Here is a 63431-nt window from a genome sequence, read left to right as displayed (position 1 = left end):
TCACTACGTTCTGTTTATTATTGTACACGTAGATAAGAGAAAGTAGGCATGTAGATAGTGGAGAGAGGGAGTCAGACTATATCCGGCCTAAATAGATTTTTTTTTTTTTAAAAAAAAAAAAAATCATCCCTGAATATTGACCTTAATTGATATATATATTGTAGTACATAACTTTCAATCATAAACGTTCCGTTTATTATTGCAACGAACAATCTGACTTAAAATTGAATGCATTACACATCGCAATAAACTAGTAAGGTATCCAGTTATCCACCATACCAAACGGTCCATAATAATATACAAAGACAATCAATGTTCATCGAATGTCAAACAAATGACTTTCGATTCGCATTTAGCTTCTTAAAATTAGTCTAATTTATCAATTTCTAAATCAGTTTTATATTAGTAAAGGCTTAGATTATGTTATAATCTTTCATAAACAGTTCCATTTTTCGACGTTGAATATAATGGGCAAAGAAATTTTGAAAGGATTCTATCGTTACTGAAATCCAAGTATGTATTTGAGAATTGAGAATTCGCAGCATAAATAGTCGAAAGTTTTAATGGTTAGAAAAATTTGAAAAATACAGCCAACAAAACAATTATACCCATTTTTTACAAAACCATCAACTCCTAATATATAATGATATGTTACTGTATGAATTTTTAAAAACTTATATAAATAAAATTGTTTAAAAACTTGTATAAAAATAATTGTTCAAAAATTTATATCTAAATTTTAAAAGTTGAGATATTCAAATACTTATATGTTGTACTCCCTCCGTCCCAAATTACTTGTAACGGTTTGACTTTTTGTACTATTCAACCCTTTGACCATTTTTTTTAACTATTACGGAGTATATGAAAGTCGTGTAAACATGTAAGATGTTGGGTCTATTTTAATGTATAGTTTCTTAATATAAACTTTTTATAACTTATATTATGTATAAATATATAATAAAAGATATCAACGGTCAAACATGTGCATCAACAATCGAAATTGGGACAGAGGGAGTATCAAACGTTCAATAACTTATATTCGTCTACTATCCGGACTTACACATAACAATACCTTATTATTAGAATAGACGAAAAAAAAAAATTGATTACTCCCTAATTTGCTAAAAGTTTTTATTTTTCTTTTGGAAAACAATTGTAGTAATTATCGCTTAAATGGAACATTATTTTACAAGTATCAAATACCACAGGTACACTTATGGATTTGAATTAACATAGCATTAGTAGTGATAGTAAATGTTGTGATATTAATAGACGTGATTAATTGTCAACAGGCAATTAGCATAATTTTGACGATAAATAATTAATTTATTAGGAGTGTTTAGTAAAGTAACGGTTGACTAGTTAATATAAGTATATTAGCTAGTCAACCATTTCAAAAGCTAGTAGTTTTAGCTTTTGACAAAAGCTATTTCTACCACTACCTTTGCTTAACACTCAAATTTTTTTGCTTATTGAGTAGTAATTTAAAAGAGTAAATATAAAATCTACTCAAAATTAAATTAAGTTAGTGTCAAACACGTTCTAAATTATGCTCTTTGAAAAAAAATAAAAAAAAATAAATTGTTGGTTTGTTCTTCAATATTTCATCTCTACATTCAAATAAAGTACTACAAGACATTAATACTTTCGTTTCTCATTTATCTATTTATTTCCTCAACATGAAGAGTTGTTAGTACTTTCTTCATTAAACATTTAAACCCCAAATTAGAGTTATTGTTCAGGTATTGATTAATTCGGTGGTTTAAAATATTAAGTTCATAACTAAAAAAAACTTATCACAACACTTTGTTAAAAAACAAGAAAAATAAAAAACTCATCACAACACCATATACTTTTTAAGCCGCAATGAGAACAAATATAACAATTTCTACTATACTCAATGTGACTCATCTGTAAAGGATTTGATCAAATCATATTTATTGATATTGTTTCTAGTTAGCAATCCCTTGATTTACTCTTTAGATTGATAGTCAAAGATATCCCTTATTCTTAGCTAATGTTCCTAGACAAGTACTCCAATGTATCTAGTCGTATTATATTGCTTCATCATGTACTATATATACTCATGGAATCACATCAGTATAATTAAGCTTTCCAACATTCTCTTTCCCATAACTCTATCATGGTATCATGAGCTTTTGATCCATCTTTTCTTGCTTCCGCTACTACCATGGTTACACTATCAAAACCTTTTGTTGACGCCGACAAATGATGGTGACCATATCAAACTTTCTTCTCGGAAAACTTCAAACCAAAATCACATTTTTCACTCAACTCTTTTTGGCACCCCGTATTTCATATACCTAGAGATGCCATTGATATATTTTTTTTTCTCCAAACCCCTTACATGGAGAAACAAACCTTTTTCGATATCCTGTAGTTTACCTACCATGTGTTACCATATACGAAATTCTCTCCAAAACCATTATGGAGAAACATAACATTATGTTCTAAACCACCATCACCACCATTAATATTTTCTATCTCGCCTTCAATGGTGGTGAAGGATCGGAACCTCTATATTTTTTTCCCTCCCATTTGTTGCAAGCATACGCTAGCAAATTTTTATTTATTTTTAAATATTTACAATCAATGGTTCATGTGTTTAAAAACCGTGAAAAACACCCATTAAACAACTTCTTATTCTCTCTCTATAAACTATCTTTTTACTTCTTCATGAAACTCCTCCAAAAAAAAAAAAAAAATCTCCTAACTCTCAATTTGGTACGTACACCTCTCAATTGAAGAAACAACAACATCTTGAAGTGGCAATCAACAATCAAGAAGAACATTCATTTTACAAGATTGTACTTTTCCTTTGGCCGTCCATCTTGCGGGGGCGTGTAAAGGATTTGATCAAATCATATTTATTGATATTGTTTAAAGTTAGCAATCCCTTGATTTACTCTTTAGATTGATAGTCAAAGATATCTCTTATTCTTAGCTAATGTTCCTAGACAAGTACTCCAATGTATCTAGTCGTATTATATTGCTTAATCATGTACTACATATACTCATGGAATCACATCAATATAATTAAGCTTTCCAACATTCTCTTTCCCATAACTCTATCATCATCTATCATTTTGAGCTGAATAAAATTATTGATTTATTTTTAAAAGTGTTATTTGATAAACAAAATTTGTTTATTATTTATAAACCGGGACAAGCTCCTCATCTATGTATATTAACTATTAAGAAAACTTGGATGTATGTCCTTAAACAATTTATTGTTGATACTAGTATTATCCATAAACAAATGCATTGTAAGATTTGTAACTCTAGAAAGCCGATTGAGTTGTTTAAGCAGTTGACCTTCTTGATGTTGCAATAATATACTTCATAATATAATTGTTGCCTCTGTATGATTACAACACCTAGATATTGAAAGTGAGAGATAGTTCAAGTGATTAAAGTTTTCTTTTTGGATTCAGGAGATCCTGGCATTGATTCTCACTGCACCCTCATCCTTGTGGCTCTCTAAACACCAAAAAAACAACACCTTGATAATGACTTTCAACAGTAATTCAACTCTTGGATTTTTATTTTTAAGAGAGAGCACAATAAAGGCGATGAGCTAGATAGGATTTGATCCCAACTTTTGGTTACCACCACCAAAACATACTATATAATCAATTAACATCCACACTAAGGGCCTGTTCTAATTTACTGAAAACAACTAAACTGAACTGATTGGAGCTAAACTGAGCTAAATAGAGCTGAAATGAATTGTTTATGAGAGAAAGAAATTAGGAACTAAATTGAACTGATTGGAGCTGAATTAAACTGAACTGAATTGAAATTAAGCCGAAGAGAACAAGCCCTAAGTGATGAGATCTTATGTATTTTTATTTATGAATTACAGAGTACTCACGTATCTAGTACCGTATCAAACTTCATTAATCGTGTAGTAGATTATGTTGCAGTCTTGAAGTAAATATGAAAGCCAACAAGATGTTAGCTATGTATATTTTCTTATAGTAAATTTACTTTTTACCATTTTTCAAACGAGGTAGGATTTAGTTTTGGGGGACGACAACCCTAACCTGAATTTAAGAATTGGTCCAAATTTTGGACTTGTTTCTTTCGGGTCTAGGGTTGTTAGTTTTGATTGATACAGTCTAGGTTAGTTTTGGGCCGACAAACAACCTTGTTGTCCATTTATAGAGATGTTTAACTAACTAATTATATTCTTTTCTATTTCACATTATCTGTCAACAAACAAATAATCCATAATTTATCATGTGTAGGTCTACAAACATAAATGTACCAACGCTTATCAATTCTAAATACCAATATAACAACTTTTAAAAATTTGCGTTCAACAATACAAGACCGTTCACACACGTAACGAAGGAAGTGATTGATCACACCATATGAATTCAATAAATTTAATTTCAAAAGCCATTATTGATAGTTAAGTTAGAGGTATGGAATAATGGATGAATACCTCTCACAAATTAAATAAAATAATGTGAACATATTGATTTCTTCAATTAGTTTGGTTTTGTGATGTAATGGTTTGTGCAGGCAGGTAGGGAAGTGGAATGTAACATGGTGGTTAATGGTCTATTAGACCACTAACCAACTTATAGCTATTTGCAACGCTAACATTTATATCGAATGAATTGAAATTCATCGCATCTCGGATCATCTAGATTATTCTCTCTAAATTCCTTTTTTGTTTATTTTTTAATCAATTGCTTCGAAAGTTCGAAAGATCTGGAAGTATAAATCAATTGCTCAAGCCTGTAAGTGACATGGTCTAAACTCCTACAATAAATTTGATAATTAAGAGTCTGTTCTCTTACGTTGAAATTCAGTTCAGTTCAGTTCAGTTCAGCTCAGCTCAGTTCAGTTTAGCTCTTAATTTCCTTCTCTTATAAAATATTCAGTTCAGTTCAGCTCAGTTCAGTCCAGTTCAATTCAATTCAGTTCAGTTCAGCTCAGCTCAGCTCAGCTCTGTTCAGTTCAATTCAGCTAACTTCAGTAAATCAGAACAGGCCCTAAGTCTAGAGCTAATCAAGCTCGGATAATGGCTTTGTTTGGTATTTAGCCTTTAGCTAATTAATAAAGTTGATTGTAATTGGTTTGACTAGTAGATTCTATTAGATGATTTGACTAAATGGTTGTAAATAACTGACTGTGTAAAAGTGTTTGGTAAATAACTGTTTATTATTGATCCCTCGGTTTTTTTATAACCTAGAGTCAAATTTGCTTATTTACCGCAACTTTGACTATCAAGATTTTTAATGAAATCATTAGTAAAAATTATGAAAAAAAAATAATTCATAAAAGCCCGACACTTTTAATGGGTTTGGGCATGAGAGTTCTAGCCCAAGTTTTGATCACCTCTAGCAACAAGTCAGATTGAATTATGTTTGGACAAAATCGGGTTAGATTGTTTTAAGAAGATAAATCTCGTATCAGATAGTCGAGCTAGGTTATCAACGGTATAGTTGAATTTGCATTTGGGTAGAGACGTAGAGTTATTTCAGGTCTAGAATAGCGTGGGTCGATTAGGAATCCTAATTTTATTAATTAATAGTTTATTTATAATCAATTGTTATGCTTTATACTTATTAATAATTAAAGATATTTCTGATCTAATTTCTAAGTCGACATACTTGTTCAATTAAAATAGAACACTTAAATACAACCGAAAGGAGTATACGGATCAAGCTTCTTCAATTAAAAAAAATATACGAAGTATATATATTGGATCAATTCATTTTTTAAGGAAAAAATGGAAATATATAATCCCATCTTTACCTGATATGACAATAACAATCCCACCTTTTTTTATTATTACGAGACAATCCCACCTTGGTATGTGGTTTTCTTTTAATAGACCTTAACCTGTTGGTGACTTATTTTTGTAGGTTATATGCCATGTGTCAATTTTTTATAGGTTCATTTTAGTTTTTGAATAATTAAAAAAAAAGCCAAAAAAAAAATACAGAAAACAAAATTTAAAAAAAAAAAAAAAAACCCCTGCCACCAACTAAAAACCCTAGCCACCGTGACACTCCAGCCCCTACCCTAGCCACCACCAAACACCGAATGACCGCCCTCCTTAACCTCTGAAACGGTCGGTCGACACCTACCCACCACGTAAACGGTGGATTTTGCGCAGTGGGGTCAAGTTTTAAAGGTATTTTAAGCGGCCTTTTCGAGGCTTAGATGGGGACATTCGGGATGATTAAGGAGGTTGGGTGGGGTTTTCGGGGGCTGAGAGGGGTTTTTCGGCGGCTAGGTGGGGTTTTTAGGGTGGTGACTGTTGTGGTTAAGTTGATTTCGGGAGTGGGATTTGGGTCCAGGGTGGTTTCGAGGGTGGCTTTTGATCGAAAAAGTGGATTTTGGTATTTGACGGTTTCGGCCGGCCGTTTTTGGGGGGTTTAGGGTTGCATTCGTCCGGTTTTTGGTAGGGCTACGGTAAGGGTTAGGGATTCACGATGGGGGGTGGCTGGTGGTTGATGATTTTTTTTTAAGGGTTAATCGGGGCTAGGATGGGGTGTTTTCGTTGGTTTTTTCGACAGTTGTAGGGGTTTATCGGGGCTGGGATGGCGGTATTCGGCGATCATAAGGGTTTTCGGCGGCTGGGTAGTGTTTTCCGGCCGTTTTTAGTTGGCCTAGGGTATGGGGTAGGTGTTTCTCGGTGGTTGGGGGGTGGCTGGTGGCTGTGGGGGTGGCTGGTGGGGTTCTTTTTGTTTTTTATTTTTATTTTTTTTACCCTTTTTTTTTTGGTTAACTTTTATTATTTTGTCCAATCATCAAGTCACATGTGACTTTGAAAAAAATTTAAAAAAAACATGTTAACCTGTTTAATAGGTTGTAGGTAAAAAAACCTATTAAAAGAAGAAGACATACCAAGGTGGGATTGCCTCGTAATAATCAAAAGGTGGGATTGTTATTGTGCAAAGGTGGGATTATTTATTTCCATTTTTCCATTTTTAAAAGCTCTTAAGTGTGGTATATATCATGCTCTATGTTTTAGTGCTTTACACAAAAAGAGCCCATAAAAGTTTCAGAAAGTACCCCCAGGCCTGTTTAATTCTTGGTCCAACTCATTATGAAATTTCTAGTCCTGTTAGGCTGCTGCTCCAGTAGTCCAACATGAGAAGTCAAAACCAAAACTCCTCTCGAGTATATAGAATTATATATATACATATACTACGTATATTTTTTATGACAATGGTCTAAAAAGTAGACTAGCTTCCAACGGACTCAAGACTACAAGAAAATTTAAACCTCTTAACCAAACTAATACAAGAACTAAAAAGTAGATTAGGGTTACAGACGCTATGAACTGCTTGACAATACAAATAACGGGGTTGTCCTTGCATTTCTTGATCCTGCAATAGCTTATACCTTTCTTGTTCTTCACCCTTGACCTAATCAGCCTTCCATTTTTTCTTGACGTGGATGAAAACATGAAGGTAGTGAGTGATGGAGAGAACATATCATATCAGGAATTTTATTTTTATGCAAATCATCATATGTAAAAGGTAATTTTGTCAGCGAAAACAAAAGATAACTGAAAAAAGGAACACGTTTCTCAGTTTCTGATATGAACAAGCACTTTACAAAAAAGGTTAGGGAACAATCAAGATAATTTATTAAATTTATTATAAATCATTGGAAGTACCAACACCACACGTTCAAGCCAACATCACAATATGTCTGAATAATTACAAGCCCAGTGTGTGTAGATATACACATCTATTCACATGTATGCATGAGTAATCCAATTCAAGGTCATTGCACGATTGAACTCGAACGTTACTACCCCTTCCAACTATCATATTCGGGTTCCTGATGCACTCGAATACGGACCACTCTTGATCTTGCCTTCTGACCCACCCAAGACATTCAGATCTTCAAAGAGACGATAAGACGGAATGTAAGGCTTCTGCCCAGAAGAAGGGATACCAACAGAGCCATTATTCAACACCGTAGTGTTTCCATTATTCATACCTAACCCATTACCTACCTTTGCAGGAAAAGAGTTGACATGCTGAAATGGTCGAGCTCCTTGCATAGGTAATGAGGAAGAATTATTAGCCACTTGTGAATTTGTGTATGGGTTGTTGTTCATAGATGGGGGATTTTGGAAGGAATTGGCATGCTGAAGTGAACGGATGCCTGGCATTGGAGCGGAGTTACCAGCAGCTTGAGGATTGGAATACATTGGCTGATTTCCGTATTGTGAATATGCATTCTGTGATGACCAACCTCCTTGCATAGACATGGAATAATTGTTCATATTTCCTTGAGAAGTTGGGTATTGGTATGGATTAGACCCTGGAATGTGGCCATTGCCATAACCGGAGGTTGCCTCCCATGGAGGTGGGGGATAAGCAGAAGAAAATTGTGAGTAACCCTGTGGAGATTGTATTGGCATCTGAGATTGCATCGACTGGTAATGGGTTTGTAATTGAGGTGAAGACTGTGTCATTTGCTGGGGCCGAGGCTGTGGTTGAGGCTGCGCCCATGGCACGACATAACTGTTTAGAGATGCCTATCAAAAAGCAACAATGTGAATGGTCAATCCTAATATCATGCTATTTTTGAAAAGAAGAGGCACCAATAAGATGAAAATCTAAATCATCAGAAAATAAAGATACTACTTAGAAGTATAATGATAGATTCAGTCAACAAAACAAAGATTAACTGTGTACCTCAAATGTGTCTTGTGCAGGAGCTGAGGTTGGAGCTTGCAAGGTTTCAGAAGAAGTTGAACTTGTAGTCAGAACAAGGCTCAAAAGATCCATAATGTCCTGCTCTTTTGAACTAGTTGTCGTCGTAGTTGCAGGTGAAGGTGCATCAAACAATACTAGTGCATTATTGCTACCACTAGAGGAGGCTGCATCTTCTGTAGAAACTGTCCCAGCACTATGTGAAGGTGCAGCTTGTGCCTTTGAGTGCCTGCAATAAGATCATGTTAAACCAAATAATAATAAATTTAAAAAGAAAGAGACTAAATTGAAGATTTGAAGTACAAAAAAATTGAGCTCCTGAATCAGATGTAACTATTGTGAAATACAGACAAAGCAGATATTAAAACATGCAACTTGCTAAGTTGACTTGTCGTTGACAAGTTTTCATAGATGCACATACTTTGTAGCCAAGTTGGCCCAAGTATTTTTGGGCCACTCATAATTTATAGCCAAGTTGGCCCAAGTATTCATAGGCATGCACGATTTTGTAGCCTGAGCATCATGTCATTCATGGTGGTGATTTCGATTTACAGATCTCGACTGACCTCATATTTTGTCTAGAAAGTGCGAAACACAAAGAAAGCTACCAGCATAAAGTAATAAAGGAGCTACTCAAACTGCTAGGAATTAAAAAAAAAAAATAGATTTAAACAAGTGGATACTAAATCATTTTAAAAGAGTAACCTTCGAGCAAGCATCGCAAACTCATCCTCCTCTTCCTCCTCTTCAGCTAGATTTTTTGAACCAGGCGTCTCAGATGCTGGAGAATTGCCTCCCTCTACAGGAGATTTGTCTCTTGCTTCAGTAACTTTGGCATTAGATTCTTCAACTGATTCCTTCGGTTGAACACTGATATCCCTCTTATGATTTGGTAGGGGAGCACCGGAGGCTATTCCATCATGCCTTGCAATCACACTTTGCAAGGAATCATTCATCTCAAGACCCTGAGCAAGAAGTTCCTCATCCCTGCCAACCAACCAAAATAAGATTGCAAAATGAGCAGGCCACTAAGATGAGTAAAAAACTAGCAAATTGACCAACTCATGGACACACGAAAAATTATACAAAAAGTAACAAAAAAGCTCATTCCAGCAAATACTAACGTAGTAGTAGTGATCATTTGCATCAACTTCTTCTGATTTGTACGACAACGCTCAACAAGATCTACAATTACTTCATCTTTCACAGACTACAAAAAAAATTGAAAAAAAAAAAATGAAGCATGAGATGCTTTGTTTTACCCTTTCCTTAAAAGCAATAATCCATGACATTTAATACTATCATATAAAAACAGATGGTTCCATAGAATCCATACCATGCGATCATTAGGATTGACTGCTTGGAGCATATCATCCAGGAGCTCAAACGCATTCTGCATAGATTCCAAAGCCGAATTGCTGGCCAAAACACAGCTAACAGGTTATGGATAATATTCGGGCAAAATAATTGCATATTTGCATGACAAATCTTAGTTGTCATATACACTACTGAACAAGAGCACGTTATCATATTCGTGATAGTACCTTAAGCTCTCAACCTCAGAACTCATGGCTTCATCCAGCCTCCGTGAAGAATTGGCAGGCATGCCGAAGCCAACTTGAGTAACTCTTGATGGGTGGGTGACTGGTGGTGTAATCACTGGGGCTGAGCGAGGAGAACGCTGGGGAAAATGGACGCCAGAACGCTGCCATGATCAAATATTGCAATTAGCATGTCGATATAGCAATGTATCCAGATGACTAGTTGACTACAGACACACAGTCATACAAACTACAGAAAACATACCAACAAAATAAACTTATTTGTGATACATCTTTAATCTTTCTATGTTGTAGATTTATCCCTTCTCCAAATCAAATCAACTCTAGAAAAAGAAATTTTTTTATTAAGTAACATGCATAATCCAAACTGTAATGATGTTCTTCATAAAATTCATCATATATAGGCATCAAAATAATTACAGCTTCTGTGGGGATCACATCCTGAGAACAGCCTAATTTATATAGAGACTTATACAACTAAAAGAAACCTATATTGCCTACCACGAATCCAAAGGTAAAAACTGTCAACCCAGTATCTTCATACTAATTCCACCACATTTCCCCTTCAAATAAGTCAACAATGGTCTCTTTTCAACAACCGACAACCTTGGTAACAAAGTAGCCAGAACAAGAAGTTTTGCCAGCTTATGCATAATAGTCATCTTTATCGCTGAAAATACCCTTCCCTTTCACTATCTGATTTTACCATGCTATACTCCTAAGTTGTTACAAAAATTCACCATATACCCCTAATGAAAATAAAATTAGTAGAGAGAGAGAGAGAGAGCAGCAGCAGCAGTAGCAGTATTATAAGTCAAATTACTACTTAAACTGCACCTCCTCAATGATAGATCGGTTATTGACCACCTTCTTCAAAGCTCCTAATACTCCTACTCCAACTAAATTAAATCTGATATTCCTTTTTTTTTATTTTATTTGAGTGGGCGGGGTCATCCTGTTCCAGATGAAGTAAAGGAAGATGGGGATAGCCTCATAGCCCTAAATTTTGTACGAGATGTGCTTTGAGAAAAAAAAAAAGGACTTCTCATGTACAGTACTATAGTGCATATGATGTGTGAAAGCTTTACTCTCTTGGTACTCATGACAGAATATAAGATCAAGAAAGCCCTCCTTTAGTTTATCTTGAATGTCATGTATTTTGAGCAAAAAAAGGGTGGCTCTTGATATGTGATGTACAGTGCATACAATGCAACTACGCCTTCCACATAGGAGTTCTCGTGCAAATACAGGTTAATGAGTATAGAGCAACTAGGTTATCAGAATATGATCGTTAAAGATGGGATTGATGAAGAAGATCCAAAGATTAGACTAATCTTAAAAATTGCTAAAAATTCATATAATTCACATTAATTTTCCTTTCAAGTTTTCTACATCAATGCATCTATCTATGATTTTTTTTTTCATTCTTGTTAAGAAATGGTGACATTAACCTAAATAGGATACTTGACTATGTATGAAAATTGAAGTAAAATGTGCCAAAATGTATCTATACAAAAAAAGTGGATAAAGCAATCAAATTACACACACACACCCTCCTCCTTTTGCAACTTGTAATGGATTGAAGAAGCATGGACAGCATAGCAGTAGTAAACGAAACTTAAACAAATTGCCAACCAGGTTTTTAATGCCCAGTGGAGGATTGTGCCATTCAGAGTGCTATTCCATACAGGGCATAAGATACAGGACATTAGGCCCATAAAACTTATGACGAGGATATCCAACCATTCAATCACAGCCAGGCTGCAGACTAAAGCTCCAGAATCTGAATTTAAAAATCGCTCCATATAGGCAAGGAGGATAGGTATGAAGGAGCTTACTAGTCAAATCACATGCTTTGCAAATAGTACTCATTAAGGACTACGACACAGTTCTGACATGAGTCCCATAGCTACCTAAATGGGAGTTTATAATATCTACAGGTGCCCAAGCACTCAAAAACATAAGTTGAATGTGCTTACCCTCAGTTCATCACAAGCCCAGTAATACTGAGAATATTTTCCACCAGGACCACCAAAGGCTTCTTGCCATGAATCCAGAAGTACCAAAATTTTCTCTCTCACATGCATGTCAGCCTGAAAATCATTTTTAAAATCCAGATGTTAGGTTAAAAACATTAATAATAATAAAAATTAAAAAAAAAAAATTAAAAATTACATATTTAACATGAACGTTAAGAAGATAGAAACAGAGAGCATTGCAATACTACAGAATTTTAAAAGGCCTGTTTTAAGCAGACAATAAAAGCAGCTCAGATATATTTGACATATATTTGACCTCCATGAGGCAACACAGCCACTAAAGATCTCCTCAAGGATCCATTTGCCAATTTGCTATAATTAAAACCAGGAAGACAAAGCACATGTGTTCCTAAATATACACGATATACCTATCTGAGTGTAATACAAGCATATCATATTACCTGCAAAAATTCTACACAACAAAGAGTTAAGCTTTATGTTGCCAGCTATTGATACAGTCACCAGTAATTTTTTCAAACACAGCACCAAACACATACTAAGTAGTGTCCAGATACCTCAGAAGCTTTTTTTTAAAAAAAATAAAAAAATAAGAAAAGGGACGAGGTCACATGGTCTGTTAGCTAATAGGCAAAACAAATGAAGAGAAATAAAAAAAACCTTCAAATATTTTGTTGTAGAGGTCGAAGAGGAGAAATAATTGAGAGCATATGCTTCCAAAGCTTCCAAAACGAAAAATGAAGGGAGAAGAATGAATTTTGTGACAATAGGGGAAATGAAGACAGAGAATAAGAGAAGAGAATTGAAGAGCGAACTGACATAGAATAGCATGATCGGCGACAAATCACTGACAAATAAATAATCTATGTCAACCTGTAAGAAAGAGACCACTATTGCTAACCAATTTGATAATTGGGGGTTTTCATCAAATACTTCCTCCATTGTTTTTCAAGTGTTTAACACTTTTTAATATTATTTCTTTCTCCTTTCGTGATCACCACCCAAACCCACTACTATTTCCCTCTCACATCCCTTACCTTTTCAGTAAAATATTAGCTCCACTTTCTTATTCTATAATTTTTTAACACATAAACTTCCTCGCTTACTCCATTTTATATTAAAGTCAAATATACTGATTAAAAACTATGTACCGATCAAAGTGTGATACAAAAAACAGAGGGCATAGGGAATTTTGATTTACAATTGAAATTGAAGATAGATCATGTATTCGATAGGGCCTTTGTTTGAAATTGCAATTTGAAAATAAAAGCCTAGGTAAGATTATTTGATGAAATTTTCCATATTTTCATTGAATTCTATTCAGATTACTATTCACACTCATCTCTAAAAAAAGGTAACCCAGGCAGATTTCAAAGCTAGAATATATGCTGACAGCCTACGTTAGTCAGACACGGCAGCTATTTTGTGAAAAACTTCTATGATTTTGAACTAAAATGAAGTGTCCAAGTAAGATACCCATGTCCGAGTGTCGAGAGTCCAACATGTATACTTGAGGTAAACCGAAGAGTTCGAGTAACATAGCTGACATCCAAGTATAGCAAAGCTCACTAATTTCCTATACCGGTTCTTTCAAAAGTTGATTTAGCTATCCGCCTAAAAAAAGGGGTTTTGAACTTGAAAACAAGCTGACATGGAATTAAATAATATAATATTACGAAAATATGTACTCATTGAATGACTACTTAACCTAGACTTCGATTTGGTTGCCGTGTCCGACAAGGTGTCGGATCCTTCATCACGCCAAATTTTATAAAATTTCATACAAGGCCACTATATATTTGGACTTTGTATCTTGTCAAAGTATCCGACACGTGACACTTGTTCTGCAGCAGGGTGTTGGAGTATGATTCCTCTTAACATTCTCTATGACTTTCTTAGGAAGGAATCATATACAGCAAAAGATTGCATTTCACTCATTAATTCTTTATAACATAATGAACCATAAAATTGAACATCACAATCAAAAGTAATGCATGATACTATAAGTTAACCTTTCCATATCTGCATGATATTGTACATGAAAATCAAAAACTATTTCATGATCCTATTGGTTGATTTTGCCAATTTTCTAGTGATAACTGCAAAAGATGGTATTCCATTCATTAATTTTCATAACATAATGAGCCATAAAATTGAACATCACTATCGAAATTATTGCATGATCATATAAGTTGATCTGGCCATTTTTGCATGATATCATACATGAGAATCAAAAGTATTTCATGATACCATTGGTTGATTTTCCGGTGATAACATCAAAATATGGTATCTCATTCATTAATTTTCATAATATATTGAACCATAAAATTGATTACAATCAAAAGTATTGCACGTATGCATGATACGGAGTACCATAAGTTAATCTTGTCATATTTGCATGATATTATACATGACAATCCCAAGGTATTTCATGATACGATTAGTTGATTTTGCCAATTTTGCATGATATTGTACATGAAAAACAAAAGTATTTCACGATAACCTCACAAATCATACCTTCTTCTTTACGAGTTTGATCATCTCATCCAAAATCTTTCGCTCAGCAATGTGGTAGTGTATATACTCGCCACAATTCTTAACCATAGTCTCTAACAGCTACAACAAACCACTTTATAAATCAGTACAATTATAATCAATAAAACATGTAAAAAGGAAGAACAAAAGTAACAAATTATACCGTTAAAGTAAGCAATTGAACTTTAGGATTCTTGTTCAACAATCTCCTTTTCACTTCTTTCACCACGTCTTTCGCCAACCTAATCATTCAACAAGCAAAACACATCACTCTTCCTCTTCAATTACACTTTTAACCCTAATTTTTCTTCCAAAATATCCAAATATTAGTAACAGATTACTCAAAAATTAAAAATAAAAAAATAAAATCTTTACAGACAATTAAATTCAAAAACTTTTATTAAAAATAATAATAAAAAAATCTCTGATAATCAACCACTAATTTAAGACATAAAATTAAAATTTAACCTTTTTTTTACTTGACAAAATTCTACAAACAATTTAAAATTTCGGATGGTTCGAGTAACAGCACATTAAAAGAAACTCAATACCAAAAACATTAAAAAAATAAAAACTCTAAAAAATAAAAACTCCGAAAAATTAAACAAAAATAGTAGAAAAATATAAATTGAACAAACAAACTCAGAATCATAATTGAAAATTAAAAAATTCACCAGAAAATCGCTCAAAATGCTAAATAATAACTACAAAATCATTATAAAAAAAAAATCAAAAAATTTACAAAAAGTCAAACAAAAAAAAAAGAAATTACCAGTGATTAGAATTACAAAAATCACAAATATCAATATTCAAAGTCCAATCAGGACCAACAAGAAGCTCGCTGGTAGCCTTATCAACTCGACTCGTAGCTGAAGAGGACGACGAAGACGATAACGACAACGACGGCAACATCTTTCTTCTTCTTCTTCTTCAAATTCGTCAAATTAATTTTTTTTAATTTTGCAGAGTAATAATTAATTTCAGAGAAAATAAATAATTAGATAAATAAATAAAAATATAATGAAAATTCAAGGAAAAGAGGGGGTTTTGTAAAGAGTGAAGATAGAGAGAGAAAGTGGAGGAGAGAGAAAGTGGAGGAGAATTTTGAGGGAAAAATTAAGAAACCCTTGAAAAGAGGAGAGAGAATTGTTGAAGAAGAAGAAGACTTGTTTTATTTTTATTATTATTATTTTTTTTTATTTCATGTTTGTGTGGTTACTTAATTTTTATGTATTTTTTGTTTTAGTGGAAGTTACGTTGTTTCTTGTTGCAATATTTTTTTTTTCTTTTTTTTTTAATGTGAATCAAAGTTGGCGTTCGAGTAGCGAGAGACTAGTCTTACAACTTGACACGTGTAAAAAACATGCAAGAGTATCCGAAGCTATAGTAATTATGATCAACTATGGAAGTTGTTACTAGTCATTGATTATGAGTAACTTTTGTTTAAATTAAGGACATATAGCAAATTAGCAATATTCTATATTCGGAATTATACATGTGGGTGTACCTAAAAGGCGGTGTTATTAAAGATGTGTGTATAAAAATAAATACATAATGTTACTCTAAAATCTAAATGTAACCCGGAGTATGAGATGACACTTGATATTTTGACTATAGTAATTCGAGTTAAGATAATACTTATTTGTAAGATTATTACTTAAATTGGCAAAATTTATGATTTGAGGGGGATTAGAACTGATATGTTTCAACAAAAATAAATTATTTATTGATTATAAAATCTACTTCGTACTATATAGAGTTTCATTGTATATTAAAAATATGATTTGATAAAGTTTTGATCCTCAATTATATTCCATTTATTTATCAAGAAGTATTGAGAATTGAGATATATAAGTACATTGATATTTCTTTATTTGAAACACAATATATTAATATGATCATACTCGTATAAGCAAAATATCATATGTGATATTATATTGATATATATATAGGAGTCAATTAAAGTAAGTACCCTCTCAATAATATCAATTTTCCGTATAAAAAAAATATCAGTTTCCATCTATATATACGTATAATCTTATATTGTCGAAACATTTCAAAAGCTACTTTGGTGAACTTTTGTGAAATATATATCATTAGATAGCCAAATTAAATACTATATATTATTATGAACACTTAAAGTTAACTAAAAATTAAAACACTAAGGACCAGTTTGATAGTTGGTCAGTCTTAAGAAAAAATCTAAGCACGTATAATTTGACAAACATAGTAATAACATCCTAATATATGTCTATAGTATCTCAATTCAAATTCATCTTCAAACCTATGTTTTAGCCATCTAATGTCCCAGGATGCTCGTTAGCAAGATCCTTACTTTAATTATGTATGGTTATAACAAATTCATTTGTCTGACCTATGTACTAAAAACCTACTGACCTTATTACGCCAAAAACTATTGTCGAATACCTCCTTAAATTGAAGCCTAAACTCCATAGGGCAAAGCTTAGGCAAAGTGTGTGAAGGTGTTAAATCGTGTAAAACCTCAAAGCTTGAATTTCATTGATTACTCTCATCTAAATATATAATACAATATATTCCCTAATTTGATAGAATTAGGAAACTACCTAAAATATATTCACAAGATATTCTAGCCATAAAAATAGGGAATAAAATATATCCTATGATATTATCAAAATATATCCCTCAATACCCCCCCTCAAGTTGGAGCATGAGGATTGTAAATGCCCAACTTGGAAAGAAGATGATCAAACTGAGACTTCCCAAGCGCCTTAGTGAAAATATCTGCAAGTTGCTCCTTAGTGGAAATATAGGAAGGAGCAATTAAGCCCTCTGTAATAGCATCACGAACAATATGACAATCAATCTCAATGTGCTTTGTTCGTTCATGGAAAACTGGATTTCTAGCAATATGTAACGCAGATTGATTATCACAAAACAACTTGATCGCCTTAGGGTGTTGAACACCTAAACTCAAAAGCAAAGCCTTCAACCATTTCAACTCATGTGTGGTTGCAGCCATGCAACGATACTCTGCCTCAGAAGAGGAAAAAGAGACCGTGGGTTGCTTCTTGGTCTTCCACGAAATAGGAGATTTACCAAGAAAAACTAGCCAACCAGTCAACGAACGACGAGTGAGAGGACACGCCGCCCAATCTGAATCACACCAACCCTGCAAAGTCAGGTCACTGTCTGCACTCAACAAAATACCTTGTCCCGGGGTACCTTTTAAATAACGAACCACCCTGAGAGCTGCTTCCCAATGCTCAATCCGAGGTTCGTGCATAAACTGTGAAAGAATATGAACCGAATAATCCAAGTCTGGCCTAGTCACCGAGAGATAAATCAACCGCCCCACTAGTCTACGATAAGACTCAGGATTCCCAAGTAAATCACCACTAGCAAGACTAAGCTTGCGGTTCTGCTCAATTGGAAAACCACTTGGTTTTGCACCTAATAAACCTGCTTCAGAAACAATATCCAAGGTGTATTTTCGTTGACACAAAAACAAACCTGCTTTACTACGAGCAACCTCAATACCCAAAAAATATTTCAAAGGACCAAGGTCCTTCATTTTGAAACAATCACCAAGATAAGCCTTGAAAACAGTCAATGCAGCGGAATCATTCCCAGAAACAATAAGATCATCAACATAAACTAAGACATTAATCTGAACTTTGCCTTTAGTGTATGTAAAAAGAGAGTAATCAGAATAAGATTGAATAAAACCGTACCCTTTCAGAGCCGTAGTGAGTTTAGCAAACCAACATCTCGGAGCTTGTTTCAACCCATACAAAGACTTTCTCAAACGACACACCAAGCTCGGATCCGAGCTCTCAAAACCCGGAGGCAATTTCATGTACACCTCCTCTTCTAGATCACCATGTAGAAACGCATTATGAACATCCATCTGTTGAAGCTCCCAGTTTTTTGCAATTGCTATAGCAAGAAAAGCACGAACAGTAGTCATTTTCGCAACCGGAGCAAAGGTCTCACTATAATCAATGCCTTCTTGTTGATGATTACCGAAGACAACCAAACGAGACTTGAGACGTTCAATATCACCATTAGACAAAAATTTTGTCTTGTACACCCATTGGCTACCTAAAGCTTTCTTACCAGGAGGAAGATGCTCTAGCGTCCAAGTCCCATTATCTTCCAAAGCCCGTATCTCCTCTTGCATCGAACGTCGTCAACCTTCTGATTTCATGGCCTCCTTAAAAGATTTTGGTTCCTTTTCCTGAACCACTGCCGCAAGAAATTTTCGATAGTTTACAGAAAACATGTCACAATTTATATAGTGTGCTAAAGGATAAAGCGTACCTGAAGGAGTGTTGGATGACAGAGAGGACGGAGACGGATTATTAGCAAAAACGGAGTGATTCACATAGTCACGGAGTTTAACCGAAGTATATTTTTCTCGATGCCCTTTACCCAAGGGTTGATGCTCATTGCTCTGCCCTGTGTCCAACTGCTGCTGCTTTGAAACAGGAGCTGCCTCGGCCCCCCCGTGGTCAGTGGCAGTGTGCCGCGGGGTGGCAGCGTGCTCTGCTGGCTGAAGCTGCGAAACAGACCCCTCTGCGGTGTGCTCTGCCTGGTCAGTGCGCTGCCCATGTGCAGTCTGCCTTGACTAATCAGCAGCTTCTTGCTCGCTGGAAGCTATGGGCGTGTCATGAGGTGGGCTGCCAACATCTTCGTTCTGTGGGGAGGGATGCACAATGTCATACACACTACTCGCATCACCAATATTTACCTCACCATCATGATTATGCATTTCACCTTCATCGAATGCCACACACTCCATAAAATCCTCATGAATATCACTATTATCGAGTGAAGCCAACACAATATTAACATCATCCAGGGTTGCAAAGGGAAACACTTCCTCAATAAATTTCACATCCCGAGAAACTAAAAAAACTTTTGACTCAAGATCATAAACTCTCCATCCTTTCTTCCCAAAGGGATATCCCACAAAAAACACATTTCCTACTTCGACTTGCAAACTTATCTCCAGTATTTTTCTGATTATGCGCAAAACATAAACAACCAAAGGTGCGGATAGCATCAAAAGAAGGAGGTTTATGAAAAAGAATTTCGAAGGGAGTTTTATTTTGGAGCAAGAGTGAAGGTGTACGATTAATAAGATGTGCAGCGACAAGAACACACTCCCCCCAAAAATAAATTGGTAAATTGGCTTGAAATCTCAAAGCTCTCCCAACATTAAGAATATGTTTATGTTTTCGCTCAACCCTCCCATTTTGTTGTGGAGTTCCGACACAAGAAGTTTGGAAAATTATTCCAGAAGCAACAAAATAATCATGCAAGCAATTAAACTCAGTACCATTGTCACTTTGCACAATCTTAATGGTTTGAGAAAATTGTCTGTCAACCATGGCAACAAAGGCCAAAAACATTCTAAAAACCCTCAGTTTTATCAACCAACAAATAAATCCAAACAGTTCGAGAATAATCATCAACTATAGTAAAAAAATAACGAGCTCCACACGACGAAACATGTCGATATGGACCCCACAAATCACAATGTATTTTCTCAAAAATTCTAGAAGCTCGATTATCACTAAGAGGAAATTTTTCTCTAGGATGTTTAGCACGCATACATACTTCACACCCCTTATTTAGACAATCTTTATTACTACTAACATGAGGAAGTAACTTAACTACTTTCTCGGAAGGATGACCCATTCGACGATGCCACAACTCAAAATTTGAGGTTGCTTCACCAACTCCAACATGATGCACCAAATCCGAATTGCTAAAATAATATAATCCGTCTCTCCTAGCTCCTATTCCATTCAACTCCTTCGTTTGGTCCTGAATAACACACATAAAAGGGTTAAATTGGACAGTGCAATTAAGCTCATCGGAAAGTTGAGATACAGAGATAAGATTACAGCTTAAATGAGGAACATAAAGAACCCCCGTAAGAGTAATTTTGTTCGACAAATGAACCGACCCAATCAAAGAGGCCACGACAGTGTCACCGTTAGGTAAACCAACCGGACATTCAAAATTTTTAGAATCAATCAACCAAGACTTTTCTCCAGTAACATGATGAGTTGCTCCGGTATCTATAATCCAGGAAGAAACATCAAACTTACCGTTCAAGCGATTATCAGGAACATTGGAGTTACCAAACAGACCCGTGATAGCCTTCCATTGTTCACTAGAGAACACTCCTCCTTGAGAAGATGTATTGGAACCTGAAACAACATTGGCCCGCACTGGACCTTGGCCTCGACCACTCGCATATTTCCCCCCCTGGCTGTCATCCTTCAGAGGGGGTCTTCCGTGAAGGTCAAAACACTTTGCCTCAATATGACCTCGTTTCTTGCAATAGTTGCAAGTTTTTTCTGACCAGCAACGTGAGGCCTCATGACCCAATTTCTTGCATTTAAAACACACTGAACCTTGCCCCTCCCGAGCTGCCTTACCACGATCAGAAGGCTGCTGCTCATAGCCTCGACCTGCTGCTGCATGGACAGCAAAGCCAACCGCCTCAGTAGACGTTTGTTCTTGCTCTAGCTTTGCTGCTCGTACCCGTTCCTCCTGCACTGCTAACTGATATGCACGATCCAAACTAGGAAGGGGATCTTGAGACAAAATATTGGACCGTAAAGATGCATAAAAGTCAAGATACAATCCCATCAAAAAATCATGTAATTTCGATTTTTCACGCCTAGCTTCATCTAATTGGCCAGCAATACACTTTGAACAACAAGAACAAGAAAGTAAGGGCTCATGATGATCTAACTCTTGCCATAAAGAATGTAATTTGCCATAATACACCGAGACAGACATACTACGGGATTGTTCGCACTTAGCAATCGAGGAACGTAATTGTTGAATTCTAGGGCCATTAGTTTGAGCAAATCGCTTCTTATGATGTTCCCACAGTGATTTAGCCTCACGAAATTTAGAAAGAGAAGATCGTACCTCTGGGTCAATAGTATTGGTAATCCAAGAAATCAACATCGCATTGAGAGCCGTCCAATCTGACTGCGTACATGGTGAAACAGGAGCATTAATAGAACCATCCAAGAACACAAATTTGCGCCTAGCTTCCAATGCGGTTTGCACATCAGCAACCCTATCATCATAGTTGTCAGATTTCAATCGAGTAGGGGTTATAAAATCCCCGGGCCGATCTTGAGAACCAAGGTAAAAGGGGGAATTGGGTCTAATTTCAGGAGGCGGTGGTGGCGCAGGAACATCATCTCCGGCCATATTTGAGAATTATTAGAAAAAAAAACGAAAGAAACTTAACCTGCTCTTGATACCATGTTAAATCGTGTAAAACCTCAAAGCTTGAATTTCATTGATTACTCTCATCCAAATATATAATACAATATATTCCCTAATTTGATAGAATTAGGAAACTACCTAAAATATATTCACAAGATATTCTAACCATAAAAATAGGGAATAAAATATATCCTATGATATTATCAAAATATATCCCTCAATAAAAGGCAAGTGTACTGTAGCGGCTCCTAGAGTTTTGCGACTGTTTTTTTGTATCCTCCCAAAATCAAAATCATCAATAAGATCAAATGGATAATTTAATTTAGTGTTGAAGTTGATTAAAATTCTAATATAAGTATAAGAAAGAAGTTATAAAATCAAACAAGTCTAATATAATGTCTCTTTCAAGCGGCCGACTTTGTCATATTTATGTACAAGTTGTGTCATTTAGCTACTTTATTATTTTACTCTTCAGTCATTTCACGTTTAGACCAAAGAAAGTAAAAACAGTGTTTATATTACGATTTAAGATAATGATAGGATTAGACTTTATGATTATAATTTAGTTGTTTAATTGTGATTAAAAAGGGAACGTCATTTGGCCCAAACATTTGTCATATGTGTCAGTTATGAAAGAACACAACGTTGGTGGTTAACATGCAAGCTCCAACTAGGAAGATGTGTGATTGTATATGTATTATCCTATTTATTCTAACAAGTTTGAGTTTTGGTTGTCATTGTCTAGTTTCTCTTTAATGATAGTTGGTTGGGCCCGTGACGGGCCACTGATTCACTATTTAAATTGACTAAAATGCTCTTAAAGTATTGAGCTTAGATAAGACGGTAAACCTTGTTAAGATAATCGATAGTTATTGATACTTAAAATTATTAATTTTACCAAATCATGTTTCTACATAAGAGGTCCTACATCAAAAGTATAATATTTGTTTAAACTAAAATTTATGTGTTTATTACTTAATCATACTTTATTAGTAACTCCAACTGTTCCTAAATACTTACAATATAACATACCCGTCAATGCACACAATTGACTATAAATATAAATGATCATTTGTTAATAAAAACTATTCCGTATCAATTAACTAAAAAACCAATAACTTAGGGTTCGTTTGGCATCACTTTGATTTTCAGTTTTTTGTTTTTCAAAATCATATGATATATGTCATATAATGAATAAAAAATTAGTCAAATTTATTAAAATCATGATAATTATGAAAACTGATAACAGAAAAGTAAAAACCTTTTTCTTGTTTCTTGGCGAGTCGGTGAGCAATAAACTCGTCGTTGAGAATGGAGGAGTTAACTTCGATTTCGACGAGATCGACGACGACGGTGGGAACTTCGGCGATCATAACGCGGCGAAGACGTTGGAATCGGTTTTCTTGAGCTCGAAGTTCATGAAATCATCTCGCATTTTTCGAATTTGATTTGGGGGAAGCGTTGGTAAGAGATGCGGCTGGTGGGTCGAGGAGAAAGCGAGGAGCGCAGCTCGGTTGAGAGAGAAGGAGAGAGGAGGGTGACGCGCGCGGTGGTGGGTCGAGAAGAGAGGAGCGCAACTCGGTGGTGCGGCTGGAGGTGTAGTGGTGGGTGGTTGTGAGGGAGGAGAGAGAGGTGTTTAGGTTTTTTTTTTTCAATTTATTTATTTTGAAGTTAACGGAAAGTTAATTTAAGTTAATGGAGGGATTAGGATAGGGTTACATCGTAGACACTAAAGGTACCTTGGGGGTACAACTAGAATTTTGAAAATGGGTGGGCTCAGCTTGGAAAAGTCAATACCTCAGGGGCACTATATGGAAAAACCCGGCCAAACTCTTTTATATATATATTTGCAATAAATTTGTTGTTGAATTCACTAAAATGTATTGCAAATTCCTTATAAAATATAATAAAGAAAAATTAATATTGTTGTGGGGAAAGAATTAGCGTAGGAAGAATTAATCACTCAACACTTTTCTTATTTTCTTAAAACTTTTTTTTATTTGATTGTTTCTCCTTCTCTTACTATTCTTAATCATGATTTATGCATTTTGTTATGGTCTCTAATTGGCATTTTTGAAATGATTAGTACAATCATTATGTCCTTAAGCATTCTTCTTGATTTCATCCTGGATGCTTTGTTCTATGTAAAGACTAAAGAGGCCTAGCACGATCATGCTATATCCATTGTTTAGGGTCTTTCCTAGATGCTTACACAATTATAGAGTTTTTGGCACACTAAGCCCATTAGAAAATTGCGATGTTACAAATACTTCGTATATTTTCCAAGTATGTAATTAATAAACTAAAAATTGAGTGACCCAAGATCTAACTTGAGCCTCAAGCTAGGCTCATAACACTTTCAATCAGACTCGGGTTGAATCACGAGCTTTATCCGCCTTAAAAATTCAAGTTCAAATTAGCACAAAATTACTCAATTTGATTTCGAAAATTAGGTCTTATTCTATACTTCGTATTATGTTATAACTATGTTTGGCTTTTCTTTTTCTCCATTTTTTCCTTGTGTTGTCTAATATATGTTAATCAAGTTATATAAAGCATGTCATAATCGAAGGAGTCCCATTCATTTTCATGATATACAAAATTTGTTTATCTGATGGCATTTCGTAAATATATCAACAAATCATTCCAGTCAGCATGACATTTTTGTAAATAAGTGAACAACTTTTATTAATATGCTGGTCTCACAAATGTTGACTTATTTATGAAAATGTCATATTGACTGGGATTTTTTTGTTGATTTATTTACGAAAAATTGCCATTAGATAAACAAAATTTGTTTATCATCAAGATAAACTTGTATTTTCTTTGTCATAATCTATGTTTGTATACCAATTTTTATATGTGACTAACCACACCATATGGTCAATTCGCATGCATGGCTTCATGTAGAGCTGATTAATAAAAAAGCCCGGCCCGCTGGCCCAACCCGATTTTGGGCGGGTTTTGGGCACCATTTTCAGGCCCGATTTTTTTTTTTTTGGGGGACGGGATTGGAAATGCATTTTAAAGCTATTTTAGTTCACTTTTTTGGCCTGGCCCGAAAAGCCCGCACGACCCGTCCATTTTGGACAGGTTTGGACATGAAAATTTTGGCCCGAAGCTAGGCCCGACCCGAGAAATGGGCTGATTTTTTATGCCTCGGCCCGGCCCGGCCCGACCATTGATCAGGTCTAGCTTCATGGAGTTATTTTGTTAGCTTAGTGTTATATATAGAGGTTACTTTGTTAGGGTTATAAAGTTAATTTATTCTTTAACAAGCGGTCACATAACACATTGTATATGAGTTGGGACGTTGGGTAATTATGCTTGCGTTTTTCAGGTTGGTCAATCTAATTGACATTTTGTCCTATTCATGTATAAGTGCAAAGAAACTCTTGAAAGGAAAATTAAAAATCCTTTGAACTCGTCAATAGCGGATCTATCTCACTATTCCAACCTCTTTCAACTTATATAATTAATATTCTCTATGTTTTTCTTATATAGTCCCCCATATTTAATCATTAATTAAATGATTAATTAATATAAATCCACCAATGATCCAATGTAACCTACCTCCAAATTGGCACACAACTAATAAATATAACAAAAGTCAATGGTCCAATATGACAATTACTTGTTCTTTTTAGTCACAAAAGTCAACATTCCAAAAATTTGTGATGTTTGTTGCAAATTTCTCTTCTTCCCATGTTTGACCACACCAAACAAAAAAAACCAAACAAAAATGTCACAAATTCAAAAACTCAAGTTTACATTTTTCTATGTTGTATTGAATTTATGTCTTAGTAATACAGTTGAATCAAAGTGTCAAACTACATGTAATTTAGCCTTAGTTTCATATTATGTATTACCAGGTACATCACTTACACAAATATCTAGTTACTTCAACAATCATACAACAATGGCTACAATTGATGATATTGTTAGCTACAACCCTACACAAATACAAAACAAAGACGCTCTTCGTCCGAATACTCGAATTCGTGTACCAATCCCATGTGGGTGTGTAGATGACACATTTCTTGGTCACATATTTAGTTACAAGTTTCAAAAGGGTGATACATATTATAAAGTTGCAAAATATAATTATTCCAATGTTACAACATCAGATTGGATTGAGCAGTTTAATAGTTATAACAGGTTTAATGTTCCTGATGGTGCAATGATTAATGTACCTGTTAATTGTTCTTGTGGTAATAGCAGAGTTTCTAAGGATTATGGGTTGTTCATTACTTATCCACTTCAATTTGGTGAAAGTTTGAAGTCAATTTCTCAGGAATTCAATTTGAGTGAGAATTTGTTGCAGGGTTTTAATCCTGGTGTGAATTTTAGTGCTGGAACTGGTCTTGTGTATATCCCTGGAAGAGGTAATCTTTCTTGATCACATCTCGTCTACATTATTTTCCCTTAGTTGGTCTCGCGATACATTTATTTATTCTTTTTGTGTGTGGAGATTGCATTTTTAGCAAAGGGTAGTTCATATCAGATTGGTTCAGGTTATATTCCGGTCATAAGTTGTTTGGTTATGTTTTTGGTCGGATTTGGGGTATTCTCAATTAGCATATTATCTAATTTTTGTGTCATGTTAGGTCATTTTGGTTTGATTCATGTAATTTCGGGTTTTGGGTAGTTTGATTCGAGTAATGTGAAAAGGGTCAGTTTTGCTTGGTCTAGTGTAATTAGTGCAAGATCAAATGTTAGTCAATTTCAATGGTTGACAAATGTAGAAATGATTGTTTTGTTTCTTGGTCAATTGGTGGTGCTGAAACCTGAAGCTAACAAACTGATTAGAATGGTAGTTTTGTAAACTTGGTCAAAGGTTTTGAATAAGTAATGTTAAAAAATCGATAAAAATCACAACTTTTGATAACATTGACATGATTTATTTTTTATTAATCTTATTTTCAATTTTCATGTCAAATTTTGGTAAGTTGTGATTCTACTAAAAGGGGTGAACTTGTCTGGGGTTGCATTGTTGTGTTACAGTAAAGTTATATCTATCTTTGCTTAGGCAGTGTGACAAATTGAAGAATTTTTTTTTTCTTTGCCTCGAGACTCGATTGCAAGCAGTGTGTTTAATTGTACATCAGTAACCTAACAATAATGCTTTCATTAAGGTTGCTACTCAATTTATCTGTCTGCTATCAACTTCTTTGCAATCTGTATCAATTGCTGTTATACTCTTGATGACAAATATTGTTTCTGTTTTCATCTTGCAGACAAAAATGGAAACTACCAACCCTTGGTTATAAGGTGCATTCTTGTTCTATAATTGCATCAGCTATTGAATTTCTTACTATTAATTTTTGTGCATATTGACAATATTATTCTTTTTCCGTGTTGTTCTGATTACAGCAGAAGTGCTTCAGGTAATCGGAGTTTTCTCTTCTGTCTTTATTCTTTTCTTTGTTTTAGACCTCGAATGTCTGTTGTTGTAGACTTGTAAGCTGTACTTCTCAGGTTATTACATAATCGCGTTCCTTTTGCCACAGGGCTTGCTGCAGGAGCTATTGCCGGTACATGTTTAGCAGCAGTTGGGCTAATTGCTCTGTCAGTTTGGCTTTATTTAAGATACAAGAGAAGTAAAGATGTGAAAGAGGCTTCACGATCTGAGAAACTTGGATACCAGCTAACACATTCAAGTAATGCTATCTCCTCTTGGAAATACACTTTCCCATTATGTAGGATGATTCTGATTTTTAAGAATCATACTCTATAATGCTATATATAATAGTTTGTTCCTCGTTACATCTTGCTGAACACGCAGGTTCCATCTAAAATTGTACGGTACCTTTAGTTATTAGCATATGCAGGTTTAGGTCAATTTTTATAAGGATTTGCCCTTATAACTTTCTATTTTGATGCAGATTCCTTCAATCAAGGTGGAGATACAGCTGATGATTCAGGCGTATATAGCAATTCTGTAGAGTACTCTTACAAAGAGCTTGCAAAAGCGACAGAGAATTTCAACAGAAGTTATGTGATTGGTGCGGGTGGATTTGGAGAAGTCTACTTAGGAGAGCTCAGAGGCGAGGTTTGTAGTTAAAACTTGCAGTTTTTACGAATAAAAGTCATGAACTTAATGATGCAAAGGATTAGACATTGATGTGATTCTTTCTACTTTTCTACATCTTTGGGAATTCTACATGAAAGTAAAAACAAATTATCCTAAATTTTGTATATTTACCTTCTTTGTTATGTCATTTCTTAGTTGTATATTTACCTGATTTCATTTAATTTTCAATGAATCATAAATCAATTTAGAAAGCTGCAATAAAAAAGATGGATATGCAAGCCTCAAAAGAGTTTATTGCCGAACTGCAAGTCTTAACTCGTGTGCATCATCTACATTTGGTATGTTTCCTAATTTGACTTCATTACGATCAATATTATCTTCTTTATCTAGATTATTGTTTAGATTCATGGAAATTTTCTTTAATCAAAATATTTTATTTTATATTTTTATTAGACAAATTAAAGCTTAGAGTTTTATAATGAATTAACGAGCCACTAGTTTCATATATATATATATAATCAGACCAGCTAAGTTTGTTCACTACTTTCTAGTTTTACTCTTTCTTAACTCCAGAAATAAGATTATCATAACTTTTTCTAGGCACTTTAATCTTATATTTTATGATAATATTTTCATAACTTAAGTAAAATAAGATTGTTTGAGTGATAAATAAGGAGATGTAAATTGTAAAGGGAATAGGAATATATGAGAAGTACATAAGGAGGATATGCAAATTATTTGTTATCCACTGGTTGAGAAGGGTGAGAACTTTGCCTGCTAAATTAAGGTATTATACCGAATTAATCCGTGAATTTAGCAGGTAATGTACTATCCTCTAATTTAGAAGCACGAAAGACTAAAGATCCTATTGGTCGATGTCAAAACCATCCACGTGTCCTTGAGTCTTTCAGAAATGATACTCTTTTGAACCGGAAAATGTGATCTTCTCAAAGTTTTTGTGCTAGAAGTAAGTAGTGACAACAAGTTCATCACTAAGTGTTAGGATATGTGCACGTAACGGAAGGGTAAAATAAATCGAGAAATTGTTTACAAGGAGGAAGTTTAGGTATAAACGAACTATGTTATTCGGACTCTTCGTTTTACCTCAACTACCAGTGTCGGACCCTCGACACTCGGACATGGGTATGACACTTGGACACTTCATTTTAGTTCAAAATCATAGAATTTTTTCACAAAATAGCCGAGTCGGATACTTGGACACATACCCATGTCGGACATGGGTACCCGAATCCGAGTAACATAGTAAACGAACTAACAGGTGGAAAGACTTTGTAGTAGAACGCTTTTAGTGAATATGGCTTTTATCTTGTGTTTTCCCATGTAAATGATGGCCATAGCATCATATTTATAGGAATGTATATGTCGGTGATCAAAGCCAAGAAAATTCAATGGAATTTTCTACCAAATTCCATCGACAGAGTGGAAATCTCTGGATTAGTCCTTTGACTTCTAGTATTAGGTGGTAGCTAGATTATTTGCTAGAACAAATTTTGCATAATGCTCTTTAATGGGCTTGTAAGAATTTGGGCCAACTTTAACACTATGTTGTGCCAACGAGCTTTAAGGTTGTGATAAATGAGCTAGGCTGAAGCATATGAGTATGATGAAAGATTTATCTTCTGCATCCCTTCAGAATCTTGACTGTTTCATACTTTTATCATTAATAATAACCTCTCTTTAGTGCAGGTCCGCTTACTTGGGTATTGTGTGGAAGGTTCACTTTTTCTGGTGTATGAGTTTATTGATAATGGGAACTTAAGCCAACATTTGCGCGGCTCAGGTGCTTGAATATTAACTTGTGGAGTAATCAATAGCTGTAAATAAGCCGGTGCTAATGATTGATTAAATCCCTTCTTTAGGAAAAGATCCATTGACATGGTCCACCAGAGTACAAATTGCCCTTGATTCAGCTAGAGGTCTTGAGTATATCCATGAACACACTAATCCTGTGTACATACACCGTGATATTAAATCAGCAAACATATTGATAAACAAGAACTTCCGAGCCAAGGTATTGCTTTGCCTGAATTGCCTGACTTGTTGGCCATTCAATAGTTATGTTCACTCACAAAAATGACTTTTTTTTGTAGGTTGCAGATTTTGGATTGGCAAAGCTAGCTGAATTTGAAAACTCGACTTTGCCAACTCGCCTTGTTGGAACATTTGGATACATGCCACCTGAGTAAGTCATGGACAATCTTATAAAGATGGATGGTGTATACAGTGGCCTTAATTGAAAAGGTTCTTTTAATGGCTGATACTTTGAAACAGATGATTTTTTTTCAAGTTGTAACCATGACTTTCTTATATTGCTTTGTTAAGGTACGCTCAATTTGGTGAAGTGACTCCGAAGGTAGATGTTTTCGCATTTGGGGTTGTTCTTTATGAACTCATATCAGCAAAACCAGCTATAGTTAGGGAAAACAATTCAGTTGCAGAATCAAGGGGTCTTGTTACTCTGGTATGCCCGCTTTATGCATCTACCCTACATTGCTAAACTTCTAAAGGCATAATTAGTTGCATCGGACTTTGTAAGTGATTGATTACAATTGATCTAGTAGTGTGTTTATCAAAAGAATGTGAGCTTGAAAATCGACCCTACAATAAGCAAATTGACTACAGACCGAATATGGCCTCATACTCAAACAGCCTTTTATTGCATCTTTACCTGCAAGGCTGCAACTAATAACCAACCTTGAATTACTATATTTTGCATTGCAGTTTGAAGATGTTGTGAATCTTCCTGATTCTAATGAGATCTGCAAGCTGATTGATCCTAATCTGGGTGATGATTACCAGCTAGACTCTGTCCGTCAGGTGAGATGCCTACACATTCAACTATCACATTATACTCCCAGTCCAGCATCTGTTAACGATACTCATGCTGTTAGTGTAATTTGAACTAGAAGCGTGACAACCAGATCTGGACGCTTAGTCAGAGCCTTATTCTGAAAACGTTTTTTATGTTCATGTTTTAGGTGGCTGAGCTTGCAAAAGCCTGTACTCATGAGAAACCTGAGTTACGTCCTTCAATGAAATCAGTTGTGGTTGCTTTAATGACTCTTTCATCAGCAACCGAAAACTGGGATATAGATTTTTTTTCACAGAAACATTGGCCTTTTAAATCAGGTGTCTGGAAGATAGGGAAAAAATATGCAGTATTAACAAACTAAACTGTCTACGCCCTTCTGCTCATATACGAAGTCTGAAGAAACGCTGCACAAGCTATATGATGTAAAAACTAACACTACTAGTGTTACAGCTCTAGTACATTAATTTGAATCACTTCCATAGAATCTAAGAGATAGTGTAAAAGCTTTGTCCTCTAATATTTTTTATTTATTTGTTAGTGTAAAAGCTTTGTCCTCTAATATTTTTTATTTATTTGTGTATATGTATTATGAAGAGGAAATTTATTCTTTGACGTCCAGAAATACTAAATAACTCTCATTTGTTATAGAGTAATAGAAGTTAAACGAAATTTTGTCCGTCCTTTGTTGTAAATCGTTATGATATTTGTTATTGATGGCTCGATGTTGTAGAAGGTTATTGTATACCTTATATAGCCAAAGAACAGTGATGATTATGATTACATAATGCAGATTCCACATTACTATAACCAATGCCAAAAATTAAGCAAAATCAACAAGACAAGAAACAAATTTTACATGGAATATGGAGATATATTGATTTCATAATTAGGCAAGGTTAGAATCTATATAGTTTTTGTAGTAATCTCAAATCAGAAATTGATTCAAGGCGCACTTTAACACATACTTTCCATACCATGCAAAAATTTTCTTAACTAAGCTATCTAGCCAACAATGTCATCGGCTCAAAATTACTTCGTAGAATCTTACATGAGCAACAATTTTTTTTTTTTTTTTTTTTTTTTTTTTTTTTTTTTTTTTTGAGAAAGTACATGAGCAAGTGAGCAGCATATTGCTCCCATATTTGAAAATTTCTATCTTGGACTAATTTCAATAGTTTTCAAAAAGTTAACAGAAATTTACAGTAAAATTATATTTTTTTTAACCTGCATTTAATTTCTTAGGTTGAAATAAAAAATCATTAAAAAAAAAACCAATTTTTTTTTGTAATAAGCTGTGGCAGTTGCTCATTTCTTGCTCTTACTGTTGCTCATATGGTGCTAAAATCTTCTTCGCAAAAAATCCCAAATTTATTTCTGAGAAGAAGAAGAAAATGGATTCGTTCTCCTTACAAAACAAGATGGCATTACATTTTCAATCAACAACAAGCACTTCAAACCCTAAAAAAATCGTGTCTTTCTTCAACCCCAGATTCAAATTTTCATCAAAACCCTCCTAAAACCCCTTATAATCTTCTCAGTAGTCTCATAAATTCCTTCGATTCTTACCAATGTGACCCAACACCAAGTGCTTATAATATGGTTATCAAAACCCTAATTCAAAAATCCCAATTCAATGAGCTTAGTCATGTTCTTTTATATCTCCAAAATGTTGAGAAATCTGAAACCCCAGAAAGGGTTTTTGTTGATTTGATTAGGGTTTATGGAGAAAAGGGTATGATTAAGGAGGCAATTGATTTGTTCTTCAGGATTCCTAAATTCAGGTGTATTCCTACTGTACTTTCACTCAATTCTCTGCTTTTTGTTCTTTGTAGAAATAAAGAATGTTTGAGAATTGTTCCCCAATTGTTGTTAAAGAGTAGGGTTATGAATATTCGAATGGAGGGTTCAAGTTTTTCGATATTGATTAATGCCCTTTGTAGGATTGGGAAGGTTGATTTTGCTATTAAGTTGCTAAATTACATGATTTATGATGAGTTTGATCCTGATGGGAAATTGTATTCCTTGATTCTGGGATCATTGTGTAGGCAAAAGAATGTAAATGTGACTAGTCTGGAGGTAATGGGTGTTTGGGAAGACATGAAACGAGTCGGGTTTTGCCCCGGTAGAGATGATTATTGCAATGTGATCAAGTTCTTGGAGAGACAAGGGAAGGGTACAGAAGCATTTGATGTTTTATGTGAGATGAAAAGGGAGGGAATTAAGCCTGATATCATGTCCTATACAATGGCTCTCAATGGTCTTGTTGAAGCAGAAGAGTTTTCTAGAGTAGAAGAGTTGTTTGATGAAATTCTTATTTTCGGTCTAGCTCCTGATGTGCTTACTTATAATGTGTACCTAAAGGGCTTAGGTAAACAGAAGAAAGCCGAGGATGCGTATAAGATGATTGGCTGCATGGTGGAACTGGGTTGCCAACCTAATTTGAATACTTATAATACTGTATTGGAAGTTTTTTGCAAGGTTGAGAACTTGAGTAGAGCGAGGGAGGTGTGGAGTGAGATGAATAAGAAAGGTATAGAATTGAATGATCAATCATATAAGTTGATGATTGATGCATTGGTTACTGCGGGTGAAGTTACTGAAGCTTGCAATATGCTGGGGCAGATGCTTTCCATGAGTTTCCTGCCAATGCTCTCCACTTATGACAAGATTATATGTAGTTTGTGTCACGAGGGACTTATACCAGAGGCGTTGCATACTCTTGATATAGTGTCTGACCACGGTGTTTTACCAGGTTCTATGTCATGGGAAGCACTTCTTCTTGGTTTAAAAATTAACCATGATCTTGTAGGAGATGTGTTTCCCAGTTTGATAAACTTGCATAAAATTGAAGGGTAGGTTTTTCCAATGGCGAAAATGAATTTCGGTGTCAACAGTATGCTAATGAGCTTGTTATTTGGATAAGTGCTGGAATGGGGATCTGCCAAGCACAGATACCATGAGAAATCTCTGTGAAACCTTGTATAAGAAAATTCTGGTTGGTCCTGAATACATATTTGAGGTGAAGCACTTTGAATTAATTTGTTTGACAACTGAGGTGTCAAGGAATGTCATCATTTACTAATATCAATTGTAAAGTAGATGCTATTCTCAATATTTGTCATGCCCAAAATATTAACCAAGGCTTGAAGGCCTTGAACCCTCCTCTTCAGCTCTGCCAATCATCAATAACTATATACTAAAAGACACACCAGCAATGATACGTGTCATTTTCTGGTGTGTCCTTAGTTTTTTTTTTTGAATTTGAATAAAATTTAATTAAAAAAACAAAATTTATTTACAAAAATAATTCTCTAATCTTATACGATATAATTACTTAAAATAAAAAAGATTTGACATATCAATAACTATATATACTAAAAGACACACCAGCAATGACACGTGTCATTTTCTAGTGTGTCCTTATTTTTTTTTTTGAATTTGAATAAAATTTAATTAAAGAAACAAAATTTATTTACAAAAATAATTCTCTAATCTTATACGATATAATTACTTAAAATAAAAAAGATTTGACATATATTTTAGCTATTAAAAATTTCTTAACTTACAATGTGAATTCCTTTATTTCACTAATTTTCAACATCGTTTTATATCTAACATCTCTTACAAAATCCTTTATTTTGCTCAAAATTTGTCAATATTTTTAGATTTTTTTTTGTTTTATAAAAACTGATTATAATAATAGTTTAATAATGATTATTAAAAATTACCGTGCATGTCACGGGAACTAACCTAGTAATTTTTAAGAACATCACCGTTACTTCTGGTAGCTGAATCAATTCGAGGAGATATTGATCCTGAAAAGTAATATGAAATATCTATTGAATGCATAAAACGGAGCAATTGCAGTGTAAAATAATATTTTGCTTCTTATGCTGTGGTGAACTCTGGCCTCTAGGGCCTTCATGGGTTTGCTGTGTGCATTGCTGTGTGTGAGCTGACTTAGCTGGCCTATTGATTGTGCAAGCGCCAGAGGTCTAGAATATGCATTGGAAGTGAATGCGATCAAGGGGAAATTTTTCAATATTTCTTGTTCAGTGCTTTATGAGCTAGAATATGCATTGAAAGTAAATTCAATAGGGAATTTTTTTTATTTTTTTTATTTTTTAAAGAAGTATATAAAAGTAACATACTAAAAAAAATGTGTTGCAGCTACCAAGTAATAGCCTTATCCTTTTTTATTTGAGTCCTCAAGTTGTTGATATCTTAGTAACTAATCATAATCTTCAGGTTTATTAGCTTTATTTTCTTGCTTATTTAGCTGCTTCTCCTCCCCCAGTTCGAGTATTAATTCCCTTGGTCATTATGTCATTAGTCCGTTAAAAAATGTACAGACATGCCCTGATCCATAGACATGAACCTTGCCAGGAATGAATCTTCTACTACTAAGCCGAGTATAAGCTTTCGTCATGGTTAGAGGTGTCCACCGTGCGAGTCGTGCGAGCTGGGTTAGGGTTAGCTGGGTCGCGGGTTGGGGTTTCATGACACACGGCACGACACACGTAGGGTAGGGTGGGCCGGGTCATGGGTTGGGTCGGAGAAGTTGGACACACCAGGGTTAGGTTCGTGGGTTAGACGAGTCGTGGGTGGGTCGAGCTGGGTTTGTGGGTTAGACGGATCGTGGGTGGGTCGAGCTGGGTTTGTGGGTTAGACGGGTCATGGGTGGGTCGAGCTAGGTTCGTGGGTTAGACGGGTCAAGGTGGGTTAGTGAGTTAGGGTGGGTCGAAGGGTGGGTTAGTGGGTTAGGGTCGGGTGGGTTTGTGGGTTAGGTGGGTTAGGGTCGGGTGGGTTAGTGGGTTAGGGTCGGGTGGGTTTGTGGGTTAGGTGGGTTAGGGTCGGGTGGGTTTGTGGGTTAGGGTCGGGTGGGTTCGTGGGTTAGGGTCGGGTGGGTTGTGTGGTGTTTTAATTTTTACAAAATTAACAATTTGATGGCTTGCTCTTAATTAAGATGCCTACGTATCCTTATATTATAAAATAAGGAATCAAAGCCAGCGTAGTTCTTATATTGTACTTCTTTTGAAATTTGGGGGGGGGGGGCTTGGACCTATCTTTAGAAAACTAAAATTTAATTTTGCAATTAAATTGTAATTTTCGAAAAATAAGTTGCCTACGTATCCCGAAAGAATCAAAGCCCACGTAGTTCTTAGCGTACCTGATTTAGACTTTTCTAGCCACCCATGTTTGTTGCATCATCATCCCCGGAAGCTGCATCATCCGTTGACGACTCCAATATCATCACAGGATCATCTTCATCGTCTTCGTCTTCCTTTAAACCTTGAGTTCTTCTTTCAGCTTGATCCCAATCTTTCTTACAAACACAAATTTGAATGCTTTCCGGAGTTAAGCGAGATCTTTTTTCATCTAACACTCTTCTACCTGCACTAAAAGCAGACTCGGAAGCAACAGATGAAGCGGGAACTGCAAGTATATCTTTTGCAATTCTCGCCAATATAGGAAAACTTTTTTTATGTTCTTGCCACCATTTTATAATTTGAAAGTTGTTGTTGGTCTCATGTTGATATGACAAATAATCATTAATAGCAAGTGTTGAAGAAGATGATGATGAGAATGATGTAGATGCTTTGTGTGAAAGGTGTATTCATTAGCAATAACTAAAGTACTCATTTCATCAATCATTCTATCTTTATTATAAATGAAAGGTGTACCTCCGCCGGGTTGGTTCATGTATCCACCCAATTGTGTTTGGACGCCACCCCCGAAGGACGGGGGCCATTTTCGAACAAGTCGTGTTTATTTTGCAAATGCCGACTCAAGGTTCCGGTTCCATCTCCCGTTTTCCAATTATATGACTTGACATTTGCACCTAGCGCCTTGCAAACTAGGCATGTACACGTGAACCTCTTTGGTTGACCAGGTTGCCATCCCGGGGGTGTGACCTCAACTCGTTCAAAATGTTTCCACACCCAAGAAAAATGTGCTCGACCTCTACTTTCACCGCCACCACCTTTCATAAATCAAATTATTAAAATTAATTTTTAAATGCTATTCATGAAAATAAGCTTTTAAATTTTAAATATTTTAATTATACTTATTTAAACGCATTTTTCATGGTAATTAACTAATTGTAAATCATAGAAAATTGGAAACTAAACTAACTTTATAATCATTAATAATAGTTTTTTTAAATATTCATAACAATAAAAATTTAATTAGAAATTACCTTGAGATGAAGGTTGAGATGTTGGTTGCGATGGAGGTGGCATAGTTGAACTTGATGATTGGTGGGACTCGTGGGAGAAATGTTGTGGTGGAGACGTTTGAATATTTTGCCTATCTCCTAAACCATAATCTCCATATTCATTGACAAATTGGTTTAAATTTTCCGTATTAATTTCATACGAAAAATTTGCACCACCACTCCTTTGGCTACCACTTCGACCACCACTTTGACTCCTTCCCATTCCTCCTCTTGAGCTCATTTTTTTTTTGTATGATTACTAATTATAATATGGAGAAGAACTTTTTTTTTTTAGAATCTTAAGAATACTAATAATAATATTAAGGAGATTTTTTTTAACAAAAATATAACTCTATATAACACTTGAGAATTTGAGAACAATAAGAATTTTTAAGTAAGAGAGAAAGAAAGCTTGAATTTGTGTGGAAATTTGAGTGAAATGGAATTGGTATTTATAGGAAAAATAGAATGGATGATCATACACTTAAAAAACTAGCCGTTAGATACAAAAAACTAGCCGTTAGATACAAAAAACTAGCCGTTTTTTTTTTAAAATGGATGTTAGGCCGTGCGGGCCGTGCGAATTGTGCGGGCTGTGCGGGCCGTGCGGGTTGTGCCGGCCGTGCGGGTTGGGTGGGTCATGCGTGCGGGTTGGGTGGGTCATGCGTGCGGGTTAGGTGGGTTGGCTCGTGCGGGTTGGGTGGGTCATTCGTGCGGGCTGGGTTGTGCCAGGTGGGTCGGGTTAGGTGGGTTCACGGGCTAGGTGTGTCGAATTAAATGAGTCAAAACGGGTTGTGCGATTTGGGTCGAATCAAACGGGTTAAACTGAGCTGGGTTGAAATGGGTTGTGTCGAAAATTTTGGACCCACGACACAACCCGGATTAAATCCGAGCTGTGCCGGATTGAAACCGGGTCGGACCCACGTGACCCACCAGCCGTGCGAGTTAGGGTGGGCTGGGTCCAACCCGGCCCACTGGCCACCTCTAGTCATGGTATTAGGAGCACCACACCTGCATTTCTGGTTGTGAAATTGCTTAAAAATCACTTAATAAGTTGTAAGAAAAATGTCTCCCCAGTTTAAACTCCAACATTATATATGCATACTGGAACTAAATTTCAAATGTGAGCAGGATTATAAGGAAAATTCTCATAAATTATATCTATTATTCTATTCCCGTATGCATTTGGAACCCTAGACATCAACAGCAGTGTGAAAAACAGATAGAGCAATCCTGCTTCAACAATATATGAACTGGATTATCAAACAAAGTAGCAAGATAGTTCAATCAGAAATTTATGTATATGTCAAAAATGAACAAAATTATATCTACATCAGAAGCATAATTGTATTTGGCCAACAAATATACGGCTAAGGGGACCTAATCGCAAAAGAATTGCTTAGGTTTATGACTGCCTCCGTCACTTATATGAAAAGCATTTACAGTGGCATTAGCCTTTTGTATCTGAAAAACCATAGAAATGAACCAAATATCACGAGCCCAGTCGTTCCCGTGATGAGGAGAGTCCATTTAAACGCATCAGGGTAATTAAATAATTCAATTTCAAAATTCATTCCAAAAATACCCGCTACGACTCCGAATATGGCAACAACAAATGTTGCAGTAGTTAGCAGCAATTCAAACTGAATCAGTTGGTTTCGAACATTGTCCTGCAGGAAAATAGTTTAAATGGAATTAGAAACACTTCTTGGTAAACCAATGCAATAAATTTGTCTTTTGGACTCCAAAAAATCCACTTTAGAAATTAGCCCGGTTTCTTAGGTAAATGTATCCTTCTGCTAAATTTAAAACACCCATCAAACAGATGAGGAAATTCCTCAAATTTGGCTCAGTCAAAGTGTCTAATGGCTCAGTTAAATGCCTATTCCCTTTATTTTCCCCTTCCCCCTTCAAGTTTATGCTCAATCTCATATTCTCATTCTTCTATTTATATAGACGTAACCAAACCTACCAGCTGAATATTAATGAAATCTTCCGTGTCCTCAATGTACTCCTTCAGCTGCAATTAATGAAGGAATGAAACATGTAAATAAAAGTTCCAGTGTAATAGTAAAAAAAACAAGATGTGATAACAACGTACAGAAGTAAGCTTGTTAAGGGTGCTGTCAATGACCACAAAGTAAGCTTCCAAAAGCATCTCCAGCTCTTCTATACTCTCTGTAGCACTATCCGTACTTTTCATGCTTCCATGCCGGCTTCTTGAGATACTAAAAGTTTTCTCTAATTTTCGTGAATCCAAGGCAGAGGAGACAGGAGAAACAGGAGCCGAGATGGACACTGCACCATCATTTGATCTTAACCCTAAGATTGATTGATCACCATATAATGACATTTCCATTCGTGACTTCTTCTCTGTAAGATACATTTCTGCCATATCCCCATCATCATCCATTAGTTGCTCTATCTCATCCCTAACCTATAAGAAAGATGAAAATATAAATAGATCCAAGGTTTACATCAGGTTCACAGTTAATGATCAGTTTGCCACAATAACTAACCCAGGTTTATATCTTTTCTGGGGTTCGGGGTTTACAGAAACCAATCATCAAAAGCTATGCCTTTCCCAGAATTTAACCATAAATTTTATAATAGAACTTTAACCACAATACTGTACAGTACCTTCTGCACTCTTCGAGTCAAGGCAACAAGTCTGCTTTTCAGTCGGCGCACACGTTCCAAATTTAAAGTACTGATCTTTGATGTTAATTCATCAAGCAATGGATATGCTTCAATTTCTAATTCAGAAGCCTGGCCAATACAGATACTTCAGGTGAAATCATCAACAGACAGATTTAGAACAACACAATCCAACAAGTCAAAGCAACACAGTCTGCCTTTTCAGTCGACGCACACGTTCCAAATTTAAAGTATTGATTCATCAAGCAATGGATATGATTCAATTTCTAGATGAGAAGCCTGGACAATTCAGAAACTTTAGGTAAAATCATCAACAAATAAACAACTTAGAACAACACAATCCAACAGCACTTTCCACTTCCTACAACTTTACAAACAACAAAATTTTGTGACTCATTAAAGCCTGACGGCCTCAGTTCATAAAATCTATGCACAAATGACGTATTCACTCTACTATTACCTAAACTACTACAGCAATTTAAGCAAAACAGGCCCTGAGCAAAAACATCAGGTGACAATTTAAAATTAAGAACATACAAGAAACCATGTCACCAGAAGCCTTGTAGTTATTTTACCTAAACAATTTTACAAAACTGTCTTTTCAATCTTCCAATGTACTACACCATAGCAGCCATAGCACCAAAATACAATAAAATGGTGTCTCCAAAAGAGCATCTCGGGATGTTTAATAGTGCAATGATCTAAAAGCCTTGGAAGCAACATTTTACTTAAGGTTGTTTTACATGCTAATATAATAATACAGGTAGAATAGTTTTCTTTGGCATAAAGAATACAAGGTTAAAATAATGGCCATCGAAACCCTTTCATTCATGATTCATCTGAAAATACTGACATTGCCACATGTGCATGTGCACAAAGTACATAAAAAAAGCCAATTACCAATCTCCAAAGAAATGTACTACCTCCAAACCTTTGAAGTAGTAACACTTACTATTTCCACTCCACAAAGATCAAGAGTAGGATATAGCAAGTGGCTATGTGTAAGATAAAGAAGAAGATTGTGGAGTTTGTGTTATAATAAATAGGGAAAAGAGTGTTGTAAGTGGGGATTGCGTAGAAAAGCAGGAAAGAGCGTTGCAAACCATATATTACTGTCCAACTACATTTTGTGGCATTAATGACGCTTTCCAACATTAATTTGGTTAATAAGACAACTTGAAGCTAACCCCTTAATTAACAAATGAAATGACTGAGATACCCTTATTTAATATTTACACCAAATACAAAGACACTTGCTCTCTAAATACTCATTTCTTGCAAGAGCATCCAATTTCTCAAGTTCAATTTGTTTTGTACACAAGTATTTGGCTTTATTAATGATGCGCTGTGATAATAATGTAGTTTAAAGGGACTCCATTGGTTTGAATTTTTTAAAACAGCAAAGAAATGAACAAAAACAAAAAGAAAGCTATAGCAAGCTTCACAATATTCTGAAAACTTCACAGGTTCCTCTAAGCCAGTGCTCTACAGCGGATGACATCTTTCACAGACACGATAACTTCCAAGTACTGCAATTGAGCAACTTTCCTGGATTTTTGAAGGTATTTAATATTTTCTAGATTATTTGATGGGTAGAATTAAGGGATTTTAGCCTTTGCACCAGCTATAATCTCTCTTGTAATTGCTATCTATACTACAGTAAAACTTTCGAAACAAAATGTAGGAGTAAATGGTCTCCCATCCTTGAACAAAGACATGCTCAAAGACGATCTTAAGATTTAAGCACTATAAACATAAACCAAAGACAGCCCAATACCCATATTTTCCATGGAAGCTTACAACCTTTTCTCTCTACAATTGTATCTGTGAAATTTCCCAAATTTTATGTGATAGATTACTCAAAATCTATGGTAAAATTCAGATATCAAAGTATCCATCCCTTGATATGAATCATTTATCTAGTCAGCAATAGGTTACACATCCTACATTTGCTTCCCTTACACCAATGTATTCTACCATGAAAGCATCATACTTCAAAATAAAACAACCTAAAGAACTTCAATCAAGATCTTATGAACATTAGTGATCAAATAAAAATCCATAATCCCTCATCTCAGACAAAAATCCTTTATACTCACCTTTTCATAAATCAACCATCAGATATAATTTTATGAAGGAATACAAAATCACACCCTGGTCAAATTCCATGGAGATTGTCAATCTACTAATCCGACCAATTTAAAAAGCCTTTTAAGTTTCAACCAGTGCTATGCAAAGGGCTCTACTCCAAGGTCTCGATCATCAAGCATATTACATTTAAGTTCTAAATCTGTTGTCTGAATGTTATGAACTTATGATAATGTCTCTCCGTTAATTTATATAGCTTGTATAGATAAGACTATTTTTTGGACCTTATTGCATAACGCTGCATGTCTCTACGTCATTTTTTACTCCCTCCATCTCATATTACAAAGCATGTATTCCTTTTTGGGTAAACCAAAATTAAAAGTCTATTTCTATTTAAAGGTTGTACTTTTTGACTGAAATTTACATTGTACACAAGGGTGTACCATGGTACACTTGGATGAAAATTGTCATTTAAAAAAAAAGAAATCAGCTTCTTAAATTTATGCTCCTTAATTGAAGGATTTTCAATTTATGTTTCATAATTTTGTTGTTGATGATAATGTTTTTACATTATTAATGAATTCAGAAAAAAATAATAAATAAATAAAATTTAGGTTTTTTTTTTTAAAAAAAAAAAATTGTGTTATTTTCGGAGGTTGAAGATGAAGTTTTTTTGGATTGGGATAAATGTTCTTTTATCATTTTTTTTATCCATATTCATTATTCATTGAAATGAATGTGTTCATTGAGTTTGATTAATATGTTCTTTGGGTCTAAATTATATGTTCTTCATAATCATAAACTATGTTTTTTGGATTTGAATTATATGTTCTTTAAGTTACAAACTATATTCATCTTATTGCGTATTTTTTCAAAAAAAAATATCATCTAATTGTGTACATGTATATTTTTTGAAATCTGGATCATAAAGGTTGATGAAGAATGAAGACGATATACTTTTGGATCTCTCCTATTGGTGATTGATTTTCGAATAGATCTAAAGAACAATAGCTATATTAATAAAGAACATGATAATATTATTTAAAAAACATTTCTATATTTATTTAAAATAAAATTCAAAAAACATTTTACAATAAATAATGAACATTGGGTAAAAAAAATACAATCAAAGAACATGAACATTTAGAAATCATATGAACATCATAATAGAAACACATGACCAAAATGAATATCACAACAAAATATAAAAATATATAATGGGTTATTTAGAGATTTTTTTTTTAAAAAAAAAAAAGAAAGAGAACAGAATAAAAAATATTGGAATTTGAAATTTTGAAAATGAATTTCAAATTTTAAAATTTGAAAATGAAATCTTGATAAAAAATAATTTTAGAGAGTGAAATTATAAAAAAACTGAATATTTTGAAATGATTTGACATTAAATACATGATAAAAATCAATTGGTAATTATCTTTTACCTTTTTTAAAAGTTGTTTCACCAAAATTATCACGTTCTTTAAATTTCAATGATGTGTTCACAAATATAAGTTATATTCTTTTCGTTTTTTTTTTTTTTACTAGTTATGATTAGAGCTGTCAAAAGCTGACCCAACTCGAAATACTGACCCAAACTCGATTATTAACTGACCGGTCTGAACTCGGAAAAATGGTGACCCGAACCCGATCTGACCCGACGAGTTAACTCGAGTATTTGAGACCTGAACCCGAACATGAACCAACCTGGAGATGACCCGATCCGAATATCACCCATAAATTATTGACCTGAAGCGAACCCAACCTGAACCGAAATTGACTCTAACCCGTTAAAACTCGAATCTAACCCGACCCGAATTTAACCCGACTTGTTAATGACCCAACTACAAACCCGACTCAAATCAACACGACTTGTTATTAACCCGACCTTAAATCAACTCAACTTATTATTTTATACATCTTTATTATGGTAGATATTGACTAGCTAAATAAATATATATGCTATATATATAGTAATCTACTTGTAATATCATAATAACTTCGTAAGGCTAAAACTACCTATGTTTATTTGAAAGTAATTTGTCATTACTTCAACCGAAATCGCAAATTATTGACTTGAATCAAACCCGGCTTGAACCCAAGAATAACCCGACTTGGAAATGACCCGACCTAAATATAACCCGCAAATTATTGACTTAAACCGCACCCGACTTAAACCCGAGAATGACTCGACGTGATTATAACTCGCAAATTATTGACTTGAACCGAACCCAACTCGAACCCGAGAATGACCCTAACCCGTTTTAACACGTGAAAACCCGAATTAAGCCCGACTTATTATTCACCTGTAACCTGAATGTAACCTGTTATTAACTCGACCCAAACTCGATAAGATGTATGACCCGACGTGACCCGACTCAAGCATGACCCTACTCAAACCCGACCCGCATAGGTTACGACATTAACTTGAATTGACCCAACTCAAATTGGCCCAACCCACACTTACCTAACCCTAACCCTAACCCAACCCTTTTACTCGAATTAACAGCTTTATTCGCGACTACTTTTTCTTTCTCTCTATCTCTCTCTAACCCTAAATGCATATATGTACTCTCAATCATTACTTTTAAGATATCAAAACCTCCTTAATTCCCGTGAAAAAACTCAAATATGTAAGAAGTGATTTTGCAATGTATAATCTTAGGCTAAAGAGAAAATAAGCAAACACTACAAATAGAGATACTAAATTGTTTGTAAGGCGTAGAATTCTCTTAGTGTTTCCACCTCTCTTAATTTAGAATTGTAATTCACTATATATATTGTGATGTTACATCATTTTAATAATATAAGAAAGAAAAATAAATACACAATTTAATTAACATATTATTCAAGAATTCTCTATTATTCAATTATACAAAAGTAGGTGCTGCAGCTCTAATAATTATTTCCCATATAATTTTCTATATATTTCTCACTAATTGATCTTATTACCCATTATACTCCAGCAGTCTCCAATAAAATAGGCTTTGGAACATGAGATGGAGGGAATATTGTTTTAATTATTTCGTGAAGTTCAAAGAACATGTAAGACTTTCAGTCACAAACACAATCTTGTAATTAAATGCCTTAGTCAATAAATGCTTAAGGGATCATTTGGTTAGTTAACCTAGAATGCATTAGTATAGAATCTAATACTAGGAAGGAATATACTAGGGAGGAATGGGTTCAAAATCCCATACTAGTGAAGTTGTGAATCTTATGAGGTGGAGGTGGGTATGGGATTCTAAATGGATGGGGTAGATTTAGAAACATCTTGGTATGAGGTTCAATAACTAAAAGGTCTAACTAAACAATAAAATAGATGGAATAGATTCAAACTCTATTCCAACCCCTTCCAAAAGTTTCAACCACGCGGCCCCTAAGTAACCACAAATCAATGTAAAAACAATCATGTCTAAGTGTCGCTAACACTAATCCGTTTCTATAAGTGTTTGAACATTTTGTTTCCATCTATTTTAGAAAGTTTAAAACTTTCACTTTATTCCATTTTAAGCAAACCCCTTATACTACCTTAACCCTCTAACCCTCACAATATATACACCTTTCCACTCACTCTTTTCTTATAATCCCTCAAATTTTATTTTTACACTCACTCTCGCTTTATCCATCAATACTGCCACTACAATTGCCTTAATTTTTGGGTAAACGTTAAATGTTAGAAACTTTTGATAAAAGGTATAACACAATAACTATCCCATAAGCTATAAGATACATATAAACATTAATGTACTTTACCGCAAAAGCATTGATGTTAATAATCAACACCCTACCTTTCGCAAAGCAATTTAACAAAAGTCTTATACACATTAGTTACCAACCCAGTATGCTAAGTTCCATACCTTAGAAAAATTACCCTTCCCACTTTTGCGGTGAAAGAAAAATTCCTACTTTGACCCACATCCATTATCATCGGTCTAAGAAGGCCTCTCAAACCAAGTGCTATGCATAGAAATCTACTCCGATGTGTGACTCATCAAACAATAATGGTTTTCTTTACAAAGATTTAAGAAAAGGGGTAACTTTATCGTAGCATCCTATATCAGCAAACCCGCTTGAGGCTGCCTTGAGCTTACACAAGCAGCACATTTACACTTTAATTCTTTGATTATTACACAAGGTCAGTAATTTGCCAATTTTCGAGTAATATTTGTCCATCATGAGCTCAAAAGTTACTCATAAGCAAACCCACTTCAGCACCCCATTTAAATTTCAATCCACCACCCTTGTCCCAATGCAAAGTTCACGTAAAGTTAAAAATATTAAGGGTTTAGATCTACTGACCATGCTAGCAACCATAACCCATACTATGTTTGTACAAAACCTAAACAACTTTTGACTACAAATTGAAACTTCCTCCCCCTTGTCCCAATGCAAAGTTCACGTAAAGTTAAAAATATTAAGGGTTTAGATCTACTGACCATGCTAGCAACCATAACCCATACTATGTTTGTACAAAACCTAAACAACTTTTGACTACAATTTGAAACCCCCTCCCCCTCCTCCTCTCTCCAAAACCTAAACAACATGATAATGGATTCCACTCGGAATTGACCCCAAATAATCATCCTAAATCGTAGTTTAACTCTTAGATTATTAAAAAGTGGCACTACCAAACTTGTCAATCTTATGGATAGTAAAATACGGTTTTAAGGTGTTTATCAGAACTTATAAATATTGTTCTTGACACCACACCTATTTTATTTAACAACCATCTAGTTTCCCATAAGCCAAATCCACTCTATCACTCAATTGGACATTCAATCTCTACAGCCCTTGTGACCTTATCCCAAAAATTTTGGATGCAAAGTTCACAAAAAAAAATCAAAATTTAAAGGGTTTAGAACTGTTGACCACTTTAACCCCAATATCCCATACAAGAACAAAAAACAACTTAAGAAAACCTCAACCTCCACGTAAATCAAAAGTTATAGGAAAATCTTGGTTTTCAATTGACCAAAAAATGAAAATGAAAACTACACGAAAATAAATTCCATTAGAAATTGACTCAAAACCAACCTAAGTTGAACCCAAAACATAACATCTAACTAATCTCTTTGACTAGAGTACTCTAGAGATCATGTTCACCTCTTTAGTGCACCTCAAATTGATCTTTCTAAACAAACTATTCCCACCTTTCCTAAACGTTATTCCCATTTGAAATCTAGACACAATTCGTAGCGTAAGAGAATCTTCTAAATTCTTTCCAATACATAAGAAAAAACATAGTCAAGTGGGGTTTATTTGATTCATCTCGATGTATACTGACGAATGGAATACAACTTTATCTCAATTAGGCTCCCCAACCAAGCTTTTATTAAAATCAAATAAAAAAAAAAGTATTAAAAAAAAAAAAAAAAAAAAAACCCTTAGCTTCATATTCCAAACAGTAGCACTCTGCACTTTAATTCTCTGTAATTTTAAAAAGCCCAATGGCACTCACTAACTTACCAATCTTATGAATGACCAAAACTATGCTTGCTTGAGCATCTCAATGTTTTTCTTCCCTCCACACCTTCAAATTTTATCAACAAACATCTACTTCTTCCTAAACCAAACTCACTTCAGCTATCCATTGGTCATTAGTCATTAACCTCCTTATCCCCAAAAATTTGGATACAATGTCCACATAAATTGCAAAATATATAGGGTTGTGTGACCTATTAACAACTTAATCCCTTATAACCCATATTAAGTTTGGTAACATCTATTCACTACTCACTAGAGCGGCATGCACACTCTAGAAAATATAAATAAAAGAAATAAAACATAAACATCCGTGTAGTTCAGAAGTTTTGACTTGAATGAAAGAACCAGGTAAAACCAACATGAAAATGAATTGAAGCCCAAAACTACCAATTTTTTCCTCAATCAAAGGAACCAATAATTTTATGAAAGGAATGAAAAAGTTTTCCAGTCAATTTTGACAGGACAGAGAGAGATAATAACAGGACATTGAATTGAACCAAAAAAACAATTAAACCTAACCAAACTAGACCAAAATTAGATTTCCTAACTCAACTCACATTGGCACTTTCTAATTTCCAAACAATTGTATGCCTATTACTTAAACATCTCAATAATTTTATAGATCCACATCAATTTTCTTTGATAAACATCTAGTTCGAAATCAATAAAACTCACTTCAGCCACCTATTGGACAATTGATCTACCACCCTTATCCCAAAAATTTGGATGCAACATCCAAATAACTACAATATTTTAAGGGTCTAGATCTATATATCACTTTATCCTCCTGTAACTCATAACAAAGTTGAAAATGCTTAGCACAAAATCCAAGTTTACAGCCACATTCCCTCTTCTCTGACAAAAGTGAGCTAAGAATGCAGTAAGGAGAGTTCCCCAAATCACCATCACAGAAGAACTAATAAAGCCTTTCACACAAGCTGTAAGCATAAGTGCCCAAAACACACCAGAAACTTCTTATTTCACTCTTATTTGATTACCATAAAGTCGCCACCAACAAACTCTCAGGCAAACAATCACCCCCATCTATTTTGAGAGATTAGACTAACTTTTGGGAACATTTATACAACTCGGTTCAGAACCTGTAGTGGCAGCAAAAAACCGAAAAATTGAAATTAAAAAAAAAAGGCTTTACTGCTTTTACCATACCCTACCCTTTCAACACTTAATAGCTTTCAAGATAATATTTCTTTTACCCAGACTATGAATTTCAGCAACTTCTCGAACCTGAACTATTCTTAACTATATATCGGGAAAAGCACATCATGATGCTATACTTTTAATATTTTTTTCGTCTTGTTGAGATAACAATATCAGCCCAAACCTCAATCCAACACCCCCACCCCAGAAAAAATTTTATTAAACAAATTCCCATCACTGTAGCAGAGAAAACAGTTTTGTTTATTAAGCATATAAAGTAAGGTCACTAAGGTGCATGTATAACAAAAAGTGTTATGTACATACATGTGTGTGTTTCTGCGTGGATTCCTTGGTTAGACTATTGCACATACATATGAACGGGGAAGGGGCAGAAAGACCTTCATTTGAATGGCTACATTTACATGTTTTATTTAAAGGAGGGTGAGTATAAACCTGAGAATCAAGAAATGAGCAAGCAGCCTCCAAAGCAACTTCCAGTGCTTTGAACTCAAAAGGCAAATAATCAGGTGATGAGGTGTCAAAGTTTCTATTGCCTCTCATTCGAGTCATAGCATCTTCCGACTGCCAAGCCTCACCAGCACCGGCATTCCTCAATCGTCTCTGAAGCTCTACAACATACTGTAATACGTAGCTATCAAGGGAATTCAAAAGAAGAACCTCATCAGCTGTGATAATACAACGAATCTGCTCCAGATTTACAACTATGGCCTTCTCTCGACCAAGGATAGTGGATGGGTACACAAAAAGCGGATCAAGCAGTCGTAAGTCACGGGCAGGGAGGTCACAGCGGCGCATCATTGTGAATTTGTCAACTTCTATTACCCCTGAATTCCCAGAAGTATCAACCCGAATCCATGAGCGACTGCTCTGTCCTCTCTTCTTCAAGCCCGAAACATCCATCCCTTGAAAGGGTGGGCGCCCAGACCCAGAGGGGTGATATGATATCTCTCTAAGGTTTGCAGCTGAGGCAGGTTTCCTTGAAAGGAGGGGCTCCTTTAGCTCTGCCATCAGCAGAAAGCTTTAAAGCCTGCCACATTAAAGATCATATTGACAAAATAATTAAAAAATTTAGCATGTAATCTTAGTCATACTCTTGATCAATTCCTACCATGCAACAAAACAATATTTTTTGCTCGTTAAATATTGACACAACACTCAAACAAAATAACAGAAACTTCTAAGTGTGCTAACTACTCCAAGAAAAGTGAAACTAAGGGCGAGTTCAGAGATATTGGAGACAAGGGCAAAATATTTATGGGAGCCTAAAGTACCAATTCTATATTCCAATAGAAAAATTTTGTAAGTCATATAATAATTCGTACTTCGTACTATAAGTATAATATTGACATATCCTGCAATTTCACTGCCATATAGGCATAAACTTCGTAATAATTCATACTATATTACTATTGACAGGAATCTTAAAGAAAGCATCTGAGCCAAGAAGCTCAATCACATGAAAGAACTACATGACAAAAAAATAATAATAAAAATAGAATAAAGAAAAATGAAATGATAAAAATAAAGCCTTTCAAAAGATTAATCACTGCAATTTGATTCAATTATCAAATTAGGCTGGAAAATTCACATTATTTTGGATGAAAAGGTCCAATTTTTTAGTTCCATCCTAACAATTAAAGGCAAATTTGAATCAATTATCAAATTAAGCTCGAAAAATCACATAATTTTGTTCTGTAACAACAAAATCACTGGTTATGATCTTTCATCACCTTAGTAATCATAACCAATAGTTCAATGATCAAGTTTAGAAGAACCCTAAATTGAGTATACTGAAAACTAAATTAGCGGTAAACCCTAGATTGTAAAATTAACATTCAATAATTACAAAAAGAAACAATATCTTACCTCAGAAGCTGCTTCAGTAGTTCAATGGAAGATGGAAATTCGCATCAATTGGAAACTGAAAGAGAATAATTCAGGAAACCTCATAATCAAATTGCCTAATTTCCAACTAAAACCACAAAAATTAAAAATTAAAATTCCCAAAAATTTACATTAATTATACTAATTTTAATTGACTGATTTATACCCAATTAAAACTCCATAAAATTCAAATCAAAATACCATAAACAACGATTATAAAAAGAAAATTGGAATAAACTAGAAATCGTAAGATTATGAAACGGGGAGAGAAAATACAAACCTGGGCAGTAGAAATTGGAAAATGCTAAAGTATAGTACGAGTACTACTGAACTGCATTGTTTTCTTGCCATTTCCCTTCAATTTTGTGGATGCCAAAAGATGGGTGTACCTTAAATCATTTTAAACAAATATAATAATAATACCCAATTTTATTAAAAAAAAAAAATCAAAAATTAAAACCATGATTTGTTTGTTTTTTTTTTCAAAATCATACCCTTTTTTTTTAAAAAAAAAAAAAAAAAAAAATTACTAGAATTGGATAGAGTTGGATTTGCATATTTGACTTAAAAAAAAAACTTTACCCATTAACATCTTTAATTAAAGGTTAGTAAAAAGTAATAAAAAAATTCAATATATTTAAATAGACATCAGGACAAACCCAACAATTTATTATATGATCATATTTATATAGTACCTTTGTTAATGGTTATAACTTTAAAATTTTGTATATCTCACAAATAATACCCAAAATTGCAAATAACCATTGACGGAGGTAATATTATATATTGGTTAAAAAAAAAAAAAAAAAGTCACATATGAATATTAGAAAATTTCAACTCTATTTATAAAATAATGAGAGAGTACAATATGTGTCACATTAAATCAAAATTTGGTCACACTTATTAAAATCATGATACCCGTAATAATTTTGAAAAGTGATAATGGAAAAGTGAAAAATACTTTTTCCTTGTTTCATATTTTTGATTGGTGTATGGTTTTCATAAAACTAAAAAACAAAAAATGATGTAAAACAAGCAATTAATCTCTTGGAGTGAGTTTTTGTGTGTGTATGACAAATAAAAAAATTTGCAAAAAAAAAAAAAAATGCAATATCAATAAAATGTCATGTGTGTGTATTTCAAAATTATAATATTAATTTTGTTTTTCTTTAAGAAAAATACTACATGGTTCATTTGCCTTTTCCTTTCATGTTGTATTATTCCCTTTTCCATTTTAACTTCCGCTTAGCTTCCCAGTGATAATGATTTTGAGAGCCATAGATGGCATTGATTGAATCAATACTACTTTATTGAATCATACTTTTGTTTGAATATGACGGAGTATAATTTGATGCATGTAATGTTAGCCCATTATTCCATTTTATTACAATTTAAATTTATATAGTTTTGGTTTATATGCGCTTAAAATTTTGAATCTAATGTGATTATGGGTCCAATTATAAACCAATGTTAAATACGGATTAGAGCAACTTTAATGGTTATAGGTAGAGACTTGCTTGCAATATTAAATAATTCCTACCTACTAGCTTGTCTATTGGGACAAGAATATGTAATTAGTTTGGCCAAATAAATTAGCCTTGCCAAGCTAGCTAATTGTCTTGGAAAAGAACTTGCTAAAATAAAACAAATTAGAATAAATATTTATAATGGAAAAATTACAAATAATAATACAACCTTTTTGGCCGATTCTTTTAATAATACAACCTTTCAATTATTTTTTTAAAATATTACAACCTTTAGGAGGTGTTGAATTTAAACAGGCGAAAACCGGTTGGTAACCTGATTTTACAAGTTATGTTGCCACATGTTGTTGTTTTACTAGGTTTGTAAATTTAATTGATTTTTTATAATTTATTTAATATTTTTAATTGTTAAAATATATAAAACTAAAAATTACTTTTATTATTTATAAAAAAACACCACCTGCCACCACCTTCACGGCTTCACCACCATCCTACACCATTCCCTCTCCCTTCACGCAGCTCCCCTCTCCCCCAGCCTAGAAGTCGGCCTGCCGGCGTCGGGCTCACCCACTACCGCCGAACCCACCGTCGTTACCTCGACCTCCCCTACTTGTCGCGCCACCCATCCAAACGAATCCTAGCCCGCAAAAACCGCAACCAACCTCCACCTTCACGAACAACGGTTCCGATTCAACCCCTTCCCGACCACCGCAACCCCGAAACCACCCTCTCCCCTGTTTTCTGGCTCCTATAAACCCCTATTCCCTCACCTAAAACCACCAAAAATCGGTTTAACCGAGAATACCCGAAACCCTGGAAAACGGGATTTCTGGGTTAAACTCGAAACCCAAATGGGGGTTGCAGTGGTGGCGATGAAGTGGCCGTGTATCGGAGTTGAGGGTTTGGACCAATTGGTGCGCGTGGGAACAGCGCAGGGAGCAAAGTGGTGCTAATTGTGGCTGATGTTGTGGTGGTGCATGTGGGTGTAGCAAAGGGAGTGATGTGGATCTCTCAAGACTCTCACAAGGCTCGCAAACTATAATAACATTGGATCTTTGGATTTTAATAAGGACTAAAGAAATTACACAAAAATAAAAAGGATAGTACTCTAATTCTCGCAGGAATAGAGGGTCTCTTCCTAGTCGCAACTAGAAGATGATCACAAGTCGCAACAAGTGATGTTTTTTATTAACAATCAAACGAGCAACGCTCAAAGGATTAATTCCCATAACAAATCTCTCTCATTCTTAAACTATTATTGATATACACCCATATTTATAGGGTGACAAATCGTACAATGATAAGATAGAAAACCAATAATTTTATCCTAAAATAAGATAAAATATTAAGAATCCTAATCCTAATATATCTACTAATCATATTTTAACCAACTACAAAATCTATCCCAACATAAATAAATCAAATAAATAAATATCCTAATGACTAAAACTCTTAAAGCCTAAAAATAGGAAAAATCCTTTCAAGTGAAAGATAAATACCCGTAGGCAAAAATCCTAATAATTAATAATAACTAAAAGATAGTGTAGGCTTTCTTTAAATTCCATGAATTCTCAAGAATACCCACATTGGTCTATTGCTCCCGCATCAGGGGGCAAGGTGTTGCTGCAGGAAGCAGGGTTGTGAGTGAAGGAGATGCGAGGGTGGTCGTCTGACACTAATCTTGTTGATTGGGCGGCGATTGCTAATAGGTTGTCGTACACATGTCAAAAATAAATTCCTAACAAAACCAACTAACAATGTAGTAGGGTAAATAGGGTCGAATCCATAGAGAGATGTCTATTCAATCTAACCTCTAAGAAATTGGAGAAACTAAACTATGGGCCTGTTCCGATCGACTGAACTCAGCTGAACTGAATTGAACTTATTAATTAGTGATTTTTTACTACGGATTAGTGATCTTTGATTATTTATTGATTATTTATTACTATACATATGTGTATATACAAATGTACATATTATTAATAATAATATTATTATTATTATTAATTATTATTATTATTATTATTAGTATTATTATTATTATTATTGTTTTATTATTATTATTATTATTTATTGATGATTATTATTATTATTTATTGATTACTATTATTAGTATTATTATTTCAATTATTATTGTTATTATTATTATTATTTATTGATGATGATTATTATTATTATTATTATTTATTACTTATTGATTATTATTATTATTATTATTATTATTATTATTGTTAATATTATTATTATTATTATTGTTGTTGTTGTTGTTGTTGTTGTTGTTGTTGTTGTTGTTGTTGTTGTTGTTGTTGTTGTTGTTGTTGTTGTTGTTGTTGTTGTTGTTGTTGTTGTTGTCGTCGTCGTCGTTGTAATAAGAGCTTAAAAGAATGAAATTTGGCTTTATATCATTAGCAATATCATTAGACATAAATTAAAAGCTGAACTGAACTGAACTAAACTGAATTTCAACGGAAGAGAACAGGCCCTATGTCACAAAATTAGGATAAGAAAGTAGTCAAAATTAAAACAGGGATAAAACAAATAATAAAAAGGCCTTGACCAGGCTTATAATTCTAAATCTACAAAATACCGATATCAATTCAATTAATCAATTAACTAGAGCAATTGCTAAGCGTACGGTCGGGTCTTAATGCTCTTAATTCAACATATGTATTTTGGTCGCTAACATAATCAGTATTGCTAATTGTAGGTAAGAATCTAAAAGTAAGATCTTTCCATTCAAACTCTTATTAACATGAATTAATCATACAATTGATCAGGTTGTAAGATTAACAACAAAACACTATCAGTTAGAGAAATCAATAATCAAAATATCAATAATATTAATCAAGATTCATTGTATAAACATGACTCCCAAACCATAGAATTAACTACTCAAACATGGAAGAAATAATTAAAACTAGATTTAAGAAATAAAACATAATTAAAGTAAAGAAATAAAATTACCTCAAAATTAAAGTAACAAACTCAAGAACAAATCCATGGAGGAATTATATCTCACGTTTTAGGAAGCGTATAGGGACTTGTGACCTATCGTTGGAAAGCTCTTCAAGTCTAGTTTCTAACGCAATTTGAATTGCTACAATCCAATATGTAGAACTCAAGTTATGATCAAAAGAGTGAGCAAAGGTCTATTTTGACACTTTGTAAACCATCGTTTTTCTTCGTTTCTAACTCAATTTCATCTCCAAAAGGTGCCTAGCGACTCTCGTGAATGCTATATCCATTCCCTATGCATATAAATATCAACTTAAGTTTCCAAAAACACATATATTTCATTGATCGACCTCAATTCATCGACGTTTCATCCTTTCATTTTCTCATTCTTCTAAAATTACTCCGAAAGTGTCCAAATAATTATGAAAACTACCTGAAACATTAAGAAAACACAAACGAAGCGTAATAGAGCACAAAAAAAACAACTTATGCATTTGCGACCTAAAAGGCAACAAAAAGACCTAAAAAACTACTATAAACTTAGCATAATCGTGCCTATAAATCCTATATAAATGCGATATCAATGGCAGGGGAAGAGTAGGGGAGGGGTGGGGAAGAAGTGGTGGTGGCAGGGTGTTGGATGGATTTTTTTTTTAATTATAATTATTTTATTAAAAATTAAAAGTTACTTTTTGTAAAACCAATTAAAAGGTAATTACGTTAAACAATTTTAATTAAAATAATAAAATCTATTTTTTATTTTATAAAAAATTTTAAACCAATTACATGACAACACGTGTCTTGGTAACTTGTTCAACAGGTTACAAGTTTTTTTGCCTGTTTAAATTCAACACCTCCTAAAGATTATCATATTGAAAATTAATCGAAAGGTTGTATTATTATTTTGAAAAATAACCGGCCAAAGGTTGTATTATTATTTACAATTTTTCTTTTTGTAATCTAGAAACATAAATTAAGGAGGTGGGTTTCATTTTAAATAGTAAGCTAATAGCTAGCCATTGGAGCTTAAAGTAGTTAAAATGACAATGAGTTTAAAAGCTTATATGACATTATGCATGGGACAACGGAGGCAATAAAGTACGAAGTATTAGGGTCTGTTCACGTTTACTAAACTGAGCTGAACTGAACTGAACTATAATTGGGGCTGAATTGAACTGAACTAAACTAAACCAAACTGAACTGAAATGAATATTTTATAAGAAAGGAAAATTAGGAGTTAAACTTAACTTAACTGATTGGAGATGAATTGAACTGAAGTGATTGGAGTTGAACTGAAATTAAGTAAATGTGAACATACCCTTAATTAGTGCAATCAATTATAGATTTTTACAGCAATGACTTCACTAAATAATACAATTCTAATGAGGTTGCAATAAAAAAAAAATCAACAAATCCATTCAAGAAAAATTCCCAAAAATAGGCATGGAAGGGAGCCACTACAAAGAAGTTTCGGGAGTTAAAAAAAAATTATGAACAAAGAGAACATACACATCATTTAATGATTTTTTTTTCTTCAAATGACTATTCTTTTTAACGGTCTTTTGAGCTTCTGGACAGAGCAAAACATAGTAGATTTCAATAAAGCAGAGCTAAGCAGATTTTAGCAGAGTAAAGGAGATTTTAGCATAGTAGAGTAGAGCAGATTATTGATAGGCCGTCGTCGAGCCTACCAAAGATAATAATTCCTATCTTGGTCTCACTAACAATAGTAAGGGTAAGAAAGGGTCGAACCCAAGAGAGGCGTTGAATCAACCACCGAGTACTACCGTTTAAATAAGCTAAATGAATTCTAAATTGGGTTGGTTTTGAGTAACTTCTAATTCAACTCAACTAAAGCTAAGAGGAGATTAACAATATTAAGAGGAATCTAGGGCTTGGGTTATACCACTCAACTTCATCACAAATCACAATTAGCATGTAACAATCAAGGTAAATTGATGGGATAAATTAGGGGAAGTCATCTAAAGCACCCAACTACTCTTTCAAGCTAGAGGGATTACTTGAATCATGAATACAACCTACTCTCGTGGTTACATAGCATAAAACAAGTGTTAAAGCATAATCACGATGACATAAACATTCCCTTGACCGGTAATCCGTATTCTCATGGCATTTCGGGTCAATCAAGCATAAGGGAGCTAACTCAAGTTCATCTCTCGATCCTTCGTTGAGAAAGCTTGGATAAATAGTTCTAGCAATGGCTATATACAAGAACTAAGCAATTAAACCACTTAAGCTCAACTAATTAACATCCCACAACAACCAAATTAGCACATGCAACAAGTAATTAGTGACTACATTGAGGGTTTTGCCCAAACCCTAGAATTTAGACTACTCACAATCCATGGGGGTTAAAGCAATTAAAGATTTCAAGCAATTCATGAACAAATTCAAACTAAGAATTAAGCTAATTAACAATCCAAAACATGCAAGAACTAGAAAATAATTAACAACAAAGTAAAGAGAAGTAGAGAAGATGAGTAAGAAATGGTTACTATGAAGCTTCAAGGTGAGCAACAATGGTGGATTTTGTCTTCTACAATGATTGAATTTGAATAATTCCAAGCTAATAATTGAGAACTAACTAATGATTTGAGAATTTAATGTCCTAAGACTACAAACTAAGAGAAAAGCTCTCAAAAACTGCATACCCCCTACAAATGAGCTCTAAAGGGGTATTTATATGACCCCCAAATAAAAAGGACGGAGAAAACAAGGAAGAAGTTCGACTGCAGGTCTGCACGGACGTGCCAGACTCGGCACGGACGTGCAAGCATAAGCACGGTCGTGCCAGATTCGGCACGGACGTGCAGAGGGGGCAGAATTGAGGCAGAACGTACTGCTAAGAATCGAGCAGTTCCGCACGGACGTGCAGCTACATCTGCACGGACGTGTTTAATTTGGCACGTCCGTGCAGGCCTTGGCAGAATGTTCTGAGTTTCTGGAGCAATCCTGCACGGACGTGCAAAGTCTGGCACGGCCGTGCACCCTCTTCTGCACGGACGTGCCAGATTAAGCACGGCCGTGCAGGCCTTGGCAGCTTGCTGAAGCTTTCTGGAACCTCCTGCACGGACGTGCAAGGTCTGGCACGGCCGTGCAGGGTCTTATAAGCCCTTTTTTTCATCTTTTCTTCTATAATGCTCCTTTCCTTGGCTTCTTTCATCCATCTTCTTGCTTCTAACCTCGGCTTTGTATCCATGGGCTCCATTTGGTCGTTCTTTTGAACCTAGAATCTCAACAAAAACACCAACAACCCGTGAAGCATAGGATACACAAAAATTGCATAATAATAGAGTAAAAATGAACCAAAACGCAATTTTTATCAAGTAAACTAGGTTCAAAACACCCTAAAATCGTATCAAATAGCAAGTTATAAATTATTATTAACCAAATTCTCCAAAAGGCAGGTGTATATTAATTTATTATAAAATGAGTTAAAGTTACCATTTATACTACATAAGTTATTATTCTAATAATTAATTTTATTTTACAAAAATCTTATTATGTATACATTAGATTAATTGACAGGCTAAAGTCATATCACCTAATCAAAAGTAATTCCTAAAACCACTAACTAAAATAGATAGGGAAGTAGGGTCGAATCCACAGGGAAACTGGTCTTTCTATTCCTAATTATTTAAAGCAATCTAAATTATTAAGTAACAAATTTGTAAAATGGATAGGAAACTAAACTACAGAGAGTAAAAGTAGAGAAGAATAAGAATAGATAAAATCAATGAATAAAATACCTAGGGCATAGGTTCACCAATAAACAATATTCCAGGGTAAAACATAATAATCGATCATGAATGCATCAATTAATCAAATCATAAAGGGCTTTCGCTACGTATTACAATCACAAAATTAATTTACCGGTATTAAATCTTATCTCTCGAATCTCGACTTAACCATTTATAAATTAACCTGCCTATTGAAACTAGACCTAAACATCAATTCTCATCTCTCGAATCTCGAATCAATATTGTCAAACTCATGCATAAAAGATCAGGCCTAATCTAGTCACAGAGCATTAAATAAATCAATAGGAAATTAATCTAGCATTGATAATCAACAACAATAAATTACCCATTCATATTATTTATGGAGCCCCACAAACCCAAGAAAGGAAACTACTCAGACATAATTATAAACTAAACAAAGCAATTAAAGAAGACATGATGAAAGAAATAAAGTAAATAACTGAGATTAAAGTATGAGAAATCGTTACCAAAGTAATCAAAATTAAGGAGTTGAATTCAGAACAAAGTTGTAGAGAGAGAAACTAATCTAAAGTTAGGTAGAGAGAGAAAGTCTAAGAGAAGAAGTTAAAACAAAAATATATTACTAAATCGTACTTAAAACAACACTAAAACACTCCTAATTAGAAACTAAGAATTCGGCGAAGAAGTCTCCCAAGAAACACGCGCCCAATCGAGCAAAGGGCCGCCTGATCGGGCCCGCCTTTTTCTTCACGTTCTCTTCTAAGCAGCCGCGCCCGATCGAGCTAATGTTCACCCGATCAGGCGCGCCTTGGCCTTGCTAGAAGCACCATAATTGCGCGCCCGCCCGATCGAGCGGATCGAGCCCTATTCCACCTCGAGGCTTGGACTTCGATTGGGCTTTGATTCTTCGGCCCAATCCGGATTTCCTTTTCGGGTCTTGAATACTTGGTCCAAATGCCCCGGTATCACATATACCGAGCCCTTAATCACCGGCTTGATGACTCTAACTGGTCCTGGGCTTCAAAGACGGTCATGCTCCTCCAATGTTCGTAGTTGCTCAATGAAAACCCGGGAAAATGCTCCAAAAGTGCAATTTCCTACAAAACTCAACCAAAACTACGAAAATACTAGAAAACACCAATTAGTAATAAAAGTGGCTCTAAAGAGCCAAAAACACTACTAATTATGACAAAGGGACGGGGATAAAATACTATATAAATTAGACACATCATTAATCATATTAGTATTTATAGTATGTACTATGTAATCATGAATCTATAAGAAACTACACGTTAAAATGAAATTCAAACCAATGACAAATTAAAAGTTAACCTTTGAGGGGTTAAAGTTACTATAAAAATAGTTAAAGTTACTCTCAAACTGACCGTCTTACAATAAAATTAACGCACATCCATCTTACACAAGTCTTATTATTATTATTATTATTATTATTATTATTATTATTATTATTATTATAAAAACCTATAGAGTCAATCAATTTACAAGAAATTAGTGGGGAGCCAAGATACAATCTAGGCCCCCACCACTCTAGCTATAGCTAACCCGTTCCTACTGAAGACGTGAGTAGCTGCACAAGCACCAATATCCTAAGTCTTAGCGAACGCCTGAACCCGCTTCAGCAACGCAATAGCATCCTTATCTAATTCCCCCAACGAAGAAAAGGAGAATGGAAGAAAACCATAGCCAATAGCCCTGCAACGCGCCCCATACTTGTCCCGCTTCCGCTGAGCCGCCGCCAACACAACACGGCCAAGAGCAACGTCAGGTAACCCCGATTGCGTCAAAGGTGAAGACCCCGTAAAGTCAACACATACATCAAGGCCTCTATCCCAGGAATATAGCAGCACATTTGCTGGTCGTAGAGCCCTGTCATTTCCTCCAATCAACCCAATGTTAAACTCCTTTCGAGCAGAAATCCCAGACCGAAAACAAATATCAACAAGGGTGTCACGAACAACATTGTGCCGATGTTTAATACCCACCATCCCAGCACAAGACACCGCATGATCCCCATAAATATCCCCATAAAAAACCCTTGAGCAAACAAAACACGATGTTGAAACGGAGAACAAAGGAACACCCAACCGGTAGCAAAGAACACTACGGTAAGTCTTACCATTCATAGTCTGACCCAACCCGATATCGGGACCGTCCGCAACCACTGGGACTTCCATAATGAAAGGAATGGTGTCCTTCGAACAAGTGTATTATTTTGATGGCGGGTTCCGCTCAGTAATATTAATATAATTAATATTACAGCTTAATCTTGACTGAACCCTTCGGGTCACACCCAAGCAAAATATACGAACTGACTCGACGAATTAATTCGGAAGAAATTAATTCGTCGCCCGAGTGTTAAATATTTAGACGTCGGAAATTCGAGGTTAGAGCGTCGAAACCGAGCGTCGGAAGTCGAGTCAAAAATAATAAAAAGACGAGACGACAAATTAGTAATAAATCAACAATGACCAAAATACCCCTAACATCGGAATCCCGAGTGCTAGGGGATTAGCCGAGCTAGCAGCCCGCACCATGTGCGAGACATGCTAGCAAGGCGTGGCTAGCAGGCCGCACCATGTGCGAGGCATGCTAGCACAACACGGCCAGCAGCCCGCAAGCAGTGCGTGGCGTGCTGGCGTGCGCTGCTGCTAGCAGCCCGCACATGTGCGTGGCTAGCTAGCAGCGCCCTCGACATTAGCAGCCCGCACTGATGTGCGTAAGCGTGCTGGGCCGAGCTGGCAGCAGCTAGCAGCCCGCATGGTGCGAGGCTAGCTGGGCCATGGGCCTAGGTTGGGTAGAAAGGGGAATCTAGTAAGTATGCTTGCTTTTTGGTGTGGACAAGTGTCACAAGGAAAGGAAGGAGTGGGGAGCAAGTATGGTCCCCTCCTCTCCAAGTGGTTCATACTCCTCTTTACATATGACTAGGACACTTGTTGATTTATTACTTGCTTATATATTTAATTTAATTTAGCTTTAAATTAATTTGTGGAATTTCATGAATCCCACATTGATGGGATAGAAATTCCCACTCATACTTTCCTCTATATATACCAACCTTGGGATTTGGAGTAAAGTGCTTGAGTGGGAGTTAGAAAGAGCATTCCATATTTTGGAAAAACTCTTAAACTCCATTAACACTTGGGTTTTGGTCGGACCTTGCTAACTCCAAGGGTAGCGGACCTAAAAAGTCGTGTTTGTCCTTTGTGTGTGGATATCGTTGGAGGCACGACATTTGCGGTGCTCAAAGCTTTCAAGTAAGAGCCCGTTTTGAGAGGGCGAAGCTCGCTTCAAGGGTATGATTCGTTCTTCCTTTTCTTGTGTTTATTTATTTATGCTTTATGGTTTTATTAATTACGAGTGATTCCTTGGGTCGGGGTTGTTTCCGCGGTGAGTCAGACTCACCAAACCGCAACACATAAGGCTACCTGTCGATTATTATTATTATTATTATTATTATTATTATAAAATTTATAATTATTAATTTAATTATTATTATTATTATTATTATTAAGCAAGGAAGGACAGCGCAAGTAGAGGAGGTATGTTGTTATTCTATAGATAATTTTAATGTGTTTTAAAATATATTTTTATTAATATGTCAAACACTCAAACTTATGCACTTGCATGTTTTTAGTTAAACTAGTTTTTGGGCCCGGGTGATGCCCCGAATTATTACATGAAACTAACTAATCATTAATATACATTGTAATTTATGATTTTATTTTCTTGTAATTAAATTTGTTATTCATATTTTCATTTGTTACACATTAATATTTTGTATTCAAAAGATTACATAAAGAATCACATAGCTTGGTGGTAAGACATTTAGTTCTTGAATTATAAGTTGAGAGATCAAATCTTGTGGAGAATTTTTTTTTATAATTATTATGAGTGCATGACATGTAATGAAAATCAATGGAAAAGAGAGCCACGTGGCGTTATGAGTACTTGAATGGATGACGTGGCGTAGTGAGAGGAGTTTAGTGGACGTTGTTAGAAATGTCTTTTAATATATTAGTATTAGTTCTTGAATTATAAGTTGAGAGATCAAATCTTGTGGAGAATTTTTTTTTATAATTATTATGAGTGCATGACATGTAATGAAAATCAATGGAAAAAAGAGCCACGTGACGTTATGAGTACTTGAATGGATGACGTGGCGTAGTGAGAGGAGTTTAGTAGACGTTGTTAGAAATGTCTTTTAATATATTAGTATAGATTGTTGGGAGTATTAAAGAATAAAGTAGCAAGATTTAAAACCAACACATTTTGCCGTGTTAAAAAAAAATATATATAGTTGACATAGAAATTTATTGGTTAGAAGAGGCTGCTTTTCTTACAAAAAATTGATTCTGTTTTGGATTGGTGTAAGTTTTCATCTAGCATCCTTGTCAATTTTGTTTTCTTGCTAATAGTTTATTGGGCTCGTCTAACTTTAAAATTCAATTTTACTAGATTCTACAACACTCTTTTTAAGTCGTATAAACGAAGAAATCGACTAATTTTCACCACAGCAATTACTTTCTCACCATGGCCACACAACTTTCCTATATCTTGACATTATTAAGTTTCATTGTTAGAAGTACACAAATGAAGAAGTTTGTAAATACCCCACATAGCGTGTAGAGAGATTAATCCAAGCATGCAAATGTTGTAATTAAAAATAAATATACAGGATTAAACAATATATATGATGTAACGTACATTCCCCAAATTATATTATGAAGTTCAACATATCTTGTATGCAACTTATAACAAGGGATTAATTAAGCTAACTCATATTTCATTATCGTTA

General features: G+C 34.7%; 3 protein-coding genes and 1 pseudogene across 3 annotated transcripts; 2 read left to right on the top strand and 2 right to left on the bottom strand.

Moving 5' to 3' along the window:
• Positions 1-7603: 7603 nt before the first annotated feature.
• LOC110698126 (TOM1-like protein 6) lies at positions 7604-15919 on the bottom strand. Its single transcript, XM_021875537.1, has 10 exons — positions 15587-15919; positions 14978-15056; positions 14797-14895; positions 12262-12375; positions 10265-10425; positions 10057-10138; positions 9845-9930; positions 9426-9707; positions 8703-8949; positions 7604-8542 (listed from the first exon to the last, which is right to left on the bottom strand). The coding sequence occupies exons 1-10, from the start codon at positions 15724-15726 to the stop codon at positions 7823-7825; spliced, it is 2010 nt and encodes a 669-aa protein (XP_021731229.1). The 5' UTR covers positions 15727-15919; the 3' UTR covers positions 7604-7822.
• A 9842-nt stretch (positions 15920-25761) lies between these two features.
• Positions 25762-31603, top strand: LOC110698125 (annotated as a pseudogene).
• Positions 31604-32522: 919 nt separating this feature from the next.
• LOC110698265 (pentatricopeptide repeat-containing protein At2g38420, mitochondrial-like) lies at positions 32523-33782 on the top strand. Its single transcript, XM_021875661.1, has one exon. It carries the CDS (start codon positions 32523-32525, stop codon positions 33780-33782), a length of 1260 nt encoding a protein of 419 aa, XP_021731353.1.
• A 4632-nt stretch (positions 33783-38414) lies between these two features.
• LOC110698124 (magnesium transporter MRS2-1-like) lies at positions 38415-50847 on the bottom strand. Its single transcript, XM_021875536.1, has 7 exons — positions 50714-50847; positions 50416-50470; positions 48982-49576; positions 39784-39912; positions 39245-39580; positions 39116-39163; positions 38415-38813 (listed from the first exon to the last, which is right to left on the bottom strand). Exons 3-7 carry the CDS (start codon positions 49555-49557, stop codon positions 38583-38585), a joined length of 1320 nt encoding a protein of 439 aa, XP_021731228.1. The 5' UTR covers positions 49558-49576; positions 50416-50470; positions 50714-50847; the 3' UTR covers positions 38415-38582.
• Between the last annotated feature and the right edge of the window lie 12584 nt (positions 50848-63431).

The sequence above is a fragment of the Chenopodium quinoa genome, unplaced genomic scaffold, assembly GCF_001683475.1.
Source record: "Chenopodium quinoa cultivar QQ74 unplaced genomic scaffold, ASM168347v1, whole genome shotgun sequence".
Lineage (NCBI taxonomy): Eukaryota > Viridiplantae > Streptophyta > Magnoliopsida > Caryophyllales > Amaranthaceae > Chenopodium > Chenopodium quinoa.
Note: the sequence above shows the minus strand (reverse complement) of the source record. Positions and strands in the feature narration are given on the sequence as shown.

Coding starts and splice junctions, on each gene's coding strand:
- LOC110698124 (XM_021875536.1), bottom strand. CDS start 49,557: ATGGCAGAGCTAAAGGAGCCCCTCCTTTCAAGGAAACCTGCCTCAGCT. Junction 39,581..39,783: donor TGACTCGAAGAGTGCAGAAG/GTACTGTACAGT, acceptor TCTTTCTTATAG/GTTAGGGATGAGATAGAGCA. Junction 39,164..39,244: donor CCCTTAACAAGCTTACTTCT/GTACGTTGTTAT, acceptor CATTAATTGCAG/CTGAAGGAGTACATTGAGGA.
- LOC110698265 (XM_021875661.1), top strand. CDS start 32,523: ATGGTTATCAAAACCCTAATTCAAAAATCCCAATTCAATGAGCTTAGT.
- LOC110698126 (XM_021875537.1), bottom strand. CDS start 15,726: ATGTTGCCGTCGTTGTCGTTATCGTCTTCGTCGTCCTCTTCAGCTACG. Junction 12,376..14,796: donor TCAAACTCGTAAAGAAGAAG/GTATGATTTGTG, acceptor AATGATTTTCAG/GCTGACATGCATGTGAGAGA. Junction 8,950..9,425: donor TTTGCGATGCTTGCTCGAAG/GTTACTCTTTTA, acceptor ATCTTATTGCAG/GCACTCAAAGGCACAAGCTG.